Consider the following 72089-nt stretch of genomic DNA (forward strand, 5'->3'; position numbering starts at 1 on the left):
CCCTCAGCTTGGGACGACTCCTGGTGGCCTTCCGCTTTGGGATCAGCGCCCACACCCACAGACCATGCACGTAACCTTGGCTTCATTCTAGACTCCTCTCTCTCAATGTCCAGACAAGTCAACGCTGTATCGTTCTCCTGCTTCAACGTCCTTCGCATTCTCAAAAAGATCTTCCGCTGGATCCCCCTCGAAACAAGAAAGACTGTCACCCATGCACTGGTCACAAGTCGACTGGACTATGGCAACACACTCTATGCCGGAATTACAACAAAATTGCAGAAAAAGCTCCAGCGCATCCAAAACGCATCAGCGAGACTCATATTAGACATCCCGCGCCAAGAGCACATCACCGGTCACTTAAAAAACCTCCACTGGCTTCCCGTCAACAAAAGAATCACTTTCCGCCTTCTTACCCACGCACACAAGGCCCTTTATAATCTAGGACCCGAATGCCTCAACACCCGACTGTCCTTCTACTATCCCACCCGCCAACTAAGATCATCCAATCAAGCCCTCGCCACAGTCCCGCGCATCCGAAAAACCACCATGGGTGGCAGATCCTTCTCCTTCCTGGCTGCCAAGACCTGGAACTCACTCCCCACCCACCTCCGCCTTACTCAGAATCACATCTCCTTCAGAAAAGAACTGAAAACTTGGCTATTCGATAAACAGTGAACCCCTCCCCCTAGCGCCTTGAGACCCTCTGGGTGAGTAGTGCGCTTTATAAATGCCTGAACTTGAACTTGAACTTGATTACCTTTATGTACGGCCTGATGAACAGGCTATCGGCCATCACCTTGTAGATTCTTCGCAACACTTACATTGTCTTCACTTGCTTTACAGCAGCTGGAGTTGCACATTGACTACACATGCATGAAGCATTGATTCTGTTCTTTAACAGCGACACACATGGCATGCGCGATCAGTTTGCTTGGACCCCAGCAAACTCTCTGGGTTGACTACAACACACACAGAGCTTAGTATTACATGTCTTTATTCTGTTGCATGTAGCTGTGAACCCAACGTTCTAAAAACAATCTTTCATGACATTGCACTCTGACACCTAGGTCACAGCTCTATGGAGTCCATTAGGAACCAAAAGGGGTTTGGGTCACTAAACATCACAAGACACTATAGCCAGGACATTTGAAAAGGGAACTGCCCAAAACTGGTTTCAAGGTAACAGACCTAGAATACACATTCTCTGTTTTTTTAGATCGATATCAAGATTGGAGCCCAAGACCCATCTGTGTTAGTTGATATGGTCTATTCTACTGATTGAAGGGTACTCTGCAAAGTTCCCAGAGATTTGTAAGCATCCAAGGGTTGGTGTCGCACTGACAGCCAATTCCATAGAGGAGAGAGAACATCTCCTAGAGTATGAATTTGAAGAAAGAATTACTGGAATGTCCTTGATAACACAACATCCTGTCTGTGAGTGAGGAAAAGAAGTGCTAACCAAGCAGTAGCAGATCACGGAGAGCCAGTCGTAAATGACCGAGGTGTATGGTCTGCCCGACCAAAATTTGCTAAGCAGCTGTGCTGAAGGTAGTAATTTATAACGGTGATAGCTACAGCAGCTCCTGGAGCTGTGTGCCTGAGTGGTAGGCCTAAAGATAAAACAATATCCCAAAAGGTAAAAATGTAAGGACAATTTATATTGTATGCACCAGGCATTACATGGATCAGAAAAAGGAGACACTTAAAATGATTTTGAAAAAATAAATTTTTGGGGAGTTTTGATATTCAAGCGAAGAAGGCAAATTTCAAGTAGACATAGTTATGTACAGCACACAATCAGATAATTGACAACCGGAAAAAACTTGGTGCACAATATGTACAGGTGAAGTGTGGCAACTCAAGTGAAAGAGTGAACAGCGACAAACGGCGCAAGGTGAGCGAAGTGAAATATTTACAGTGAGTAGCTCAAAACGTGACATAAAATTAGTGACTTTTTATAATACAATTCGTAATCTCAATTGGAGTCACACCAGAGTGCGCCTAGAATTTGCGCTGTGGGGTCGACGACATTTCGGTCCTTAACCAATGCGGACCATCTTCAGGACGGGGTTGTCTCGTTACAGGTGCTGTGGGGTAAGAAGGGAAGAATGTAAGCACCCGGGTGATAAATGGCACACAGGTCAAGGGGTGGTAATGGAAATGGAAGGGGAGGTGAAGGGAAGAAACGGGCAGGGAGGGTAAGGTGAGTTGATCTAATGGACTATAGGAATGGGGGGGAGGCAGGGGAGGAGGGGGTAGGGCGGGAGGGGCCGGGGGGGGGTTTGTGGGAGACAGGCATTGGAGTGAGCCAATAACTAAGTTCGTCCGACTGGTCTGGGTGATCCTAAGTAAATGAAACAGGTAACTCTTGACTACCGGACTGTACCACAATAAATTGTCGCAAAGCCCAAGTGAAATGTATAATTCATTTAATGGGCTGTCATCAGAAATGAACAAGGGATAAAGGAACTCGTCTGTGGGTGGAAAGCGGTGATATGGCAAAAGGGACCCTGGATGGTATTACCTGAAAGCGGGAGGGTCTCGGCCAGGATCGGAGTGATCCAGCGAAGTTTGTGTAACTTCCCAGGGACTGTGAACAAAGGGAAAGGGGAATGAGTCAACCGAGCCATAATGCGGTCGGGCTGAACAAAAACCTGCATTTTAAATTTTCACCTGAATCATATGTCAGTTAGAAATGGGCGTCACAGAGCCATCAGGGTGTATTTTAAATTTCGGCAGCCAGGGACCTGCAAAAAGAACGGCTCCATAAGGACCGGTCTTGTATAATCTAAACAAGGAGGGAGAGGGGGTGGGGCTGCGTATAAACAATACCTGAATGGTATGTGGAATCAAAATCAGCGTCTCAAAGGGATCGCGGCAATTGAAGGATCGGCGACCGGGGACCTGTAATTAAAACGATCCGTGAGACCCAATCTATTGTATTTTCGGGGAAAGAGGTAACAGGACAGCTCCAGGGGTTACCTGAATTTTATGCAGAGTCACGAAAGGTGTCGCAGGGCGATCGCGTGGGTTGAGTCTATCGGCAGCCAGGGACCTGAAATTAGGGAAGTCTGTGTGAGCCAATCTACAATATTAGTTGGCGAAATGAGAACGAAGAGAGCGCGCCTCAGTTACCTGAATTGTTAAAAGGTTGAAGGGCGCAGTAAATGCAGTCAGGCGTACCAGCCAAGGGTCAGGGAGCCATCTGTTAGCGCATGATTCGCTTCCAGAGTAAAACGCCGACTGAAGGAGGAAGTAGATTGAAAGGCGTGGCATGATTTCAGAGGGGGGCGGGGTCGGGACCAGTGGGTGTGTTCAAGCAGTTAACCATGAATTAGCAAGGGTAGTGTCAGGGCAATCTTCCAGCTAATATTGATATCGGCTAAACAATTCTTTCGGGAAACGAGTAAAACAACGTAACAGAGATGTATTTCTCGCACTTGTACAGACTAGATATTTTCAACCAAAATACTATTTACCAAAAGTGAAACAGTTTAAACATATCATACAATAGTGTGTACCAAATTCACAATTATAATTAATACAGAGCTGGGTCGATCTATATTGGAATTTTAAATGGAGACAAAGGGGACCCATCGATTATGTTGGGAATAAGGCTCTTAGAGGGCTCTTTGTAAAGACAGTGGCGGGTTGTTATCAGTACCTAACCAGAGGGTCTGGAAGGAGGGAACAACTAAAGGATGATGGTACTGTTCCATTCGTCAAGGGTGTTCAAACCGGAGTTAATGGAATTACATAGGGTCATCCACTTGCATTTTGCTTTATTTAGTAGGATCTTAATATCTCCTCCACGGGCAGGGAGAGAAGGTTTGTCGATCACTTGCCACCTTATATCTGTATCTTGGTGATCCAGATCCAAGAAATGGGAAACCAAAGGGGCAGCGAGTACTTTACAATTAATCCTGCTTTTATGCTGGATAATCCTTTGTTTTATCATTTGGGTTGTTTTCCCTATATAAATGAGGTTACAGGGACAGGTAATGGCGTAAATTACGTTCTGCGTTCTGCAGCTAGTGTGACTTTTTATTTTGTAGGTATGTTCTTTATAAATGAACACCTTAGTGTTTTGTGTCAGTTCACAAACGCTACAGTTTTGACATTTATAGTGTCCAATCACTGGATCTAGTCCCCATGCAGCTGTGATAGTGTGTCTTTCGTTGGTTTGTTGTGGCCATGTAATGGCATGTACTAGGTGGCTGGTGATGTTCCGGCCACGTTGATAAGAGAAAAGAGGTAGCTCAATGAAAAGTTCATGTGCTCGAAGTATTGGCCAGTTTTTTCTAATGATTTTGCTGACTTCATTGCTGTGCGGGCTAAACTTCGACACAAAGGGGATCCTATTCATAGTCTTTTTGGGCTGCGGTGAAAGGAGCGTATCTCTATGGCAATACCAGGCTCTTTTCCTGGCTTGGGAAACCAAGCGTCGTGGAGAGCCTCTGTGGATAAGTTTTTTTTTGAGGACCTCTGCTTCCTTGAAATAGTCCTTACGCCATTTGCAGTTACGCCGAATGCGTAAAAATTGTCCATAAGGTAATCCATCGTGTAAACCTCAGGGGTGGTAGCTCGAGTATGCCAAAAGAGTGTTTTTCTCCGTCGGTTTCTGAAACAGGGTAGTGCCCAGTTTCCCATCTTCCGCAAGGATAGTTACATCCAAAAATGGGAGGTCGTTGGTTTTGTTCTCACTGGTAAATTTTAGATGTTCCTGGGCTTGATTGAGCCATGTAGTAAAATCGTTTAAAGCAAGGTTATCTCCATTCCAGATCAATAAAACATCGTCTATGTAACGACGCCATAAAAGTATGTTGGAAAAATGTGGGTTGGCAGGAGTTAGGATCACAGATTTCTCCAGGTCGTGTACAAATAGAATCGTGAAATTTAGGGCAAAGCAAGCGCCCATGGCGACACCTTTAACTTGTAGGTAAAAGGTGTCATTGTATAAAAAAATAAATGTTTTGTAACGGCATTGGAGTGAGCCAATAACTAAGTTCGTCCGACTGGTCTGGGTGATCTTAAGTAAATGAAACAGGTAACTCTTGACTACCGGACTGTACCACAATAAATTGTCGCAAAGCCCAAGTAAAATGTATAATTCATTTAATGGGCTGTCGTCAGAAATGAACGAGGGATAAAGGAACTCGTCTGTGGGTGGAAAGCGGTGATATGGCAAAAGAGACCCTGGATGGTATTGCCTGAAAGTGGGAGGGTCTCGGCCTGGATCGGAGGGATCCGGCGAAGTTCATGTAACTGCCCAGGGACTGTGAACAAAGGGAAAGGGGAATGAGTCCACCGAGCCATAATGCGGTCGGGCTGAACAAAAACCTGCGTTTAAAATTTTTACCTGAATCATATGTCTGTTAGAAATGGGCGTCACAGAGCCATCAGGGTGTATTTCACATTTCGGCAGCCAGGGACCTGCAAAAAGAACGGCTCCGTAAGGACCGGACCGTATGAACAATACCTGTATACAAACGGGTTGGTAGTGGTGTTCCAAAGGATTGGAATAAACCGCACATACACTACTTAAAATATATGAAAAAACAATACTGGATTAAATAGTCAAAAAGAATCTCTCCAAGTATTTAGAGACGGAGTGCTGCAAGGACCTGTATCCCCCACTACCAGGAAGGATCAAAAACTCGTAATCCAAGAGAATTAACGAGTATCTACAGAAGCAAACAAATAGGTCAGGAGAGCACAATCCTATAAAGTAGCTGCGTATAAACTGATATAATATACAGTCAAAGTCACATGTAGTTGTGAATGAGGTCAGAAACTTCTCAGGCGTAATGACACGAAAGGAAGAATAAAGTCCAGATTTTTTGGATCTTCTTATTCTTTATTAATTATCAACGTGACTCTCAAGTTCATAAAACAACAGCCGACACGTGTTTCGTCTGTACTCAGAGTAAGTACAAAGACTTTTTCAAGGCTGTAAAGACATGATAAAAAATATATACATTAAAAAGAGTACTTGATTAAACATAAGTCAAAGTACAACAATCGAAAGGGCCTAAACCAACATAAATGTGAATACTAATAAGGAAAGAAGTGTGTAGTAGTGCAACCAGAGAGGTGAAAAGAGAACCAATAAGAAGTCAAGTGGATTAATGCTTAGAATTGTAGAGGCAGCCTAAAAAACTAATAAAGTAAGAAGTGACAATAGAAATTAAAATAATGAAAGAAAACCACAAATGAACGGTGACTCAAGAATGAGCCCCCAGTATAGACGACGAGGAATGTGAAAGAAGTCAACACCCCAGAAGTGAACTAAAGTATTCGTGCATATAGTAACCATTATCCACCAGGTATGAGAAACCACATATGTCTAAAGGTAAACTGACCAATATAAGGTAGCGTAGTTCGACACAAATAGTGTCAGTCAGTCTGAAGGGAACAATAAATTACGTGATCCTGGAGAAAAAGGAGAAATGGTATATGCATAGAGGTTATTACAGAGTCAAACGACATAAAAAAGGATAGAAATATGCAGAACTAATGATTGAAACATTTCCAGCGCATTAATGATACTGATCATAGACCGGTAAGAGAGACATAATTGTCTAATTCCAAATCTCACCAGCAAAAAAACCCGAAAAGAACCCCAATCCGCAGTGTCCGTCTATGTGGACCGAATAGTTGGGCAGCAAGGTAGGTACCGGTATGAGGTTAATCTCCCAAGGTTTCTGTGACACAAAAGAAATAACACATAAAAGGAATCCAAAATCATAGAGAAAATAGGGTTCCTAAACCCAGCTGGCATTTTTAAAACTCACTATTTGACATAATAGGAACCTGGTTACAATTAACGAGTCTCACCTAGTGCGGAGAAACGTGGAAATGTCCATGCAGTCCAGCTATACACAATAATTCAGTGAAAAGCGAAGGGAGCAAATAAAGTATTTCTGAAACACAATATAAAACATAACTATGTAAGACAGTGATATGAATACAAAGCTAATGGTTGATGTGACATATGGTCAGCCTAAAAGAACCAGACACTCACCCCTGACCAGACCAATGAAATCACACCTGGTCAAAAGAATTGTCAATAGTAGAAACTGTGCTGCCTGTATAGAATGAAAATGGATAAAATGAGGAGACAGAACGAAAATCCAAGGGGAATCATACACATGCCTATAACAAGCTATGGAAGACGGTGTCCACAAAATACTATGAGCTTCTAGATAAGCATGCTACATACGTAGAACCTGCCCTGTTACTGAAAGTGGGAGCAACATTCACATCATGTAGAAAACCTCATGTTGTCACAAATGCGAGAATAAAAAGAGGGAGCCTAATTTGAAAAGGTTTAAAATATGCATACCCCACACGTCCTAGGTTAAGTCATTATGAGAAACCACATCTGTTAATGGTTTTTCAGGATCGGATTAAACGTGTCTCTCAAACTTAGATAGGTATCACCGGCGTGCTAAAACAAATGGGAGATAATAGCAGGTCAGAAAATAAGAATACATTAATTAAACCATACGTGAAACTGAAAGCCTCATTGAAGGCAACTCTATCTTACCTAAACAATAACTCGTGAGCTGGATCAGACTATACAAAGTGAAGAAAGGGTAAAGTATCACTAAAAATTGTAGATAGTCACTCTCACTAAGATACATTCATGCATATGAACACATATTCCAACTACATTTGTAGCGATATGTGTGTGACACTGTCATGTAAACACTTATTCCGCGCTTACCGTAATGAAGAAGCAGGCACCACATGATAATGGCACTTCCATAAGTGGCAGAGTCCCGTAAAGCACCCGAATATATACTGGGTTGTAGTGGGACGCCATTCGGAAAGCCGGTGTTTCCCCGTTGCGTGATAGAAATAACAATAGAAAAGGGACTGTAGGCTCCTACTAGTAACGAACCATGCACTGTTATGACAGATGTATCTGCCATCTTGGAGTGTCCAAATCAATATATTAACGCTGGCGTCTAAGTAAGTAAAGTGTGGTAATCCAAATAGGTGGAGTAAAAGATTGTAAACTTTCTCCAAGCCAGTATGCTTCCCCTACCGGGTAGGGTGTGTATACTAGTACTGCCACTGATCAAAGAACGAATATATCATCGATCGATAATAAGAAACGGTATCTTGAAAACACTGACTACAATGCAGCAAGAAATCAAACATAAGAAAAACAACATGTCGAATAAAGAGAGAAAAATTTAAAAGATGAAATGGGTTAGAAAAATGAAAAACACAAGTAGTATAGCCCAACAACCAAAACAATCAGCGACTCAGATGCATCCAGTGTTACCAGTGAAGCTAGTGATGCCAGCAGTATCACCCCTTCTACTTCTATCCAAGAAAATTCCAATCCTAATAATAACGCTTTTTTATCAGAACTGGAAAGGTTCAGGAAGGGCACGAGATTAGGATTCAATCAGAGAACCCTTCCAAGAAGAGAACCAGGAGGGGGGGATCAAACACAGGGCAGGAGGACGACAAAAGAGTAACTCGATCAGTATCCAAGAACCAGAAAAAGTGAGTGAGGGTATTTCATCTTCCAATGTCACTAATGATATCAGCAATGTTAATGACAATGTTTCAATCATTAATCTATCTGGACAAATACTTGATGATAATGAGATAAGTGTTCTAAAAAAGGCTTGAGTTTTTGTCCTCTCTCAAATCCTGACTATGTACAAATCCATGCAGATCTCTTTAGGTTTGTTCGTGGTTTAAAATTAAAGAAATTTTTCGCAAATAGATCCAGTGTGTGTCAGATACCTGTTTACAATGCTGCCAGATGTGGTCACACCATTCAAGATATCGAAGTGACTAGATTATTAATGTCATTAGACGACTGTGTTGATGAGACACCAAGCATGGAAGATGTTTTGAGTGATCTCAACATTGCCACTGATTCTTTAGCTAATAGTGAATTGAAAAACAAATCTACTTTTACCCCTATTCTTACTCCGGGTAATATGATTGATTGCTTTTATAAAACAGTAACAGCTGATTTGTACAAATTGGAGGACCGATTCCAGAGAAAGCCGTGGAAATACAAAGACAATCTTTCCACTAAAGAAAGAGATGCTCTAAAAAAGTTGAGAGGGTACACACATTTGACAATTCGAGAGGCAGACAAGGGAGGCAACATTGTCCTTATGGACAATGACCTCTACTTTGATGAAATCGAAAGACAACTATCTGATCCTAAGTCTTACACACTGATACCTAACAATCCTATGATTGCCACCATCCCAGTGATCGAAAGAACTCTCCGTTACTGGCTTAGTAATGGATTACTGACTGACACAGAATTCAAGTATCTTTTCAATCCCCACGCTTATATTTATGCGTTACCTAAAGTCCATAAAAACTTGACCCGGCCTCCTGGAAGACCGATCATTTCGGGCATAGGAGGTTTAACAGAACACATTTCCGAATATATAGACATATTTTTAAAACCCCTTGTGTTCCAACTTCCTGCATACATCCAGGATACGAAAGATCTGCTCAATAAATTGGAACAATTTCCCTGGTCTGATGAATATACACTTGTTACACTAGATGTTAACGCATTATATACGAGTATACCACTAGATAAGGGCATGGAGGCACTCAGATTCTTTCTATCAAAAAGAGATGCCACTTTGTATGACCACACCAGAATGCTCCTTGAACTCACTGAATTCACATTAAATAACAACTATTTCCAACATAGATCTGTCTGGTATAAACAACATTCAGGGGTGGCAATGGGGGCTAAATTTTCACCTTCATTTGCCAACCTGTATATGGGATTCTTTGAACAACAGCATATCTGGAAAGATTGTCCCCCTCATTTAATAAACAACATCATTTATTGGGGACGTTTTATCGATGACGTTCTATTAATCTGGAACGGAGAAACAGATTCTCTCATCCAATTTGTAGAACATCTCACCAATAACAACTATAACTTAACATTTACTTTTTGCTATGACAAGAAAAGTATAGATTTTATATGTCAAAGATGATGTTCTACAGACGAAATTATTTCGTAAAACAAAGGCATGCAACTCTGTCCTGCACGCTGGTAGTGCCCACCCTTCCAGTCAGATCAATGCTATCCCCTTTGGCGAGATGACACGTATAAAAAGAAATTGCAGTGTTGAGAATGACTTTAACATTGAGTTGAACAATCTGACCAGACGGTTTATCCAAAGGGGATATGGTCCTGCTGTTCTAACCAAAGCTACCAATAGGATCAAACGATGCAAACGAGGTGATTTACTAAAAAACAAGAGGGGAAAAAATAGCATCAAAACTGAAGGAAGACTAGCTTTTATCACTCAATACCATTGCCACAGCAATGAGGTTTACAATATATTGCGGAAACATTGGCATCTACTTAAACTTGACCGTGATATTGATCCGTTTATCAAGAACAAGCCGATCATGACTTACAGAAGGGGAAAAACTATACGCAATCTGTTGGGACCAACAGGCTGCAGTACTAAGACCTTGACCTCAAAAAATTGGCTTCCGTCAAAACCAAGGGGTTTTTACAGCTGCACTATGTGCAACGTTTGTCAATTTGCGTGCAACAAAACAATGTCTTTCCGGTACAATACCAACAAATCTTATCAAATTAATGAATTTATCAACTGTAATTCTAAATTTGTTGTATACTGTATTATATGCCAGTGTAATCAGATCTATGTAGGGAGTACCATCCGTCCACTCAAGGAACGAATACAGGAACACATTCGGGCTATTCGTAATAACACCTCCAATTACCCGCTGGCAATACACTATAATTCTGAACATAGAGCATCAGAACTTATTAACATCAAATTCCATGGGATTGCTAGTCTGAAACACGATCCCCGTGGAGGTGACAGGGTAGCTGCCCTCAGGAAACTTGAAACGCAATGGCTTATCAGATTGAGAGCAGTAGACCAGGGGTTAAATGTTGATAGAGAGATGCATGTCTTTGTATAGACACCCAAGTGTGCATATCTCTACATGCTGTTTTATTACAAAATCAGTTTTTTCCCTCGTGATATCCACTATCTATCCAGTAATGTCCTGCATCCATGTAACAAGTTCATTCTAAAAAAATGATGATTTCTAATTTCTCATTGGGTTAACTGATGGGGCACGATAATCCATTAAGAATCATATTGTTTGTATCAATACCTTTATAATGACTCTACATATTTTGCTTAAATTCTTGGCGTCACAGATATAAGTGTATATATACACCTTCGAAAATTGTGTCAAATATCTTGCAATTATTGTTTCAAAGGTCGTGTACAATTTATAGCACACCCTCTGACCTTTATTGCAAAAGATGTAAATTATGAACAAAATGCATTACCATGTGATTTATACTGTATCCTTCGAACTTTAATTATTGTGTTAACAATATTATTTTTGCAACACAGGCTTTAGGATGGGTAAATCACTGCATCACTTACTTGGCTTTGTTCTACTTGGGCTATACTACTTGTGTTTTTCATTTTTCTAACCCATTTCATCTTTTAAATTTTTCTCTCTTTATTCGACATGTTGTTTTTCTTATGTTTGATTTCTTGCTGCATTGTAGTCAGTGTTTTCAAGATACCGTTTCTTATTATCGATCGATGATATATTCGTTCTTTGATCAGTGGCAGTACTAGTATACACACCCTACCCGGTAGGGGAAGCATACTGGCTTGGAGAAAGTTTACAATCTTTTACTCCACCTATTTGGATTACCACACTTTACTTACTTAGACGCCAGCGTTAATATATTGATTTGGACACTCCAAGATGGCAGATACATCTGTCATAACAGTGCATGGTTCGTTACTAGTAGGAGCCTACAGTCCCTTTTCTATTGTTATTTCTATCACGCGACGGGGAAACGCCCGCTTTCCGAATGGCGTCCCACTAGAACCCAGTATATATTCGGGTGCTTTACGGGACTCTGCAGCTTATGGAAGTGCCATTATCATGTGGTGCCTGCTTCTTCATTACGGTAAGCGCGGAATAAGTGTTTACATGACAGTGTCACACACATATTGCTACAAATGTAGTTGGTATATGTGTTCATATGCATGAATGTATCTTAGTGAGAGTGACTATCTACAATTTTTATTGATACTTTACCCTTTCTTCACTTTGTATAGTCTGATCCAGCTCACGAGTTATTGTTTAGGTAAGATAGAGTTGCCTTCTATGAGGCTTTCAGTTTCACGTATGGTTTAAATAATTTATTCTTATTTTCTGACCTGCTATTATCTCCCATTTGTTTTAGCACGCCGGTGATACCTATCTAAGTTTGAGAGACACGTTTAATCCGATCCTGAAAAACCATTAACAGATGTGGTTTCTCATAATGACTTAACCTAGGACGTGTGGGGTATGCATATTTTAAACCTTTTCAAATTAGGCTCCCTCTTTTTATTCTCGCATTTGTGACAACATGAGGTTTTCTACATGATGTGAATGTTGCTCCCACTTTCAGTAACAGGGCAGGTTCTACGTATGTAGCATGCTTATCTAGAAGCTCATAGTATTTTGTGGACACCGTCTTCCATAGCTTGTTATAGGCATGTGTATGATTCCCCTTGGATTTTCGTTCTATCTCCTCATTTTATCCATTTTCATTCTATACAGGCAGCACAGTTTCTACTATTGACAATTCTTTTGACCAGGTGTGATTTCATTGGTCTGGTCAGGGGTGAGTGTCTGGTTCTTTTAGGCTGACCATATGTCACATCAACCATTAGCTTTGTATTCATATCACTGTCTTACATAGTTATGTTTTATATTGTGTTTCAGAAATACTTAATTTGCTCCCTTCGCTTTTCACTGAATTATTGTGTATAGCTGGACTGCATGGACATTTCCACGTTTCTCCGCACTAGGTGAGACTCGTTAATTGTAACCAGGTTCCTATTATGTCAAATAGTGAGTTTTAAAAATGCCAGCTGGGTTTAGGAACCCTATTTTCTCTATGATTTTGGATTCCTTTTATGTGTTATTTCTTTTGAGTCACAGAAACCTTGGGAGATTAACCTCATACCGGTACCTACCTTGCTGCCCAACTATTCGGTCCACATAGACGGACACTGCGGATTGGGGTTCTTTTCGGGGTTTTTTGCTGGTGAGATTTGGAATTAGACAATTATGTCTCTCTTACCGGTCTATGATCAGTATAGTTAATGCGCTGGAAATGTTTCAATCATTGGTTCTGCATATTTCTATCCTTTTTTATGTCGTTTGACTCTGTAATAACCTCTATGCATATACCATTTCTCCTTTTTCTCCAGGATCACGTAATTTATTGTTCCCTTCAGACTGACTGACACTATTTGTGTCGAACTACGCTACCTTATATTGGTCAGTCTACCTTTAGACATATGTGGTTTCTCATACCTGGTGGATAATGGTTACTATATGCACGAATACTTTAGTTCACTTCTGGGGTGTTGACTTCTTTCACATTCCTCGTTGTCTATACTGGGGGCTCATTCTTGAGTCACCGTTCATTTGTGGTTTTCTTTCATTATTTTAATTTCTATTGTCACTTCTTACTTTATTAGTTTTTTAGGCTGCCTCTACAATTCTAAGCATTAATCCACTTGACTTCTTATTGGTTCTCTTTTCACCTCTCTGGTTGCACTACTACACACTTCTTTCCTCATTAGTATTCACATTTATGTTGGTTTAGGCCCTTTCGATTGTTGTACTTTGACTTATGTTTAATCAAGTACTCTTTTTAATGTATATATTTTTTATCATGTCTTTACAGCCTTGAAAAAGTCTTTGTACTTACTCTGAGTACAGACGAAACACGTGTCGGCTGTTGTTTTATGAACTTGAGAGTCACGTTGATAATTAATAAAGAATAAGAAGATCCAAAAAATCTGGACTTTATTCTTCCTTTCGTGTCATTACGCCTGAGAAGTTTCTGACCTCATTCACAACTACATGTGACTTTGACTGTATATTATATCAGTTTATACGCAGCTACTTTATAGGATTGTGCTCTCCTGACCTATTTGTTTGCTTCTGTAGATACTTGTTAATTCTCTTGGATTACGAGTTTTTGATCCTTCCTGGTAGTGGGGGATACAGGTCCTTGCAGCACTCCGTCTCTAAATACTTGGAGAGATTCTTTTTGACTATTTAATCCAGTATTGTTTTTTCATATATTTTAAGTAGTGTATGTGCGGTTTATTCCAATCCTTTGGAACACCACTACCAACCCGTTTGTATACAATTTTGCTAGGTGTGTACCTGCACTCACTTTTTTCTGGATTCTGGGCCAACTACTAATATAGTTTGACCTTCTTACTCAAGGGAACCTCGTTTTAATCATGGCGGGTTTTGATGACAACCGTGACAAATTATTCAATGATATCTTCTCAGGGCAGGAGAAACAGTCACCTAGGGCTACAGTAGCCGCAACTACACCACAGGGCCTGAAACAATTATTTACAAAACTTGAAAGACTGCGTAAAGCGGAACTCCCACGATGGTGGGACCTTACAACATTGAAAAAGTATATCGAACTCAAGCAGGTACCTAGAGGTCTTAGAGTCATCATATTTCCCACCTTCGAAGATTTGGACCCTGACCTTCTTCGTGAATGGGAATGTCTTATCTCCTCATCCTCTTATGGGATGATGGATTTATTAATAAGACACGCAGAGAGAAAAAGAGTAAAACTACTAGAGGAAATAGAACTGATTGAGATTGACATCAAAAATTTGAATCTCCCTGAGAACACAGAGAAGAACTACAAAATCCTAAAAGAAGTTCTTAATGCTCACCAAACTCATTTGAAAGAGAAAAAAATCCGAAAGCTTAAGAGAGATGATAACGACTATAAAAATGGTCGCATCTTTCCTTCTGCTAAAAAATATGATGATGTCAAGCCTAGAGCAGGAGTCAAAAGTTTACACAGTAAGGAAACAACAGTACAGAAAACAATCAGCGACTCAGATGCATCCAGTGTTACCAGTGAAGCTAGTGATGCCAGCAGTATCACCCCTTCTACTTCTATCCAAGAAAATTCCAATCCTAATAATAACTCGGCTTTTTTATCAGAACTGGAAAGGTTCAGGAAGGGCACGAGATTAGGATTCAATCAGAGAACCCTTCCAAGAAGAGAACCAGGAGGGGGGGGATCAAACACAGGGCAGGAGGACGACAAAAGAGTAACTCGATCAGTATCCAAGAACCAGAAAAAGTGAGTGAGGGTATTTCATCTTCCAATGTCACTAATGATATCAGCAATGTTAATGACAATGTTTCAATCATTAATCTATCTGGACAAATACTTGATGATAATGAGATAAGTGTTCTAAAAAAAGGCTTGAGTTTTTGTCCTCTCTCAAATCCTGACTATGTACAAATCCATGCAGATCTCTTTAGGTTTGTTCGTGGTTTAAAATTAAAGAAATGTTTCGCAAATAGATCCAGTGTGTGTCAGATACCTGTTTACAATGCTGCCAGATGTGGTCACACCATTCAAGATATCGAAGTGACTAGATTATTAATGTCATTAGACGACTGTGTTGATGAGACACCAAGCATGGAAGATGTTTTGAGTGATCTCAACATTGCCACTGATTCTTTAGCTAATAGTGGATTGAAAAACAAATCTACTTTTACCCCTATTCTTACTCCGGGTAATATGATTGATTGCTTTTATAAAACAGTAACAGCTGATTTGTACAAATTGGAGGACCGATTCCAGAGAAAGCCGTGGAAATACAAAGACAATCTTTCCACTAAAGAAAGAGATGCTCTAAAAAAGTTGAGAGGGTACACACATTTGACAATTCGAGAGGCAGACAAGGGAGGCAACATTGTCCTTATGGACAATGACCTCTACTTTGATGAAATCGAAAGACAACTATCTGATCCTAAGTCTTACACACTGATACCTAACAATCCTATGATTGCCACCATCCCAGTGATCGAAAGAACTCTCCGTTACTGTCTTAGTAATGGATTACTGACTGACACAGAATTCAAGTATCTTTTCAATCCCACACCTAGGGCGGCTTATATTTATGCGTTACCTAAAGTCCATAAGAACTTGACCCGGCCTCCTGGAAGACCGATCATTTCGGGCATAGGAGGTTTAACAGAACACATTTCCGAATATATAGACATATTTTTAAAACCCCTTGTGTTCCAACTTCCTGCATACATCCAGGATACGAAAGATCTGCTCAATAAATTGGAACAATTTCCCTGGTCTGATGAATATACACTTGTTACACTAGATGTTAACGCATTATATACGAGTATACCACTAGATAAGGGCATGGAGGCACTCAGATTCTTTCTATCAAAAAGAGATGCCACTTTGTATGACCACACCAGAATGCTCCTTGAACTCACTGAATTCACATTAAATAACAACTATTTCCAACATAGATCTGTCTGGTATAAACAACATTCAGGGGTGGCAATGGGGGCTAAATTTTCACCTTCATTTGCCAACCTGTATATGGGATTCTTTGAACAACAGCATATCTGGAAAGATTGTCCCCCTCATTTAATAAACAACATCATTTATTGGGGCCGTTTTATCGATGACGTTCTATTAATCTGGAACGCAGAAACAGATTCTCTCATCCAATTTGTAGAACATCTCACCAATAACAACTATAACTTAACATTTACTTTTTGCTATGACAAGAAAAGTATAGATTTTCTTGACGTAACATTATATGTCAAAGATGATGTTCTACAGACGAAATTATTTCGTAAAACAACGGCATGCAACTCTGTCCTGCACGCTGTTAGTGCCCACCCTTCCAGTCAGACCAATGCTATCCCCTTTGGCAAAATGACACGTATAAAACGAAATTGCAGTGTTGAGAATGACTTTAACATTGAGTTGAACAATCTGACCAGACGGTTTATCCAAAGGGGATATGGTCCTGCTGTTCTAACCAAAGCTACCAATAGGATCAAACGATGCAAACGAGGTGATTTACTAAAAAACAAGAGGGGAAAAAATAGCATCAAAACTGAAGGAAGACTAGCTTTTATCACTCAATACGATTGCCACAGCAATGAGGTTTACAATATATTGCGGAAACATTGGCATCTACTTAAACTTGACCGTGATATTGATCCGTTTATCAAGAACAAGCCGATCATGACTTACAGAAGGGGAAAAACTATACGCAATCTGTTGGGACCAACAGGCTGCAATACTAAGACCTTGACCTCAAAAAATTGGCTTCCGTCAAAACCAAGGGGTTTTTAAAGCTGCACTATGTGCAACGTTTGTCAATTTGCGTGCAACAAAACAATGTCTTTCCGGTACAATACCAACAAATCTTATCAAATTAATGAATTTATCAACTGTAATTCTAAATTTGTTGTATACTGTATTATATGCCAGTGTAATCAGATCTATGTAGGGAGTATCATCCGTCCACTCATGGAACGAATACAGGAACACATTCGGGCTATTCGTAATAACACCTCCAATTACCCGCTGGCAATACACTATAATTCTGAACATAGAGCATCAGAATTTATTAACATCAAATTCCATGGGATTGCTAGTCTGAAACACGATCCCCGTGGAGGTGACAGGGTAGCTGCCCTCAGGAAACTTGAAACGCAATGGCTTATCAGATTGAGAGCAGTAGACCAGGGGTTAAATGTTGATAGAGAGATGCATGTCTTTGTATAGACACCCGAGTGTGCATATCTCTACATGCTGTTTTATTACAAAATCTGTTTTTTCCCTCGTGTTATCCACTATCTATCCAGTAATGTCCTGCATCCATGTAACAAGTTCATTCTAAAAAAATGATGATTTCTAATTTCTCATTGGGTTAACTGATGGGGCACGATAATCCATTAAGAATCATATTGTTTGTATCAATACCTTTATAATGACTCTACATATTTTGCTTAAATTCTTGGCATCACAGATATAAGTGTATATATACACCTTCGAAAATTGTGTCAAATATCTTGCAATTACTGTTTCAAGGGTCGTGTACAATTTATAGCACACCCTCTGACCTTTATTGCAAAAGATGTAAATTATGAACAAAATGCATTACCATGTGATTTATACTGTATCCTTCGAACTTTAATTATTGTGTTAACAATATTATTTTTGCAACACAGGCTTTAGGGTGGGTAAATCACTGCATCACTTACTTGGCTTTGTTCTACTTGGGCTATACTACTTGTGTTTTTCATTTTTCTAACCCATTTCATCTTTTAAATTTTTCTCTCTTTATGCGACATGTTGTTTTTCTTATGTTTGATTTCTTGCTGCATTGTAGTCAGTGTTTTCAAGATACCGTTTCTTATTATCGATCGATGATATATTCGTTCTTTGATCAGTGGCAGTACTAGTATACACACCCTACCCGGTAGGGGAAGCATACTGGCTTGGAGAAAGTTTACAATCTTTTACTCCACCTATTTGGATTGCCACACTTTACTTACTTAGACGCCAGCGTTAATATATCGATTTGGACACTCCAAGATGGCAGATACATCTGTCATAACAGTGCATGGTTCGTTATAAGTAGGAGCCTACAGTCCCTTTTCTATTGTTATTTCTATCACGCGACGGGGAAACGCCGGCTTTCCGAATGGCGTCCCACTACAACCCAGTATATATTCGGGTGCTTTACGGGACTCTGCCGCTTATGGAAGTGCCATTATCATGTGGTGCCTGCTTCTTCATTACGGTAAGCGCAGAATAAGTGTTTACATGACAGTGTCACACACATATCGCTACAAATGTAGTTGGTATATGTGTTCATATGCATGAATGTATCTTAGTGAGAGTGACTATCTACAATTTTTATTGATACTTTACCCTTTCTTCACTTTGTATAGTCTGATCCAGCTCACGAGTTATTGTTTAGGTAAGATAGAGTTGCCTTCAATGAGGCTTTCAGTTTCACGTATGGTTTAATTAATTTATTCTTATTTTGTGACCTGCTATTATCTCCCATTTGTTTTAGCACGCCGGTGATACCTATCTAAGTTTGAGAGACACGTTTAATCCGATCCTGAAAAACCATTAACAGATGTGGTTTCTCATAATGACTTAACCTAGGACGTGTGGGGTATGCATATTTTAAACCATTTCAAATTAGGCTCCCTCTTTTTATTCTCGCATTTGTGACAACATGAGGTTTTCTACATGATGTGAATGTTGCTCCCACTTTCAGTAACAGGGCAGGTTCTACGTATGTAGCATGCTTATCTAGAAGCTCATAGTATTTTGTGGACACCGTCTTCCATAGCTTGTTATAGGCATGTGTATGATTCCCCTTGGATTTTCGTTCTGTCTCCTCATTTTATCCATTTTCATTCTATACAGGCAGCACAGTTTCTACTACTGACAATTCTTTTGACCAGGTGTGATTTCCTTGGTCTGGTCAGGGGTGAGTGTCTGGTTCTTTTAGGCTGACCATATGTCACATCAACCATTAGCTTTGTATTCATATCACTGTCTTACATAGTTATGTTTTATATTGTGTTTCAGAAATACTTTATTTGCTCCCTTCGCTTTTCACTGAATTATTGTGTATAGCTGGACTGCATGGACATTTCCACGTTTCTCCGCACTAGGTGAGACTCGTTAATTGTAACCAGGTTCCTATTATGTCAAATAGTGAGTTTTAAAAATGCCAGCTGGGTTTAGGAACCCTATTTTCTCTATGATTTTGGATTCCTTTTATGTGTTATTTCTTTTGTGTCACAGAAACCTTGGGAGATTAACCTCATACCGGTACCTACCTTGCTGCCCAACTATTCGGTCCACATAGACGGACACTGCGGATTGGGGTTCTTTTCGGGTTTTTTTGCTGGTGAGATTTGGAATTAGACAATTATGTCTCTCTTACCGGTCTATGATCAGTATCATTAATGCGCTGGAAATGTTTCAATCATTGTTTCTGCATATTTCTATCCTTTTTTATGTCGTTTGACTCTGTAATAACCTCTATGCATATACCATTTCTCCTTTTTCTCCAGGATCACGTAATTTATTGTTCCCTTCAGACTGACTGACACTATTTGTGTCGAACTACGCTACCTTATATTGGTCAGTCTACCTTTAGACATATGTGGTTTCTCATACCTGGTGGATAATGGTTACTATATGCACGAATACTTTAGTTCACTTCTGGGGTGTTGACTTCTTTCACATTCCTCGTCGTCTATACTGGGGGCTCATTCTTGAGTCACCGTTCATTTGTGGTTTTCTTTCATTATTTTAATTTCTATTGTCACTTCTTACTTTATTAGTTTTTTAGGCTGCCTCTACAATTCTAAGCATTAATCCACTTGACTTCTTATTGGTTCTCTTTTCACCTCTCTGGTTGCACTACTACACACTTCTTTCCTCATTAGTATTCTCTTTATGTTGGTTTAGGCCCTTCCGATTGTTGTACTTTGACTTATGTTCAATCAAGTACTCTTTTTAATGTATATATTTTTTATCATGTCTTTACAGCCTTGAAAAAGTCTTTGTACTTACTCTGAGTACAGACGAAACACGTGTCGGCTGTTGTTTGATGAACTTGAGAGTCACGTTGATAATTAATAAAGAATAAGAAGATCCCAAAAATCTGGACTTTATTCTTCCTTTCGTGTCATTACGCCTGAGAAGTTTCTGACCTCATTCACAACTACATGTGACTTTGACTGTATATTATATCAGTTTATACGCAGCTACTTTATAGGATTGTGCTCTCCTGACCTATTTGTTTGCTTGTATAAACAATACCTGAATGGTATGTGGAATCAAAATCAGCGTCTCAAAGGGATCGCGGCAATTGAAGGATCGGCAACCGGGGACCTGTAATTAAAACGATCCGTGAGACCCAATCTATTGTATTTTCGGTGAAAGAGGTAACAGGACAGCTCCAGGGGTTACCTGAATTTTATGCAGAGTCACGAAAGGCGTCGCAGGGCGATCGCGTGGGTTGAGTCTATCGGCAGCCAGGGACCTGAAATTAGGGAAGTCTGTGTGAGCCAATCTACAATATTAGTTGGCGAAATGAGAAAGAAGAGAGCGCACCTCAGTTACCTGAATTGTTAAAAGGTTCAAGGGCGCAGTAAATGCAGTCAGGCGTACCAGCCAAGGGTCAGGGAGCCATCTGTTAGCGCATGATTCGCTTCCAGAGTGAAACGCCGACTGAAGGAGGAAGTATATTGAAAGGCGTGGCATGATGTCAGAGGGGGGCGGGGTCGGGGACCAGTGGGTGTGTTCAAGCAGTTAACCATGAATTAGCAAGGGTAATCTCCACCACTCCCCCCGACCCCCCCGCCCTACCCCCTCCTCCCCTGCCTCCCCCCCATTCCTATCGTCCATTAGATCAACTCACCTTACCCTCCCTGCCCGTTTCTTCCCTTCACCTCCCCTTCCATTCCCATTACCACCCCTTGACCTGTGTGCCATTTATCACCCGGGTGCTTACATTCTTCCCTTCTTACCCCACAACACCTGTAACGAGACAACCCCGTCCTGAAGATGGTCCGCATTGGTTAAGGACCGAAACGTCGTCGACCTCACAGCGCAAATTCTAGGCGCACTCTGTTGTGACTCTAATTGAGATTACGAATTGTATTATAAAAAGTCAATAATTTTATGTCACGTTTTGAGCTACTCACTGTAAATATTTCACTTTGCTCACCTTGCGCCGTTCGTCGCTGTTCACTCTTTCACTTGAGTTGCCACACTTCACCTGTACAAATTGTGCACCAAGTTTTTTACGGTTGTCAATTATCTGATTGTGTGCTGTACATAACTATGTCTACTTGAAATTTGCCTTCTTCGCTTGAATATCAAAACTCCCCAAAAATGTATTTTTTCAAAATCATTTTAAGTGTCTCCTTTTTCTGATCCATGTAATGCCTGGTGCATACAATATAAATTGTCCTTACATTTATACCTTTTGGGATATTGTTTTATCTTTATACCTAGTACCCTAATCCCGATTGGTTTATGGGTCACACTCCTGTTTTCCTTACAACAAAAAAAATGAGTGGTAGGACTGGCATACATCAGGATAAGCATCTGCTGGTGGCCCATGTGATGCACAAGTGGACTGCCAAAATGTATCATTGATCCGGACCTATCCTGAAGATCAAGTGATCTGAGTGGACCTCTGGTCTGCCTTGCTCATGCCGCCACCCTACTAGCAATGGGTTGTACAGCTCTCTGCCACAAAGCTTCCTTGAAGGTTCCTGTACCAACTGGAAGCTCCTTGTTACTGGTAGTGTTCTGCTGCTGCATGAAAACAAAAGCTGCCTAGCACTGCTCCCAAGTGAGAGTCTAATAGAGCCTCGGCCTGAGAGACTGAGTGTTAAGACCAAACAGAGGGGGAATACAAGCTGTGCCTGTGCACAGTGTCTCTAAATTGGCCATGGAATGGAGGGGAACCTACAAAAAGGGGGAACCCTAAAGTGACAGGTGGAGGAGTGGCTGAGATAGCCAGAAAACAACGCTAGACGCATAAACACTCACACCTGTATATCAAATGTTGCATTATTATATGTGAATTAAAAGTCTAAGATTTCCGTGTAATAAAGAACTTTTTCCATACACAAAAGAAGCACTGGGCTGGACATTGATCACATTGTGCTTCTGGGAGGTGTTAGTTAATGAGACTGATTACCCCTTCTCTAACATCACTGAGAGGCTGTAACTGCTCACTGTTGTTTCCACTGAGAGTCAAGCGCACAAAGGCCTATACGAATAAATGATTTTATTGTATATGACAAATTAGAACATTGGAATGTTCGGAGCTCTATTGAAGACAAATGACTGCTCTGGTCTTCTAATGTCTGGTAGAAGCCCAAAGCATCAACATTCCAAAGTTTGCCTTTGTTCTGTGAGACCTTTGGTCTACTATGTAGAACACTTGGACCTGTAGGGGTGGAATGTTCTAATAGCCTTATAACTGTCTGTAGCAGGCTTTACCAGCCATGAATGGCCAGTTCCCTTGATAAAGGGCCTTGCCTTCGGATTGCGCCTTTAGCGGTGGTGTAGTCCTTTAATGGCTAGTTTAAACACCCAGGTTCTGAGGGGCACAAGGTTACCCCATCACAATTTATTTTTAATGGCCGGTATAGCACATTACAAAGAAAAAAACTTTTGGAATAAATCAAAGCAACATATGATTAATTCAAGGTTTACAATACCAGTTCTGTAGTTCATCTTTTATTAATCTTCAAATCAAGACTTAAAAAATATTTACATGTTAAATCCAGAGACTTTCTATTGACTTTTGGCTGTCTATTTAAAGGTCTTTAAAATGATAAAAAAAGATCACGTCTGCTTTCATTGGTTCTAAGCTTAATAGGTTTTCAGCATTATAACAAAAAAATTCCCCATTTCAATCCAGAGCCATTATATCGGTTGAGTTAAAACACAATGATAGCGCCTCCTTCAAGGTATGTGTTCCACGTGTTAAAAAGATTGGTCTTTAATAGGGTGCTGCTGATAGTCTCGAATTCCTCGCAGCATAACAGTGGATGTGTAAACAATACTTTATGTGCAAAATCTGCAATTTGCAATGATACTGAGTCTGTTATTCCAGTTTGGTCATAGTTCATCGATTAGTAATGTTATAAGCCTGGCAAGCATTATGGGGCATATTATCAAGGGGGGGCGATAGGCAATTTTCACTGCTTTAGCGGCCGTATTCGGCCGCTAAGCGGTGATAATACTACCGCCCTATTAGCAAGCTGTCGCTAACAGCAGTTAGCGACAGCTTGTAAGCGATAGCGAGCGGTTTGGGGCCCGCTTTGCATGTGAGCAATATTTATCGCTAATGACATGCACAGTGGGCGTACCCAAGCAGTCGCTAACATCGCTATCGCCTATTACCAACACAGGCATAGCGATGGAAATATTTGCGCTAAGCGCGAATATCTCTAAAAACGAACACCTGCTCAGACCAGTTCTTAGCCAATATATCCAATGTGAGGTGGATATAATGGTTAAGACCCTGTTAGCGATAATGCGTGAATATCGCTGTATTCTCAGCGATATTCATGGATTTTGCCGCTATTGTCGGGAATTTTATCGCTTTTGAGATAAACTGTGCTAATAGCACTTTATCCCAGCGATAAAATCCCGTGATGCGCGGCAATAAAAATATTGCTGCTAACCCTACTTAGCGATAAATATCGCTATTTGTTAATAATATGATAATATGCCCCTATGTTTTTCCTGCAAGCCTGACATGTTGCTTCTTACAGAGAAAACTATGAACGTGAAGCTTCAAAAAGATGGTAAGGAAGCTCTGTAAAATTCATGTGTGCAGTGACCTGTTTTTTCATTATTTCTTTCAGAGCTCTGTAAAAAAGGCTACTTGTTCTGGGACAATCATAAACTCAGCCGTAGTTTGGCACTAGCTTTGTTCAAATAACTTGTCTCATTGTTGTCTGAGTCTTTAAAGATCTCTTGCAAAACCAACTTTAATGGCCCCTTTTTAGTATGTATTATCTGATAGTAATGTTTTTGAAACTGGGACTTGCAAGGTAGATCTTGTTTTTGTAAACCACATTCCAGTCGTATCTGTACTTGCTGGATAAACTGTGGTAACTGAAGTACTTGTCTACAGGTAATACATTGGATCGTATTAATTCTGCTGCCATTTCCGATGGTACAGCTTGTTGACCGTAAGAGATTGTTGGCACCTATTTGGCCTCTATTATCCTTATGACAGCTTCAGCGGTTGGGCTGTGTGGCTTTGTATTAAGCTGGTGTAGTGCAAATATTAGATTACGGGGTTTTTTCTCCAATGTTTCCAAATTGATTTTCTGTTTAGTCGTGTCCGATAACCAGATCACCAGGTAATTATAACTCGTAGTGCAATCGATCTTCGCAGGCCGAGTTTCCACACTTTCGTAGAGTTCCCCTTTAGTTCCCGACTGTCATTACTTTTGTTTTGCTAGCATTTGCCCCCACTTTATTGCCCGTGTTGTATTTATACCGCTTGTTGAGAGACTTCTGTAGTCCTATTTTTGTATGACCTAATATTGCTAGATCATCTGCATAGTGTAGAATCGGGAACTTCTATCGCCCTATTCTTGGGGGAAATACATTGGCCTTCTTAACTGTGATCCCTAGATCGGCAGTGTATAAATTAAACAGCAGCAGGGCCGGCACACAACCCTGTACTTGGTTCAGTTTCCAGAGGCCTAGTGGGGCAGGCTGAAGGACAGCAGTGGTAAAAGGCCTCAACCTCCACAGTTGAACCGCACCCAGTGGTCTTCGGAACGGGGCATATTTACAGCTTTTTCAAATCTTCTGAACATTCCAGGTCCGAATAGAAACCTCTGCCAGGACTAGGTGCCCTGGTGTAATCCTGGAAAGGCATGAAGTGCTGCTGTTCATCTGTGCATTTACAGCCTGTTCAATTGATTTGTAGACTAAATCCTGCCTCATTAATATCAACTGGCCAGGATTCCTTGTGCCAAACAACTGGTAATTTACGGCTGGGATAGATTTGAATATCCATGGTAGTGCAAAAGTAAGGTCGAGTCCCAATGCAGTCACTATACATATTTGAACAACTGCTTTTCTTCAGCACCTTTAAATATCGGTCCAATATTCCTTAGCCTGATCCATCAACTAAGGGTCAGCAGTCTATTAGGAGTCTTCTTTAAAAGGAAAACAGCCAGCGTAAGGATAGATCATGTGAGGCTGATGTGCTGGATAACACCAGTTACATTGATTTAATAAACACTTCTACTCTGATGGGGAATATATATGAACGTTGAAAGGAGTTTTCAAGTCATGCAACACAATACAAAGCATGTGTTAGCTCCACTCCACGTATCCCTCTGGGCAAGATGATTTGGAAGCTCCCCACTATTATCCATACTCCAACTGCATTTTCTAGATTGTCACAGCTCATCAGGAATTGCTTGTAGGACAACACGCCTTCTCCGACATCACTTTCTAGGGACATTCGGGCAAGTATATTTTTAAAGGTGCAACCATAATATTTTGAATGGTAGCTGATTTATTTGTAACCTTGCTCCCTTTTGCAAAAATATCTCTCGTCTCCCACTTCCACCTTTGAACCAAAGTAATAAATTTACTCTGTTCATCCTTACCAGAATTCTCTGATAGTTGTTAGTGATCTCAAATACAAGATGACAGCGGGCTATGTTAGCCCTATTGAGCACTAGCTCACTGTCTGACCCCAACCACTAATAACAAGTTCAGCCCAATGTTCCATAGAGTGACTCCAGTACCATCTACCAACAGTATCCCTGTCACCAACCTTGACTAGAGGATAATCTGTATCTGCCACAGACCTCTCTGTGAAAATATGCAAATGTTATCGCCGCTTTTGACTAACAAGCAGGTGTACTCAAGCACAGATATACTTCAAGAGGAATAACAATAGGTTGAAGATAAAAGTGGGCTATCAATGCAAAGGTGTGAAAAAAGCACTTAAAAGGACTATATTAAAGAACACATCTAATTAGACTTCAGTAGTTACATTAGGCGTGCAAAGCTCCATTTCCCAAAGAATATAAAGCTAAAAAGGTTGTTTACATCTAATTAAATGTGTTAGTGTTTCTGTGCAAATTACATTTAGGAAATAATGTGCGACTTGATTGCATTTACCCAAACAGAGATACACATTGTTAGTGAAGTAACATGGAGGTATGTAGCAAAAGCTGCCATCAGTGGCGCCTATTAGATGGCTAAAGGGGAAACTGTGAGGTCCAGTTATTCTGCACCACAATTTTCTAATCTGACTACTCAAAATCCAGGCAGACTGTCACCACTTGCTTAATGAAAAGTGTATGGCTTGGTTCACAAAGGTATTGCGTGTATATGATTCACTCAGCTGCTTATTTATGAGAAGTTTGCGCCGCCGGAGCATCACGATTTTTGACGCTCCAGCTGCGCAGGCCTCTTAATCATATCCAGGAGGCCATGCCAATTAAAGAATGTGCAGCTTTGCATGGCCTCATAGACACCCATGGATGTTGACACTACTTCAGATTTACTTGAATCACATAACCCTGTGGAAGTACAAACCTTACACCTCACCAGAGCAGGCGTAACGAGGAAAACACATTTGAATTTCTCCTTGTTTTTTCCTCACTTTATGTATGCTGCATATGCAGCACGCATAGAAAGAGGAAAACGCCTCTCGGGATTGTTTGTGTGCACAAGGCAGAAAAATTGTGCACCAGCGCAGAGGGAAACCACAGGACTGCACCGTGTTTCATAAATGTGGTGCATTTTTGCCCTTTCGAATTGGTATAGGGCAGCGTCACAAGAAGACTTGCGGTGCTGCCCTGTGCCAATTCCCAGTAAATGAGAACCTTACTTTGCACCCAAAAAAATAAACACACAAAAGCTTGCACAACCTCCCTCCATCATACTGCTACTACATTTACACACTTTCTATTTCCTTGAAAAGATCATTGAAGTTTTCATGCGTCGTCGTTATGGTGTTGCATTACATTGTCTTCCTAATGGTCATTACTTTTCTGCTCAATGTATTACTTAATTTGTGCGTTTTTCGTGGCAAATATCGGTAAAATATGTTGAACGTTAATTTTAATGTGAGCTTTGTGTTAAAACAGATTTTTGAGGGCTACAATGAAAGGAAAGCGACGCCTGATATATGGAGTGTACTACAATGCTCCCACTTTAAAGGTAGTTGAAGTGGCCCACAGGGATCTGAAGATGCTTCATAAACAAATCAGATAAATCAACTGTAACACAGAGTTCAGCATGCTTAAGGACAGAAGCAATTATGTACTAAACAACAGTGAGCCAGATGTACTGTGGCTTTTTGCGGTCATAACTCCTGCAATTCACAAAATCACTGAGTTTGTAACTGCAAACTCCCTTATTCTAATGTACTGATTCCACTTAGTGAATCAGAAAAGTGATTCTGGATCGCACCATGAGGTTACCAACTGATGCTGAATTGAAATTTGGCTGGGTGGTTCCTTCTAAATTACAAGTATGTATGGTGTGTATCAACGATTTGTATCTGTAACTCCAGTCGTAAAATATAGTGATAGTTATTGATTTCCAAGATGGGACAGTAATTGATTGACAAAGCGGAAGGTGTACCTTAGGGTTCGTTTAAAGAAGACGGACTGCATTAATAAAAATAAAAAATCTGCCTTGGAATCCTGTGGCATGGATGGTGTACCGCCCTCCCTTGTTTCTAGAGGTGTAAGGGTAGCACGAGCTCATTTCATGATGTTTCTGCTTGGTAATCAAGTGCAATAAACCTCCAGAGCCTATGTGTAGTGACTTACCCTGGATAGATCACAACAGGATTTCAAACAGTCCTTTGGTGTCGATGAGCAAAGTGCTCAGAGGCTGTGGGGACTGCAACACTAAGTGCTCAAGTGGAAGTGGAGGGTTGTCACAATGGATGTCAAAGGAAGAGCTTCCTAAATCTGCAAGAGAGCTCTCAGTCAGAAGGTCAGTTGTTTCATTATTGTTTTAAAAATAGGCTCGCTGTTATCTGTCCCTTCGGACCACTGCCAACAAATGCAATATCTTCCGAGTCTGTCAGGGTTCAGTGAGAACTCAAACAGCAGCATTTGGCTGAAAGGAAATTATCCCAGGGGATTCTGGGTAAACAAACACTGAGAAATGTGCGAATATGTGTGCGATTTCAGAAAGAAACTGTTCTCCCTACAGGGCAACACCGGGTTCCTTCCTGCTATACTGTCGACTGCTTTACTGGGTGTGTGATCTTGCTGGCACAGCCTATCACACGTAGTGTGGATTTTGCAAAGCGTGTACACGCTGTGTGCAAGGCAACACTGCTTCCTCTGAGATGTTCAGCGAGTAATATGTACGCAAATGTCACTGTCCTGTGTTCTGGTTTGCAGCACATTGATACCGATTTCGCAATTGCTGTGTTATTTCAACTGTAAAAATGCATATCTGCATGTATCTCTTTGTTTTTCTGTAAAAGAAAAGTTGATCTTGGTGTAGGACTTACTCATTGGATCATTGAAACCCATCAAAGGACGGAAGAACAACACTAACATAGAAAGACAGCTCTCTCCCTCGCCCCCCCATGACAAGACTCACAAGGAGAGAGACAACTTATAATGGTTTAGCAAAGACATAGCCCCTTATATTTATTCACTCAGCATCAGTTCAGCGAGAAATGAGAACTAGAGTTGACTGACCTATAGTTATGTGAATGCAGAGCATAAGATCAGAAGAACAGCTCATAGATTTTACAGGCAATCTGTTATACCTGGCCCTTTTGACAAGTTTATCTCAAGACATTTTGCCTTTTGCCTCCTATTTTTCTGACCAGGTTTTTGTTGGGTATAGGATTCTGGGCACATTAACACTGTTGATCAATGCTAAAGTGCATATGCTCTGTATAATTTGTGATATGGTTGGTTATCCATGATTGGCATATTTGGTTTACTAGTAAGTCCCTAGTAAATTGCACTGTGTGCCAGGACCTGTAAATCAAATGCCACTAGTGGGCTTGCCGGACTAGTTGTGCCACCCACGTGGGTAGCCCTGTAAACTTGGCTCAGACCTACTGCAGTAGTGTCTGTGCATGCAGTTGTAAACTGCCATGTTGACCTGGCAAGTGCACTCACTTTTCAGGTCCAAACCTTCCCTTTCCTTACATGTAAGGCACCCCTTAGGATGGCACAATGTACCCTTATGGGCAGAGTGCAGTGTATGTGAAAGGTAGGGCATGTACTAGTGTGTATGGCATTTCCTGATAGTGAAACCAACAAAAACAGGGTCAGAGAAATAGGAGGCAAAAAGTTAGGGGCTAAACCTGTCAAAGGGGCCAGGTCTAACACAATCAAACAGGCAATACAATACTTGTCTCCAGTTTCCATTACAGCACAACACTCCAGAATGCATAGTGCTAGGAGGCCCCTGTTCCTGAAACATCTCCATGGCCCTCAGCCAAGAGCCTTTCGGGGACTATTGTCAAGCATACCTGAGTAGCAACTTCCCTTTCATCTCACAGAGGGATGGGCACTTCCATACCACCACTTACACCAGGGCACTGCATAGTGCACCATCCCTGCCGGGCTACCTGTGACTAGGTATATCCCCCAAAATGTTCAACTCCAGGCATCCCAGGTTAGGGCAGAAAGATCCAGGACTACCAGCAGGTTAGTGCCCCCTTCTGCCTTCCCAGTGCCCACACAAATCACCATACCTCCACGGAGTCCGATCAGTAAATCAGTCCAAATTTTTGGGTATCCCCCTTTTCTTTCTGATAGCAATTCCACCTTCCAGTATGTGGATGGGGATTCCTGGTACATTATGCTGCATGCTGGTGGGCAGCGGGGAGAAAATCAGGCCGAACCCCCGCCTCCTCACACTTTAAAGCTCCTGTCCCATGCGCCTATCAATGACATCACGAAACACAGAGAAAGGACTCACCCGCCTTAGCTCCTGCCCCTGGAGTGACTAATGGCACCCCACCACTATTTCCAGGGGGTTCCTGGCTAATTTGGATACATGCAAACAGAAGGATATGATGGACGGAGCACTGAAACTTTTTAGACACTCACCCCAGTCACAGATATGGGTTGAACCCATCATCGTTCTTTAGCTCACTTCGCCACCTCAGTTCAGACACAGCTATTTGCAAATCAGTATCCGGGCTTAATGCACAAAAAACACAGAAATTCACAAATGCTCTTTGCACGCATTTGATGCACAAATGTTATCACATCAAAACCTGTCTTAATGGCGCAGCAAACGTAGGGAAAAGGTAACAAAAATTAAATCTTGCTTTCTATGTACAATAAATGAAGAAGAAAAGGAACTGAATGTAACAAACAGCAAAGTTGGGCTTATTTTTTAAATTAGAATAGTAACCCAAGCATTCAAATTGAAGCCCGTCGGAAAGGTTAATGATATATCACCAGCTGATAGGATGAGGAGAGATAGTAATACTCCTTTGGGTGGGAGCAAGCTAAAGCCCGCTCAATGCGTATGTTAAATAATTGGCAAAAATATGTCATCTAGACAACTGTGCTTTCAAGCCTTACCTAAGAGGATACAGGTAAGCCATTATTATAAAAAATATTGACTAGTGACGCACTAATATTTGGTGTGTTTTGTCATTCATGGACATACTACTTTGGGAATCATTCAGAGTATGTGGGAAGCTTTAAAAATCCAAAGAAAGGTGTAGTAGTTTTCAGTGTATCTGATACATCTTTAAAATTCTAGAAGAGTACTGCATTTTGTGGAGATGCAAGAAAATAAAGCTAACAGTCCACCAATAGTTGTGGAGAAACACCAAAAAATAAAGCTAATATTACACCAATAGTTGTGGAAAAACAAAAAAAACAATGCTTACACTTTTATTTCTAAATATATGGAAATGTCATGATTACTTCTTGTGGCACCGCTATTACCAAATCATGGTATAACTGCAAAACATCTGACACTCTGCAAATGACTGTATTGATAGTGCTGGACTCATTTCACCCCAATAGCAATGCATCCAAGCACCACTGTCCATAAACAGCAGAAAATAGTCCATTAGAGTCCTGGAAGTGTTCTCACTGATTCCCTAAAAAAAAGTTGTAATTGCATTTATATAGTTCTCACTTCCTTTGATAAGTTGTTGAACTACTTTACGCCAGGCAGCATGCTGCTCAGGAATCCAGTGTTTGTGATAATTCGGTGGTAATTGGGATTAGTTAGGTGTGATCATTGGAGGGTGGTATATGACTTCATACGGAAGGATGTTGGAAATAGTAGATGAGCTAGAGAAGATTACATATTGCTAGGATGTAGTTTGTGATTTTCAAAGAAGGACAGGTTGCTATCTTTGAGATGAGGTGCTGGCAATTTCCTGAATAAGGCAACAATACACATGACTTAGAATAGTCTATATTCAAATAGAGGAGGTGTGCAGAGAATGGCAGATGAGGAGAGGGTGGTTCAAGGAAAAACAATCAGAAGTTGTTAGACCAGTAAGTCTTTCTCCCAATATTTTCCCTTCCTCCTCCCATTTTTCTGATCTCATTTTCCTGGTATTAGGACTCTGAGCACTTTACCACTGCCAACCCTCCTCTAAACATGCTAGTATTGGCTAATCCACAATTTATATATTTAATTAACTTATAAGTCCCCTGTAAAGTGGTACCACATGCACCTAGGGCCTGTAAATTATATGCTACTAGACGTCTGCAGCAGTTTTAAACTGCCATTTTGATCCAGCAAAATAAACCTTTTGCAGGCCCAAACCATCTTTTTTAATACATTTAAGTCACCCCTAGGGTAAGCCCTGGCAGCCCAGAGGGCAGGGTGCAATGTGTTTAAAAAGTAGAACATATATTATAAGTCTTACATGTCCTGGTCGTGAAAAGCTCCTAAATTAGTTTTCCACTACTGCAAGGCCTATCTGTCCCACAGGATAGCATTGAAGTTGCCTGTTTACATTTTATTAGTGTAATTTCCAAATGGAACGATGTAGGAAAGTACACTTTTTGCATTGTTGCCCCCACCCCCACTTTTTGCCTGATTTTGATGCTCTTTGACTGAGTGTGCCCTGGGTTCCTGCCAACCAGGTACCCAGGGCCTATGTTCTTTCCCTAAAACTGTACTGTGTACCCCCAAATTGGCACCTCTCTGGCCACCTGTAATTCCCGTGTAAAAGGTACCATAGTTACCAAGGGCCTTGTGACCACAGATGGTCACTAAGGGCTGCATCACTTATTGTGCCACCCTTAGAGGTCCTGTACCTTAACACACTCCCACTGCCATTGCAGGCTGTGTGTTTTGGTGCAGAGAAAAGTGAAGAGTCAACATGGCACACATCCCTGTGTGCCATGCCTACAACATACTGCCTATGGCATAGTTCAGTCACCCCTCTACTGGGTGCACTATGCCACTGATGAGGGTACAGGTTCATGAGCCCTGTACCCCTGCAGTGTCTTAGTCTATTTTTAGACATTGTAAGTGCAGTAAAGCCATAAAGAGTATATGATCAGGGAGTTTTCATTACAAACTCCACAGCACCATAAAGGCTTTACTGAAATCTGGGAAGCTTGGTATCAAACTCCTCAGCACATTAAACCTACACTGATGCCAATGCGGGATTTAATGAAAAAGGAACTCAGAGGGCATCTTAGAGAAGGCCCATGAAAAACGACCTAACTCTTGTGCCTGAATGACTGCCTGATTGCCAGCTGCCATTCCTAGGCATGTTTCTGGACCCTGGTTCGAGAGCCTCCCGCTATCGGGGTCTGGAAACAAAGCACATCTTGGGCAGAGGTGCCTAGCTTCTCCATCCAGGAAGGGCAGGGTCCACAAAGGGGAAGCTTCAGAGGCTTGCCACCTTTGTGAGCTGACCCAGCCATTTTCTGATCCCAGCAACTAGCCACCACTGGTTCTGACCCCCACTTTGGATGGGAGAAACCAAGATAGGGGGAGAGGTGTGACCACCTTTGCCATCCTCATCCCTCAGGTGGGGTAGGTGAAGTGAAGCACAACTCTGAGTCCTCACCACGTTGAAAAAGGGGGGATACAGACAACCAGAGCGAGGCCTATGCCCCCTCCCACTGGAGGGTGGCATAATAGAGACGGTGCCCACCTCAAGGAAGGGACCCATTGTTCCCACCCTGTACCTACCTGAAACACCTCTAAATCTAGTATTTAGGTGCCCCTGCAGCCCCTTTCTGGAGGATCCCCACTACTGCGACCTGAGCCAGAAAGAAAATCCTGATGCCAAAAGACACCCCTGCACTCGACGCCCCGCGGCCTTGGGTGGCCCAACCAACGGTTTCCCGGTATCTCACAACATCTCAACTTACCTCTCCAACCGGTGGTCACCTCCAGAAGATCTTTGTCCTTGAGCCTGCAGTGTTTGTTGAAACCAGAGATTCCCACTTGAAAACAACAGGGCACCTGATGCCAAAACAGCACCCTGCACCCGGCCACCCCTGTGCCGCTGTGGGTGCACTTGGTGCGCTAATCTGAACCTCTTGTTGCCCTAAGCTTAACTCTAGGAGCTTGGCTCTCTCAACCTTGTGGCCTGCTCATGAGCAGCTACCAACCTGAGGTCCCCTATATCCCACTGGATAACATTGGGCCTCAGCACTCTGCACCCGGCCACCCTTGTCCCGCTGAGGGGGCTTTTTGAGTGCATCCTTGACCCTGGGGAACCCTTGTCCTAACCCAAGAAACTCAGCCCTTAAGACCATCTACTTACATGCAAGATAATAACCATATTTTCTCAATATGATTGAATTGACTGTTTTCCTCTGAAAAACTTGAGGATGTTTTGTATGGAAACGTAAGAAGCTGTTTTACTCACTTTTCATCCAGGAAATGTCCTAGTGTGATATCTAGTTTGAAGAAAAAAGCGTAACCCTGTGTCCCTCAGAACCTGGGTAAGTAATGGTTTAGAAAAAGAGTGGTTCTGTTGGGGAAGACAAAAGTGATTTAACGATGCTATTAATGCAATCTAAGACTAACGCTCTCCAATAATCACAGCTGTAGAAAAAGATACTTAACAAATAAGTCATGTAGGCTTCACGGAACATGGAGAGGACTTCTGGGTCAAAATGGAAAATATCTTTATAAAGTCCTGTCTTCCCCTCCATGATAGACTCAATGCTATTGAAAGCAGACTTTTACACCTAGAACAACTGCATGTAGCTGCTCTGGGGGAGGGGGTTGGTTCTGGAGTAACTGACGTCAACGCTACCATAGAAAGGCCACCAGGGCATGTTAATGTAGCCAGCCATTCTACTGTGCTCCCTGAAACAAATAATCTAGCCAGCACGACTCCCCAAAGTGCGCCGGGAGGGGACCACATAGTTCAATCGAGCAAGGGTACTACAACTAATAACTCAGAAAGAGACAGAGCAAACGAAAATGAGGGGGACAGAGGGGCATCAAATTCGCAAGTTCTAACCACTAAGAGTATCACTCGCGATGTTCGAGTAATTGAACAAAAAGGCTTAGATCACCCCCCTGAGTCCATCCCGTATGTAATGATCCTTGTTGGGGTTCCAGCCCTGGAGCAGGGGAAAAGAGAGGACTATGGGGACCTGAAGCATAAATGCATCCACTGGCTGAACTCCAATAGGCCACTTCCCTTGCACGCATCTAGTGAAATTCTTTTCGCTCGACATGTGGACTGGGTGGGGCCACGGGCCAAAAGTACAAGGGGAGACTGCGTAGTAATCAATTTCAGGAACAGCTGGGTGGTGGACTATATTTGTAACTATGTCCCGGACTGCTCTGGAACACAAATCCAATCTCTCCCCCTAACTTATTTCTATCCGACCACCATTGGTCCTAGAGGGGGACACCATTGGGGAGGTAGTGATACTTTGGGCCCCAGGGTCCGGGTTGCACAAGTCGTCTGGATGGGAGGCAACATCTATTACTTCAGTAGTGACTTGCTTCCCTTGAGCAATAGATTCAGTGTTCTAGACCAAATAGATTGACGTCCAACCAGTTGCCTATTCCAACCCTCCCTTGATGCTGCGCAGGACAGACCCGTAGCCTGAATTGGCCCTAAGACTTATGTGTGCTCTACCAATGTACCCAGGCCCCAGGGCCAGTTAGCTAGTGATGATTTGAGGTGCGTGAGCAGAGGGGGCAGTGGGAATAACACGCTGGATGTTGTACCTAGAACTCCTCATTTAACTACCCTTGAGGATGTCAGTTGTGTTGTTTCTCTGTTTCTCTGGTGGAGGAAGGGAGGATTTACGAGGGGGAGACACAGGAGACGGGACCAAACCCCAGTGGGAATATTATTGAGAACCCGCCTACCCGGGATGAATGTCCCAATTTAGTTCAATCTGTAATTGAGGTACGGGAGCCAAATGAATCTATTAAAATTCTCTCCTGGAATGTTGCCGGGATTAAAAATAAACTGTCCTGCCCAGACTGGGGAGTGTTTGTGGAGAAAAGTGACGGTTGTCTATTCCAGGAGACTTGGTCGTTGGGAGATATTCAGAGGAGAGAGTACTCCACCTTCAATACATTGGCAACTACAAAGGGGAGGGGCAGACCCTCGGGGGGACTTAGCATCTGGGTGGGTACTCACCTGGGTGCCAAGGCAGTACAGATCCCTACTGGCTCTCTTGATGTGCAGTGTGTCCTCCTAACACTCCCAGAAAATAGACAAACTGCCCTAATAAACATCTACTCACAACCAACTCCGAGTGGGAAGGAGTCTGGAGCTATTGACCAACTTAAGGTCAGATTCCGGTACTGTGGAAAAGTGAATTTTGCCTTGCCATGTGTGCCTACGTGTTCCTCATCTTATGTTATATGTGCATGACCGATATGCATGTATTCCCCTATGATCGATTAAAGACGCAATTATGGTTGTGTCCAACTCTAGTATGCCAGTATCCAGTTCTCGTGAAAGCAACGAGTATTAGGCCTATGTTGCCACGTTTTACAGTGTGCACGTTATTTCAATGAATTGTCCCCGTTCCTAGGCCTCAAAGGGCCCGGACACCAGATTCAAGCTCCAGTCTCCTGAACCCACTCCGAGGAGCGATGCAGCCCCCACCTGCATCCCTGACCCCTCACTTACTTCCTGCCGCGCAGCGCAGTGCCCGGCCTGGCTCTGCCTGCCTGTCTGCCAAGAATATGTTATGCTTCTAGTTATCAGTCCAGCTTTCCTTCTTCGCATTCCTAAGCTACTGAACCGCATCAACAGTTTCAGCTATAGTCTAGTCTTTCTGTCTCCATGTAAGAGAAATACTGTATTAATATTCATAGAAGCTTCATAGCACACGCAATACATGTAAGATATATGCATGCACCAGCCTTAGTGTCAAGTAGCCTTTGCTCTGATAACTTTTCGATTCTATCAACATGTACTCTAAACACCAGATACCAGATATGCTATAGGTACATGTCGTCCTGACACCGCAGACTTTAGTCTCCTCTTCTAGTGTAGAAGTCATAGCCCCCAGTTCTCCCTGGTAACACGTCATTGCCCGTTTGCGTGCACCACTAGGTTAAAGGTCCCAGCTGCTCAGGTAGCCCCCTCCATGTTTCCGCCCATTCATGACACTTCTGTGACGTTTCTCATCACATGTCTATGTGCACGCCCTGTGCACGCCTTCTTTTCACGCCCATGTCTTCTTATCTTACGCTTGTCACTAGTTACGCCTACTGTATGCATTGTAATTGAAATGTCTTACTATATATATGTTGAATTGTCGATGAAATGGTGCAGCTGCCTTTCTATTTTATTTCAGGCTGTCCCGATCCAGTCCCTTCCCCTTTGCCTGAATAAATCCTTCTGACTCGGACACATCGGATCCTGCCTCTTATTTATTGAGCTATCTGTTATTGTTAATGTAATTCAAAAATAGTCCCGGTATTATTTATTTATATACCACATAATGGCGCCCGAACAGGGACGAGCCCCTTCCTCACGCGCTGGCGATGTTACGCAGGTCCCCTGACCCTCTGCAGCCGTGACGGAACTCTACTGCGCACCGGCAGATATTTCTGCTTCAAGTCTCCCTCAGGCCCACGGAGGAGACGGAGACTGCGGTCCGGCATCCAGACGAAGCGGTGTGGAATGCGGTTCGTCCCGACCAGAGCCCAAGCCGAGAGAGCAAGGTCCGAAGTATCCGGAGGCCCACCTGTTTCTGAAGTCCGAAGTTCGTAGTCCGACGTCGTAGCAGTCCAGTCCAGTCCGAGGCCTTCCAGTTTCTGCTTCCCGGTGAGTACCGTCGCGGGGGAAGTATCTAGACAGGATCATTAGTTTGTTCCTGGTCCGTTGGGTTTGGGTACACAGATCCAGTCCGAAGTATTCACCTAAGTGGGTACGGTAAGACGTGTCTCTTTATGGGACCGGTATGTTCTGTACTGTTTTAGCAGTGCATCCAGTAATTCTAGTAAGTTTCGTTCTCGAGAAATTCATGAGTTCTGTTTTCAGTGTATCAGGTAGTATTCTGTTCGAACTGTTATCAATGTATTTTTTATGTCGTGGTATGAGTGTTTTGTTTGCCATTTAATTACTGTGATTATTGTGTATTGTGTTCCAAGTGTATTACCGAAATGCCTCTGTTCTCGAAATTACGTCAGTTAAAGACCAGAAAAGGGTTACTCGAAGAAGCAGTTCCTGTCCCCCCTAGGGACAGTCCTGGACATTTTATGTATCACAAGCATGGCTTAGATGCCATATTGTATCTAGACTTATGGGCGGACTATACCAAAGATCTTGAAGAGAAATATAGATGGCCTGTATCAGGTACATGGGATGCCGAGTGCATCATGCGAGTAGAAGAAGCATTATGGAAAAAGAAAGCCAGACAGTCCCAGAAAGATGCCATTGAGTTATGGCGCAAAGAATCTCATAAAAGAACCGAAAAAGAATTCAGAAGAACAGAATTAAGTAGGGAATCCTCAGAGAAAGCCCAAGAAAGGGAATTAATCGAAGAAGGTGAACGAGTTAGAGCAGAACAGTCAGACAGACAGAGAAATGCCCTTATTAAAGGTATGTATCCTCTTCTTGCCGAGGGCTTGCCGAAGGCAACCCCGGAAGCACCCTGTAATCTACCGCCGCCATTGGTCCCGACTAAGCTACGTCATAAACAGACCGCAGCTGATATTTTTCTTTCGTCCTACTTGGACGACACAGTCCCAGCCTATGCAAATCCTATTCCGCCTGCTCCCGTTAATAATGTAATTCCTGTTCCTCCAACCACTGGTCCCGTGGGTCCAGTTAATGTTACGGCACCCCCGGCCCAGCCCACAGTACATGTACCCGTTTTGCCAGTCACTCTACCAGCCCGTACAGTATTCACCGACGATTCTAGTTTAGGAGCCGTGGGGGGAGGTTCTCCTCGTACCCCGCCTCAACCAAGACGTCTGACGCTACATGACCTAGCGTTACAGCGTACGCCAAAAGTGTCTACATATGTAGATATCACGCGAGCTCTTACTGACTGTCGTTATGATCCAGTTCCAGGCGAGGATCACATGGTCATATATTCATTACGTTTAAGACGGGTTGCCAGCTATCTGGTCACCCTGCCCGATATGGGAGAACATCTAGACAGAATATATTGTTTTATCCGTACAGGAGAGAATCCAGGAAGTATTCACGAAGCCATGGTTCAAAGAAAAGTCGAGACTCAGCTCATGATTTTAAAGTTCCTGATTAATTGTTTAATAAGAGAGCAAGATTGTCCAGATAAAGATCAGGAAGAAATGAAAGTCCTGACTAGGTGGAGTGACAATATAGCCGATGGAAAGCACAAGACACAAGGTTGTATAGAGAGTATGTACAAGAAAATTCGTAGGGAAATCATAAGTATACACGAGAAACGAGAAGCAAAAAGAGCAACCGAGAAAGAATATGACTCTTCTACTGAAGAGGTAGACACCGAGAATCCTGACAGAATAGCGTATGTAGGTAGAACTAGACTTTCCGACCGACATTCACGCCTAGATTACAAGAAAACTTGTCCTCCTCCAGTACCAGAACAGTGTTCACTTGAGCAAGTATTCCAAGCTACCGATCACATTCTGAAATCACGAATAGGTTATAGCGAGCTCAGTACCATGCATGAACAAGAACTAGCCCGATCAGCAGTCCGATGGACTAGTGATTCTACCACGTTTCCAGATGAAATAGTGGCTCAAACGTTTCTGAAACTGCCCCCAGCCGAGCAACGTCTGGTAGGTATGTATATGATTCAGCACCTCATTACACTGTATGAGGAACAGCATTCTGATCCAGGTCCTCTGCATGATGTATTAAACGAGTTACTCCAATACAGATGGAAAGGTCTAGGTACCGATTTAATTAGCGTCATATTAGAACAGCGCCACAAATACCGAACGTTTCTGAATCCACATTTTGTTCACGTCTCACCCCCAGAAGGAAAATCATTCTACATAGACAGACAGAATCCGTTACGAGAAGTGCATCCAGTCAAGAAAGAGGGGGGTGGTCTAGAACGAGTATTTGTTTACACCCCTATCACGAAAATAGAACTCTTGGAAATGAAAAAGTTAATTCCCTGTCATGATAAAGATCCAGCAGGGTTCCACCGTGAATTAAAGGACATGCTCCGTATGGGAGAATATACGTATCCTGATATCATTAAAATGTTAAAAGTCCTGTTGCCTGCGGGCATATATGAAAAACTCAAAGAAAAAGAATGGGAGGTGGGAGAGAAAAAGATAGATTGGACAGCATTAGAAACTGAAGATAATACACGAGTACCAGGTACCGGTCTTGGGGATAAAGCTAAAGCTTTGCCCGAATTGTTAATACAAGTTTTGCCAAGATTACTAGCCACGAAAAAGGAAGATTGGGATGCCATCTCAGCCTGTAAACAGAAACAAGACGAAGATACTAGTGATTTTTATTCTAGATTTGAGAAATGTTTCATTATTAATAGTGGTCCGAAAACAAGTAGTGAGTCGTATCCTCATCTTTTTGTTACCAAATTAGTCGAGAATTCAAGTCCACAAGTTAAAAATCGAGTACTGAAAGTCGAAAGTACCTGGCAAGCTAATACTCCGTCACAGATGCTCCAGATGCTCCAGTATCACCAGAACAGAATCAGGGAAGAGCAGGAACACGAAAGGAGACGTATGAAAGACACGAAAATGAAAGTATTAGTTGCACAATCTGTTCCACAAGATAGTCAGAAGAGGGGTCCGAATCAAGCCAGCCATCCTGCAGCTCCCGTTAAAGGGACATGCAATTACTGTAAACAGCCAGGTCATTATATAAATGAATGTGCAGTTCTGAAACACAACATAGCTACTGGTAAGACTAAAGAAAGACCACGTCCGCCGAGACAAGAACAAGTTTCACAGAATTCCCAGCCACCACAGAATGCACAACAGACAGTTACAGTACCGCAGCCTATAGCTGCAACACAGCACGTTACACAGCAGATGTACCAGTATGCACAGTCAGAGTATCCAGATTATCAGCCATATTCATGAAACAGCCTAGAGAGGGAGGTAGGCTTGCCTCTCATCGAGATTCCTGTAGATCAAGAGGGTCCCTATGTACACAGTCAAGTATTGGGGAAAGACAGAAAGTTTCTGATTGATACAGGGGCAAGTAGGACTACCATCAGTCATGACGAGGTTCCAGGGGCTCCGCTCTCAGGCTCTAGAAATGTTTCCCTTGGATTTTCAGGAAAGCCTATTGTTATTGAAATATCGAAACCAGTTACTCTAGAAGTTGGTCCATTGTCCCGAACTACAGACTTGTTACTCACGAAATCTTGCCCAGAGAATCTGTTAGGCATTAAAACTTTGAAAGAATTAGGACCAGTAATATGCTGCTCCCCAGAAGGGGTACGTTTGTTTCTGCGTGATTTTAAAGGTCATTATGTATTACGTGATTTTGATCCAAGATTATTGAATGTACCACAGCATTTATGGGCGCAAGGTCCAACTGATGTAGGTTGTATGCATATCACACCCCATCGTGTGACTCTGAAGCAAGGTGTTGTATTACCACGAATCCAACAGTACAAATTGCCACCTGAGGCTGTAGCAGCCCTATCCAAAATTATTGACGAGCTTATTGTTCAAGGAGTGGTTGTAGAAACTGACTCCAATGTATGTAATTCTCCTATCATTCCGATCCTGAAACGTACTGATCCCAATGCACCTCCAGTTTATCGATTAGTGATTGACCTTCGAGAACTTAATAAATGTATCATACCCCAGTACCCAGTAGTCCCTGATATTTCCTCACTCTTGACAGCAATTGATTCTGAAGCCACTTTCTTTACAGTTATCGATCTCAAGAACGCATTCTTTAGTGTCCCCATTCATCCAGACAGCCAGTTCCTTTTCGGATTCTTTTTAAATGGAAGAAGCTATAAATTCACACGAGCACCTCAAGGTTTCACAGAAAGTCCTAGCATTTACAGTCAAGCACTTAAGAGACAACTAGACGATATTCACATGCCAACTGGCACTGCCCTGCTCCAGTATGTCGATGATCTACTGATCACAGCCCGTTCTGAACGTGACTGCGAACGTGCGTCACTTACAGTCCTGTATTTTCTGGCCGAGATGGGGCACAAGGTGTCCCCTTCCAAATTGCAATTCTGTGTCCAGCAAGTGGTCTACTTAGGACACTTACTGTCCAAGAGGGGTAGGCAGTTGACACCAGACCGTATCCAGTTAATAGCACGTCTTCCACAGCCCAAGACACAGAAGGAGGTATGAGCTTTTATCGGCCTCACTTCTTACTGCAGACAATGGATCCCCCAGTACGCATTTCTAGCCAAGCCACTGATACAGTTAACGACACAGGAGGCAGCCGTATCGACTGTCCTCCCTTGGACCCAGGAACATACACTTGTTTTCAATGAGTTAAAGAAAGCTTTATGCCAAGCACCTGTTCTAGCAACACCGAACTACAGTAAGCCTTTTACACTTTTTGTCACTGAACGTGATGGTACTGCATTATCTGTTCTCACACAAGATCAAGCAGGACAATACAAGCCCTGTGCTTATTTTTCTAGCACATTAGATCCAGTGGCCCAGGCTCTGCCTGCGTGCCTCAAGTCAGTTGCAGCCACAGCTCTAGCTATCAGACAAAGTGATTCCATAGTGTTAGGACACTCCCTGACAGTACAAGTTCCACATTCCGTGGAAGTTCTTTTAAACCGAACACAGACTCAGCACTTGACAATTGCACGTTTAACAGGTTATGAACTGACATTGTTTCAGCCACACATAGAAATCAGACGCTGCAACATTTTAATTGAAACAAGTATCCCTTCTGTTAGGGTACCAGTGGAAGTTCCATTGTGTACGCCATCCTGAAGCAGCCGGTCTCGTAGAGAGACATAACCAGACCCTGGAAATCCGCATTGCTAAAGTGTGTGCAGAGAAAGGTGTAGATTGGATAGTAGCACTGCCAGTTGCCCTTTTCTATATGAGAATGGTCGCTCACTCCCGTTCAGGTCTATCCCCGTATGAGATAGTGTTTGGTCGCCCCCCAAACATGTGGGGTACACCTAGACCCCGTACCATTACCGATGTTGACAGTAATATGCTGACAGATTACCTTGCCTCCTTGATGTCTGCACTACAATCTTGTCGTTCACAGGTTGCCGCTGCATTTCCAGACAACACCGAAGTGAAACCGCATGAGGTCGTTCCAGGTGACCTGGTACTTATAAGGAACTTTGATCGTTCAAGTCCGTTGGAGCCCCGCTGGAAGGAGCCCCGCCTTGTTCTTCTCACCACCCGGACAGCAGTGAAAATTGAAAACCGAAAAGGGTGGCTACACGCCAGCCATGTGGAAAAGTTTCATGGACTCAAAGCAAAGACTTTTCTCAAGGACTGCCCCGTTCTCAAGGACTGCCCAGACTCTGAATCTAAACTTCCCCTGTTAGAGAAAACTCCGCAGCAGGAGTATAAACAGAAATTACGGTCTAGTAAGTCAGCCAGTTTAATTGTCTAAGTCCCTCTCGGGTGAAACGGTTAGACAGGTTCCTGACATGTATAAGACAGACCCACACAGTGAGAGAGTTAGTCAAAGCTCTAAGAGATGTATAGTTACTCTGTTCTTTTTATTGTTCCTGAGTCTTATGGTTACATGCATAAGTTATGCTTTACATTTATGTTTTCCTATTTCACATGTACATATGTTTTCTAATGTTACAGAAGAGCACACATTTAGTGACCTGCCTCCTCACGAGTTATTCTATCGTCTTGCTATGCGTAATAATACTTTTATCCGAATGTTGCACTATTCACACCAGACCAGCAATGCCACTAATTGTTGGGTGTGTGGTCGACTCCCCCCTTTCCAGACACCGAAGGGAGTTCTGCCACTCTTTCCTTATCCGTTTTCACATAATGGTTCGTGTGGAGCATGGTCCACGTTAACGTCTTCCTCAACTGATATGTCCCTTCTGAATCGAACATGTTTCCCAGACAAGCAAGGTCTTTCCCATAGAACAGGATTAGATCTAGAAAATGAAGTATATGATTTAGGTAATTATTCCTCGACTTTCATGGTTCTGAATGTTCAGTCCGAGACTACTCCAGATTTACCTGCTATTTCAGTACTACCAGTCAAAGGCGAATTATGTGTCAGAAAGAATGGTTCCGCACATGTAGGACATAGTGATTGTACTACTGTGGTTGAGTATAGTGACAGTGGGAAATCTATTTTCAAAGCCTCACGTCATTCTTATTTTGTTTGTGGTCAGACCGCATATGTTCGTCTGCCCCTCGATTGGGATGGAACATGTTACATTGCCTTCCTACTGCCACCAGTTTTCCTAGCCCCATCTGATTATCACAGAAACACACATCTAGTACACGTTAGGCATAGAAGGGAGACCGAGTCCCCAATTGTCGATCAAACTGAAACTGCTCTAGAACAGTATCAAGACTTCAATAAAGGTTTCTTTTTCTTTATAGGTCCTGTCCAGAATAGTAAGTTAATACGTAGGTTAACCAGAACCCTTGAAGCAGTAGTGAATGATCCTACTTCCGCTCTAGGTAACTTAACTGAAGAGCAATCTGCTATTAGATTTGTCGTGCTCCAAAATCGTCTCGTTCTTGACGTCATACTGGCCGATAGAGGAGGAGCATGTAGAGTCATCGGATCTAGTTGCTGCATTTTCATTCCTAATAACGCGCCGTCTGTTTATTCAGCTATAACCAGACTTCATAAAATTGCCCATCAGTTACACCAGAATCCAGGCACCTGGACATGGTCCGGTTGGCTCTGGAGTATAATATCTGCCTGGGGATGGAAGGTATTGTCATTCCTAGGTATAGCAGTAATGATCATATTCAGTTGCTGCCTCTGTTTACAATGTGGCCCTGCGATTTGCGGCATGTGTGCTACCTCTTGTATTCCTAGTCCTAAGTCCCGTTCCAAGACAATTCGAGACGAGCAAATGATGCTATATGAACAGATAGATGGTATCATGAATATTGATGTTTCCTGATGGAAACGTAGGGCACAAGGAGGGAATGTGGAAAAGTGAATTTTGCCTTGCCATGTGTGCCTACGTGTTCCTCATCTTATGTTATATGTGCATGACCGATATGCATGTATTCCCCTATGATCGATTAAAGACGCAATTATGGTTGTGTCCAACTCTAGTATGCCAGTATCCAGTTCTCGTGAAAGCAACGAGTATTAGGCCTATGTTGACTCGTTTTACAGTGTGCACGTTATTTCATTGAATTGTCCCCGTTCCTAGGCCTCAAAGGGCCCGGACACCAGATTCAAGCTCCAGTCTCCTGAACCCACTCCGAGGAGCGATGCAGCCCCCACCTGCATCCCTGACCCTTCACTTACTTCCTGCCGCGCAGCGCGGTGCCCGGCCTGGCTCTGCCTGCCTGTCTGCCAAGAATATGTTATGCTTCTAGTTATCAGTCCAGCTTTCCTTCTTCGCATTCCTAAGCTACTGAACCGCATCAACAGTTTCAGCTATAGTCTAGTCTTTCTGTCTCCATGTAAGAGAAATACTGTATTAATATTCATAGAAGCTTCATAGCACACGCAATACATGTAAGATATATGCATGCACCAGCCTTAGTGTCAAGTAGCCTTTGCTCTGATAACTTTTCGATTCTATCAACATGTACTCTAAACACCAGATACCAGATATGCTATAGGTACATGTTGTCCTGACACCGCAGACTTTAGTCTCCTCTTCTAGTGTAGAAGTCATAGCCCCCAGTTCTCCCTGGTAACACGTCATTGCCCGTTTGCGCGCACCACTAGGTTAAAGGTCCCAGCTGCTCAGGTAGCCCCCTCCATGTTTCCGCCCATTCATGACACTTCTGTGACGTTTCTCATCACATGTCTACGTGCACGCCCTGTGCACGCCTTCTTTTCACGCCCATGTCTTCTTATCTTACGCTTGTCACTAGTTACGCCTACTGTATGCATTGTAATTGAAATGTCTTACTATATATATGTTGAATTGTCGATGAAATGGTGCAGCTGCCTTTCTATTTTATTTCAGGCTGTCCCGATCCAGTCCCTTCCCCTTTGCCTGAATAAATCCTTCTGACTCGGACACATCGGATCCTGCCTCTTATTTATTGAGCTATCTGTTATTGTTAATGTATTTCAAAAATAGTCCCGGTATTATTTATTTATATACCACAGTACTGAGAGCTGGCTCTCTGCTGGTCCTCCAAATCAACTCACTTACTCTCTCATCCTCTCTCAGAGCTTGCAATGGGAGTACAAATTCAGACAGACCTGGTCGAATGACCTTCAATAGAGAAAGTCAAAATTCCATTCTCAACTACATCCTGGTGGAACCGAGAACCTGGGGCCTGGTCCTGGACTTCCAGATTTACTCTAGGAAAGATAGTGACCACAACCCCCTGGTCATGACTCTGAAACCAGGGAGTCTGGGTTTGTCCAACCCAGATTTCGACCCTAACTCTTTAGATCCTCCGCTTTTCATAACTAATAACAGGCGAGAGTTAAATGGCCATACATATTAGGATCCCCCAATAAACTTGCTGATCTATATGAAAGTGCCTTGCCACATTTAAGCAATATGGGCGAGGCTGAGGCTGATGCCCCGCATCAAGGGCAAGGGGACAAGCCTTTAAACATACATAAAAAGCTTATCCTGGAACTATCCGATGTGTTCTACCCTGAAGGAAGATCTAAGGTAAAACCTGTTGTGGCCCACCCTTGGTATAATGCCAACTGTAGGAAAGCCAAAAAGAATTTGATACAGGCGGTTAAAGCACAGGATAAGGCCGGGGTAAAGCAATATCGGCACTTGTATAAGTGGGTCATTCAGAAGGAAAAGAGAGAGTGGGAGATAGATAATTGGGAAGACCTTAGAATTGCATTGAAGTCCAAAGATTCAAAGTCTTTTTGGACAATTGTTAGCTGCGGGAGTAGGGCGGGCAATTTGGCAACTGAACCCAACATAGCCGCGTCTGCTTGGGAAGCGCACTTTGAGGCCTTGTATGCCTCTTCGAGTGATGGTGGCCCCGCAACCTTACTCCCATACCTCCCCCACGAGCATCGACTGGAGGGGGCCAAGGAGATTTCCTTTTTGAAGGTGGAGGCTGCAATTTCAAAACTGGTCCCTAACTAGGCGCCCGGTTTAGATAAACGGGGGACCTATTTCGATCTGAATCAAAAATGCGGGCTCCTTACCTGTGTGTCCTCTATAATGCTATATTAAAAGGTATGGATTCTCCGGAGACGTGGCGTGGCACTGAAATAGTTCCCATTTATAAAAAAAAGGTGCCCCCTCAAACCGTCTAATTACAGGACCATCAGTCTGATAGATGTCACCCAAAAACTGATTCTGAAGGATCATCCTAGACAGAATACAGAGCTGGATGGAAGAGAATGAGATTTTATCTCCTTATCAGGCTGGTTTCAGGTCAGGTACATCCACTTTGGACCAGCTATTTAGACTCCAGGTTTTATACTGGAAAACGGTGAGTGTAGAGGGTGGCAGCCTCTACATGATCTTCGTTGACTTGCGGTCAGCGTTTGACCTGGTCCCCAGGGATAAACTGTGGAGTGTACTAAATGAACTTGGTCTACCTTGCTACCTCTTGAACGTCCTAAAGAGGCTCCATACTGGTACCTACGCGCAAGTCAGGTGTTGGAAGTACGGCGAACTGTCAGCTCGATTCCCGGTAAACCAAGGGATGCGCCAGTGATGTGTCTTGGCGCCCACCTTGTTCTGCCTCTATATTAATGGACTGGTTAACCACCTCCTTGGAGTCAAGGATATAGACGCCTCGGGGTTAGTTACAGGCCGGGAGCCCGCATTGATGTTTGCGGAAGACACTTTGTTGTTGTCCAGGACATCAACGGGCATCCAACAAACCTTGGATTGTTGTGAATCTATCTAGGATCATAATCAAGATATCCCCGATTCATGCCCTTATATGGTTATAACAAAACATATCCTTATAAAGGCATAGGAATCATGTCCATATCTAGCCATAGCCCATGCAGTCCAAATACGGCACGGCTACTCCCATAGACTCCTAGAAAGTACAACGCGTTCTTTAAACAAACCACGCCTCCAGCAGCCCGGGAATTCCCCCTGCTTTTGTTTTGATTTGCACAAGAACTCCTGGAGTCCAGAAAGAACTGTTAGTTCTTAGTGACGTCTTATGTCCAACCTTACGTCAAATCCGGCACCTTCCAGGTATAAATATACCAACGTTGCCTTAAGCAAACACACGGTGGTTTGGAGCAGAGCAGCTATCTACTTGCCCGACGCCCAGCTGATGCGAGTGCCGAAGGAAGCCGACCCTCCCACGTGACGCACTGAGAAAGACGTTGTCTTTTTCCTGCCGAGAAATTCCAGCTCCGGTGTTTCCAGTCACCCTTGCGGGTTGCTGGGAGATCGAGTCCTGAGAGAGAGATACAAGACCTCCTACATTCTATTACCAAGGTACGGAGCTGACTAAATCCTTAGGAGAATTCTTGATTCAGATTCTTGGCAAAAACCTAACTTAACTTAAACTGCAACTTACTTACTCCTTCCCACGTATTAGGCTTAGGTCAGGTACACCTGGGTAGGCGTATCTTAGAAGCACCAGTTGAGTACGTTTAGTCAATGATTTTATGTATGTGTATATTTTATCCGTTTTAAAGTATCATATGGCTCAGAAACCATATCAATGCTTTTAAAGTATTATTTCATAATACTACTTTTACTGTACGCACTTTTCTTCATGATAAGTATTGCAATTGTGGCAACTCACTTCTCTTGCATGAGAAAGAAGACTGATCAATAAATAACAACTTTTATTGAAAACGCCCGTCTCCCTATTTCTCTGCACTCTGGTGAAATTAAGCATGCACGATTGACTGAGTGAAATAGCTGCCTATTGTTTTCACACGACTCTAGAGATATACTCTTTATTCTGAGGGAGCAAAGTTGTCATGTTTATGCGGTTGTCAGAAGCTAATCCCTTCTTGTCTATTCGGGGAAATTAACACCTCCTTGTTTACTCGAGAAAGTTTCTAGTGACCTCTGAGCTAGCTGGCAAAACTAATTAAGTCTAATATAGTCAGTAGAGACCTAGATGACTTCAGTCCTACGTAAGCATGGGCGTAAAATCCGCTCCGATCGCGGATTTTTCGGATTTTCGGCAAATTCGCAATCCGCGAACTCTCGCGAATTTGTCGAAAATCCGTGAATCCGCTCGCGGCGGATTTTTTGCTTGGTTGCGGCGTGCGGCGTGGTGCACGGCGTTCACTTTCCGTCATTTAGCGTTTGCCGAGTTGTTTTTCTTTGCGAGTGCCGCGCCATTTTGGATCTTGCTGCGTGATCCCGCGGGAGTTTGGCGCCCGTGAATACGTAATCGCGGCTTGCCACCTTGCACAGCACACCTCGCGAGAGTTCGCAATTGCGAACACGTAGTTGCGGCGGAAAGGAACAATCTCGCACTCGCGAAATAGAGATTTTGCAATTCTGCACAAGAAAATCACCAGCAAACAGGATAAACCTTCAGAAAATTATGATTTTTATCAGAATCACTGCTCAGGTTGACATTTGCATGGCCTTTTTTTTGCAAGGAGTCCATTTTTTTGGGGGGGGAGGAAGGAAGTGCCCCACAGTCTCCAACTTCCTGTTCCTGTCCAGCAGGCTCCTCCCAGTGCTTTGTCCATCTCCTGGTCACTTTCATTTGGATCTGGAGCTGGAAGGATTACTTTTTGTGGGTGCTGCTGGATATTTGGATTTGAGGCCTTTTTGACTGTCTTTGGATCACTTTTGGATTCGAAATCAACTTTCACAAGTAAGTTTGTTTGGGGCATTACAGTACAATTTTGGAACTTTTTCAGAACATTAAATAAATTATATTGTGGGTAGCCACAGTATCCAGTAGGACCAGGGTTGGTTAGGGGTGCATGATACAACTGTTTTGTTGAATTTAAACACCATTGAGGCCATGGATGGGCTGGGATTGTGCTGATTTTATTGTTTTTTGTCGTTTTTGGGGGCTGCTGGTGTGGCCTTTTGCCCAGGGGTGGTGGTGCATGGACTGAGTGTGCCTGTGGTGTGGTCTCACTCTCTTTAATGTAAACATCATGGATGGCATTGGATTGTGGTGATTTCTGGCTGTTTTTCTGTTTTTTGGGGGTGTACTGTTGATGTGGACTGGCCATGTGGGTGGTGGTGGTGGCCATCTTGAGTGCTGCTGGCTGGTACAGGCAACATGTGCTTGGGGTGTAAGGGGCCATTTTGAGGAGAGGCAGTGTCTGAGGCCTGCACTTATTTTGCCTACTTTTCATCCATTATGCCCAGGGGTAGTGAGTGTTGCATGGGCCTAGTGTTTCTGAGGGGTGTCTTCTTGAATTTAAACACCATTGAGTGCTGCTGGCTGGTACAGGCAACATGTGCTTGGGGTGTAAGGGGCCATTTTGAGGAGAGGCAGTGTCTGAGGCCTGCACTTATTTTGCCTACTTTTCATCCATTATGCCCAGGGGTAGTGAGTGTTGCATGGGCCTAGTGTTTCTGAGGGGTGTCTTCTTGAATTTAAACACCATTGAGGCCATGGATGGGCTGGGATTGTGCTGATTTTATTGTTTTTTGTCGTTTTTTTGGGGCTGCTGGTGGGTCCCTTTGCCCAGGGGTAGTGGTGCATGGACTGAGTGTGCCTGTAGTGTGGTCTCACTCTCTTTAATGTAAACATCATGGATGGCATTGGATTGTGGTGATTTCTGGCTGTTTTTCTGAGTTTTATGGGGTGTACTGTTGATGTGGACTGGCCATGTGGGTGGTGGTGGTGGCCATCTTGAGTGCTGCTGGCTGGTACAGGCAACATGTGCTTGGGGTGTAAGGGGCCATTTTGAGGAGAGGCAGTGTCTGAGGCCTGCACTTATTTTGCCTACTTTTCATCCATTATGCCCAGGGGTAGTGAGTGTTGCATGGGCCTAGTGTTTCTGAGGGGTGTCTTCTTGAATTTAAACACCATTGAGGCCATGGATGGGCTGGGATTGTGCTGATTTTATTGTTTTTTTGTCGTTTGTTTGGGGCTGCTGGTGGGGCCTTTTGCCAAGGGGTAGTAGTGGTGCATGGACTGAGTGTGCCTGTAGTGTGGTCTCACTCTCTTTAATGTAAACCTCATGGATGGCATTGGATTGTGGTGATTTCTGGCTGTTTTTCTGTGTTTTTTGGGGTGTACTGTTGATGTGGACTGGCCATGTGGGTGGTGGTGGTGGCCATCTTGAGTGCTGCTGGCTGGTACAGGCAACATGTGCTTGGGGTGTAAGGGGCCATTTTGAGGAGAGGCAGTGTCTGAGGCCTGCACTTATTTTGCCTACTTTTCATCCATTATGCCCAGGGGTAGTGAGTGTTGCATGGGCCTAGTGTTTCTGAGGGGTGTCTTCTTGAATTTAAACACCATTGAGGCCATGGATGGGCTGGGATTGTGCTGATTTTATTGTTTTTTGTCGTTTTTTGGGGGCTGCTGGTGGGGCCCTTTGCCCAGGGGTAGTGGTGCATGGACTGAGTGTGCCTGTAGTGTGGTCTCACTCTCTTTAATGTAAACATCATGGATGGCATTGGATTGTGGTGATTTCTGGCTGTTTTTCTGTGTTTTTTGGGGTGTACTGTTGATGTGGACTGGCCATGTGGGTGGTGGTGGTGGCCATCTTGAGTGCTGCTGGCTGGTACAGGCAACATGTGCTTGGGGTGTAAGGGGCCATTTTGAGGAGAGGCAGTGTCTGAGGCCTGCACTTATTTTGCCTACTTTTCATCCATTATGCCCAGGGGTAGTGAGTGTTGCATGGGCCTAGTGTTTCTGAGGGGTGTCTTCTTGAATTTAAACACCATTGAGGCCATGGATGGGCTGGGCTTGTGCTGATTTTATTGTTTTTTGTCGTTTTTTTGGGGCTGCTGGTGGGGCCCTTTGCCCAGGGGTAGTGGTGCATGGACTGAGTGTGCCTGTAGTGTGGTCTCACTCTCTTTAATGTAAACATCATGGATGGCATAGGATTGTGGTGATTTCTGGCTGTTTTTCTGTGTTTTTTGGGGTGTACTGTTGATGTGGACTGGCCATGTGGGTGGTGGTGGTGGCCATCTTGAGTGCTGCTGGCTGGTACAGGCTACATGTGCTTGGGGTGTAAGGGGCCATTTTGAGGAGAGGCAGTGTCTGAGGCCTGCACTCATTTTGCCTACTTTTCATCCATTATGCCCAGGGGTAGTGAGTGTTGCATGGGCCTAGTGTTTCTGAGGGGTGTCTTCTTGAATTTAAACACCATTGAGGCCATGGATGGGATGGGATTGTGCTGATTTTTTTTTTGTCGTTTTTTTGGGGCTGCTGGTGGGGCCTTTTGCCAAGGGGTAGTAGTGGTGCATGGACTGAGTGTGCCTGTAGTGTGGTCTCACTCTCTTTAATGTAAACATCATGGATGGCATTGGATTGTGGTGATTTCTGGCTGTTTTTCTGTGTTTTTTGGGGTGTACTGTTGATGTGGACTGGCCATGTGGGTGGTGGTGGTGGCCATCTTGAGTGCTGCTGGCTGGTACAGGCAACATGTGCTTGGGGTGTAAGGGGCCATTTTGAGGAGAGGCAGTGTCTGAGGCCTGCACTTATTTTGCCTACTTTTCATCCATTATGCCCAGGGGTAGTGAGTGTTGCATGGGCCTAGTGTTTCTGAGGGGTGTCTTCTTGAATTTAAACACCATTGAGGCCATGGATGGGCTGGGATTGTGCTGATTTTATTGTTTTTTGTCGTTTTTTGGGGGCTGCTGGTGGGGCCCTTTGCCCAGGGGTAGTGGTGCATGGACTGAGTGTGCCTGTAGTGTGGTCTCACTCTCTTTAATGTAAACATCATGGATGGCATTGGATTGTGGTGATTTCTGGCTGTTTTTCTGTGTTTTTTGGGGTGTACTGTTGATGTGGACTGGCCATGTGGGTGGTGGTGGTGGCCATCTTGAGTGCTGCTGGCTGGTACAGGCAACATGTGCTTGGGGTGTAAGGGGCCATTTTGAGGAGAGGCAGTGTCTGAGGCCTGCACTTATTTTGCCTACTTTTCATCCATTATGCCCAGGGGTAGTGAGTGTTGCATGGGCCTAGTGTTTCTGAGGGGTGTCTTCTTGAATTTAAACACCATTGAGGCCATGGATGGGCTGGGATTGTGCTGATTTTATTGTTTTTTGTCGTTTTTTTGGGGCTGCTGGTGGGGCCCTTTGCCCAGGGGTAGTGGTGCATGGACTGAGTGTGCCTGTAGTGTGGTCTCACTCTCTTTAATGTAAACATCATGGATGGCATTGGATTGTGGTGATTTCTGGCTGTTTTTCTGTGTTTTTTGGGGTGTACTGTTGATGTGGACTGGCCATGTGGGTGGTGGTGGTGGTGGTCATCTTGAGTGCTGCTGGCTGGTACAGGCAACATGTGCTTGGGGTGTAAGGGGCCATTTTGAGGAGAGGCAGTGTCTGAGGCCTGCACTTATTTTGCCTACTTTTCATCCATTATGCCCAGGGGTAGTGAGTGTTGCATACTTGCATGTCCCTAGTCTTTCTGTGGGGTGTCTTCAATGTAAACATCATGGATGGCATGGGATTGTGCTCATTTTTCTGTGTTTTGTCGATTTTTTGGGGTGTATAACTGAACTGATGTTCCTCTGTCTTTCATTGCTTTTAGGTGCACAAGACTCAAGAGAACCACCAGTGCCAGGAAGAAGTCCTGCAGCGGTGTGTGTGTGCAGCATAACGTCACGCGATGTCATGTCTGGACACAGACAACTCTGCAACTCGTGCAACTGCTGCCTGCTGTTCTGACCTGCTCTGAAGAAGATGGCCCCAAAAAAAGTAACCCGTAGCTCCTCTAGCAAGAAAGGTGCCAGTAAGGAGCAGAAGAAGCAAGTTACCAAGGAGACTGGTGTGCCGCCCGCCCCTTTTTTTGGTGGTAAAAAAAAAAGTATGCCTGCAGCAGCAGCGGGATCTGCTGGGGACCAAGCTGGCAGCAGCACCCCCGCTCCATTGGGCTCAGTGCCACCACCACCACCACGCCAACTTAAGTCCAAGCCCTTGAGTGCTGCAGAGGCAGCCAGTATAGTTCTTCAATCACCATCGACCAGTGATGTTGGCTCATCGCAAGAAAGCAGCAGCAATGTCCCTCAATCAACACAGGTTGTTGTAGCTCATCTGACGAGTGTTGAACAACCACAGCCGCAACAACAATCACATGTGCAAGTACAAGCCCAAGTACATGTGGAAGGAGAGGCAGCGCAAGGAGATGCGCAAGCAGAGGTGCATGGAGGGTCACAAGTGCCCACAATAGTTGTCCCTCCCGAAGTAGGGGCACATCAGGAAATCGACAATCAAGGCGAGGTATCATTTGAGGAAGCCACTCCTCCTGATGATCCTTCATTGTCTTCCACACCCCTAGCAAGGAAGAGATCAAGGGTGGTGTCTACATCTTCTTCAAGCACACCTCCTTCTGATGATACGGATCAAACTTGGGAACCAGCACCACTGCCATCTGAGAGTGAGGCACACCATGATCCGACAAAGGTAGTTAAGCGTAAAAGGAAGCTCGTCCAAAGTCTCAGAGTTATGGAGTGTGATGAGGCTCAACAAGAAGTGGCGGATACTGCTGCTGATGAAGACTCTGCCAACGACGACCCAGTCATCATAAAGGTCACTGCAGCCCCAGCGGGCATGCAGCAAACAGACATTTTGACCCTAGCCCGAAGAGCTGCTGAGCGTGATGATGATGATGTTGTCGATGAGGAGGCAGTGGAAACACCACAATCATTGGAGTTAAGTAGTACACCAACTCGTCCCGCTTCCATATTTCTTTCTGGCAAGAAGAGACCTCCATCCACCTCAACCTTAATTAGTGGCGGTGAAAGTACACAACGTACAAAAGTTGGGCAATCCAGATCCTCCACTTCATCTGGCATTAGCTTCATGACCACCACCACCAGTATCGCCGCCTCCTCCAGGTCCCACAGACACTTCAAGTCCAGAGTTTGGGACTTCTTTACTGTTTGTCAAAAAAATCCAAAGTTTGCCATTTGTACCCTTTGTAAGCTTGCAGTTAGTCGTGGTAAGCCAGGTACCAACTATGGTACCGGAGGCCAGAGAGGTCATCTTAGGAGACAGCACACTGTCCGATGCGATCAAGAAAGGCCGAATTCAAGGAAACGTTGATGTTGCATCTGATGATGACGAGGAGGAATAAGACGTGTCAAACACTTCCCTTACACCCAGTACCCCTGTCAGCAGCACACCCAATGTGAGGCACACTAAGAGTGTTGGAGCGAGTGAGACACCAACGCACAAAAGTTCACCAGCGAGCAAAATTGGGTCAACGAAGTCATTATCAGCCCGTAAATGCTTGGTCCAGGGCAACATTAGAACAATGCTTACTTCAGACGTGCCATATGAACGCAACCACCCACTGACGCGTCTGTATAACACTAAGCTGGCTAAAATGCTAGCTGTGGACCTTCTCCCTTTTTCTTTTGTAGAAGCGGTAGGTTTTCTAGAATTAGTGGCAACGCTCTGCCCTAAATGGAAGGTTCCTAGCCGGTTCTATTTTGCCAGAGTTGCGGGTCCAGCACTACATGAAGATGTGCTGGAGGCGATTGGGGCAGCTTTGCAGAAGAGTGCTGTTCACACAATACATCTGACAACAGACATGTGGACCAGTGGCGCAGGCGCTGATTACATGTGCATCACTGCACACTGGGTCTCTTTTTCAGGTGTTAAAGCAAAGCTAAACGCAGGTGTTGACCCAGACAAAGTTTTCAAAGCTGCTCGGAAACATGCAACACTAGCCATGTTTGGCTTGGAGAAAAGTCACACATCCCAAAACATTTTGGACGAGTTTGGCAAAAGGTCTTGAAAATGCTATCTCAAATAAAACGCAAGATTGGTTATGTTTCCACGGATAATGGCGCCAATATAGTTAAGGCCATGTCGCTGGGTGACTATGTTAGAGTGCCGTGTTTGGCGCACTGTATCAACCTGGTAGTTCAAAAATTCTTGAGTGATAGAGACAGTGCAGCGTTCGCGGTAATGGCCACCTGCCGCAAAATGTGCAACCATTTCAGCCATTCTTTTAAGGCCCGGAAGCATCTGAGGAGGCTGCTACTTCAAAGTCGAATACCAGTGAAAGCACTCATCCAGGAGGTGGCAACACGTTGGAACTCAACCTTCTACATGCTTGAGCGTCTGTATGAGCAGTATACGGTACTCGATCACTATTTCTTAACAGAGGGTACAACTCAGAAGGAGGACCTGCGGATGGCTGCGGCGCAATGGGACATAGTTAAAAGCCTGACAGACATGCTTCGTCCTTTTGAGTTCTTCACGCGTGCAGTCAGCCAGGAGGACTGTAATTTGGGAAAAGCTATCCCATTGTTGTGCATGCTGGAGCACCAACTGATGGCGGTGTCTTCTGAGTTTCAAAAAGATGTACAAAAAAAGACCATTTTATTTTGTCTGAGAAATTATTAGAGCGCCTACGTGGTGATGAACGTCTTCAAAAGATCAAGTCAGATCAGCATTACATTTGTGCTACTATTCTGGATCCACGCTACAAAAAGGCGCTGGCAGGCGAAGCATTCTTTCCTTTTGCTGATGCAGATGTTCAAAAGTACAAACATTGGTTAGCCTGGTCAGCCAAGAGGTTTGAAAAAGAACGGCAGGTTATTGAAGGAGAAGACAGTACATCAGCATCAGCAGGCCATCCCCAGTCACAAGAATCCACTTCTGCACCTGTGGCTGGGGCACAAGTGACCTCTCAGCCGTTAAAGACACCGGCAACTGGATCATCTGCACCACACACAACACTAACAGTGGCTGCTGAGGAGGATTGGCTAAGTTTGCTTGGGTATGGTTCTCGAAAAAATGTCAAAGGCACAGCAAAAAGTAAGCAAAGTGGAGGAACCGTTGATGACCTTGAGTTGATGGTGCAGGACTATATGAATGACTCAACAGAGGTCTTTCTTAATGATGAGCCATTGCAGTATTGGCATGGCAAAAAACAATTGTGGCCACAGCTCTCCAACCTGGCTATAAACTATTTGTCTTGCCCACTCGCAAGTGTGTCTTCTGAACGTGTTTTCAGTGCTGCTGGTGGCATTGTAACTCCCAAACGGAGCCGCCTCTCGCCCAAAAATGTGGAGCGGCTGACAATGATCAAGATGAATCAGCACCTCATACCACCAGATTACAAAGTACGAGAAAGCACGCCGCATGAAGACGAGGAGGACGGCAACGTAGATGAGGGTATTTGTTCTCTGTTCGGTGGCACTGACCTCATCCTGCCTGAATTCGCAGAGTATGATGACGAAATCTTCTTCTTGTTCCCTGACACCGAGCCCTGAAAATGAGACAATGAATCAAGAACTTTCTTTTTCGTCCTTATTCACTTTTATTCCTGTGTGTCTCTCTTTCTTTGTTTTGCACAGTTAATTTAATTCAAACTTTAATCACCTAATCCCAAAAACAAGACCATCAGCAGAACTGTCTTCACTTGTTTGCTTATTGATTTGAAGGTGCCGCAGTCTACATTCCTCAGGTTCACAAGTTCTGAAGAACATGCTCCTCTATCCTCCTCCTCCAGACTGCGATTTCCCTCAAAGCAGAGTGCTGGATTACGCCCAGTGAAGAAAGACTCAGCACTTGTGGGGGTGTTGTACTTCTTTGCGGGTGAGTTGACGGATTTGGGCCCATTGCTGTGAAGCTCTAATAATGGACAAAAGTGTTTTGGACCAAATATGAGGTGGAAATTTCTTGCAGTTTTTGCTGACTTGCTTGCCTTTGAGGTGCTCTTTGGCGGGGTTCCGGGTTTTGTGGGTGATTTTTGGTGTCTGGGAGCACTGCTGCGACAGTCTAATCTTGATTGCATTTGATTTTCAGGAAATCCGTGGTGGAAAACAGGAGTTATGATGATTGATGATGACCTAGCTGGACAGCGCCGCGTTTGGACCGAAGGCCGAGAGATATTATAAGTATGAGATTTAGCTTTTTCGCTGTTTGGGGGTGTTGTCGGGTGTTTTTTTGCAGGTGGGTTGGCGGGTCTTGCCTGGGGCATTCCTGGGAAGGCCTAATACCGGATAGAAGTGTTTTGGACAAAATCCATAAGGAAACACCAGTTTTGGCACTTTTTGTAAGTTAGGGTTCGTTAGGGTTCGCCCTAGCAGCAGGATTGCATGTGTTTCGGGGGGTTCTATTGCAACGCAGTTCTGGGGTTTTAGAGCACTGTTGGAGCGATGCTGGCTATGGATACTTTTGCTTGCTTGCAAGTGGTTTGAATACAATCCACGGTCTGTATTTGGGCCTACTGTTACTTTCAAAGTACGTTTTTCTGCTAGGCATCGTTTTTGGAGATCAGATTGGGGGTCTTCTACATTTTTGCGACTGGCTTTAGTAAGGGTCTTGGTGGGAGCATTGCTGGGAAGGTCAAATTTTGTTCTAAAACACAGTTTACAGTACACCTACCTTGAGGGGAAAGATCCGCTATAATATTTTGGCCATACTTATTTATCCTTAAAAAGGTGACTCAGACAGAGCACGCAATTTCAAAAATATTGTACTGTCTATTAGGGAAATCAAAGTGTCACTTTTTGCACCACACAGCGTACATACCTTTCATTTATTTATCAGTGGTATTGTAATAGCACTTCCTGTTTTCCGTTCAATAATTACAGGCCGGGTTTCAGTCAACATCCGCCAGGCAGGCAGTGGACAGGGTGTCTTCTGTCAGTGGTCACCAACATTGATGGACGAAGCGTCAGCTGGAATGGAGGAGTGCCGCCAATAAGAGGAATTGTTTGCTGCATGCAACTTACTTACCAAATTCAACAGGACAACTCCAACAACATACGCAATACAGATACAGTATCCATTGTTTTATTCTATGAGTGTGACTGCATGTGCTTAGCTTTAGTTTGTACCCAAAGATTCTCTTTATCTTCAATTATTGTTTGTCCATGCTGTGCTTTTTTTTTCTTCTCTCAACAAAACCTACCCAAAAAGAAACCCCCATTCCCATCCATTTTCCAAACCCTAACCCTCTTCCCCCGGGCTGTGTTGTTTTGCTTGATGTCTGACTAAAATGACATCAATAATTCCACACACTTGCTGGGGAGGATAAGGTCATAGCAACAGGCTGGTGAAGGAATACGAGGATATCTTCTAGACTTACTCAGCTTCAGTACTATATCTTCTAGTAGTAGGAGCCAATGTCAAATAAATTCAACGCAAGTACTAGTTATACTTGCAAGCAAATACTTTACCATTTGTTAGGCTACATTATGGCACTGTTCTAGTGTACTGTCACCTGCTATATTCTCGATGGTACCGTAACCGTTGTAATGCTACAGTAAGGACAAACCAGGTTTCGTTTTCTTTTTTTCCATAGGCATGCAACTGCCACTGTGTCACACCACTAGTACCACCGCAATGAGGAAATTTCACCCGCCCAGGATTGCCAACGTTAATCCCCATTTCACGTGGAGCCAGCCCTGGGCCTAGCCCTAATTTCTAACACAAATTACAGGTAAGATAAGCGTTTGGTGGGAGGTAGTATAATGGAGTATTATTTAGGACTAGACGAGAGATTGACGGTAGTACTACTAAAGTCCTACGACTGTTCAGGAAAACAAACTTACTGTTACACCCCCGTCCCCCACCCACCAGACTGAAAAGCAGTAAAAAACAGGTATGGTCATATAAAGTTTAAAAATGTATATTTATGTAGCCCTAACAAAATAATCTCCCTCAAGACCCACCCTAACCCCAACGATTGTCTTTGAAAAGTCCCAAAACGATCCCAACTCCCAAATCCCACCCCCCAAAAGTCTATAAAAAAAGGGCAATGGACACTCCACTACTGGAGGGTGCTGGACCTGGTGCATTTTGCGGCATGGGCATCATACTCCTTGCTGAGGGTGGCAAGCTCGAAGCGGAGGCCCTCTACCAAGTTCTTATAGTTCTGGACCTCCTGCTCCAGGTAGGACATTCGGACTCCTAGGCGGCGTTGGCGTGCCTTGCAGCTCCTGTGGGGGGCAGCTGGTCTTTCTTTTGCTTGGCGGTGGCGGTTGGCTTTGTTAGCCCGGCTCGGTCCCGCTGGAGCACTGCGCATGCTGGCGTCCCGTGGGGTCACGGAGGAGCATGCAGCGGTCCCAGTCGAGGATGTTGTTGTTGCACCGGTCGACTGCGTGTCCTCCTCCTCCTCCAGGGCCACCAGCCGCCGATATTCGGCGACAGTGGCATCCAGCCTCCGTTGCCGGGCCATTCTTGCCTGCTCCCTCCGTGATGTTGATTTGGAAGGAGCAACTATATGAAGAAAGAAAGACATAGTCTGTAACCAATGCTCCTTAGCATTAATAACACAAAGTGATTGAGCCGAAAGTTGGGTCACAGTACAAGTAGCAAATTGAAAGCACAGTACATAACTATTGAGGACAGTATCTATGTAACCTCCCACTTCTGCATCCTTGCTCTAACATTAGTGGTAGTTTAATGAACAAATTCTACAACCACTATGGACTTCCATTACAGTCGACTATGACAGTACACCAGTCTTATTCTTCTTCTTCTCTCTTGTTTAGGAAAATTGGTACGTTATCTTATGCAAGCCGGCAGAATGGCAGCACAGTGAACTTGCACCCGAGAAAAACAGTTGCACACCATGATGAGTGAGACAGACTTGCGTTACTGTACCCGTCCAGTACATGCGGGTGGTGAAGCTATTACTTTTCTATTACGGGTGGCACTGAGAATACTCTGTTACAAGGGCTACTGCTTAATTAATTTACCTTTCACCCTACAGTGCAAATGAGTACTAGAAAAGGAAAATGAAGAAGCTAAATAATTTGATTATCTATCACTTCACATGGGACGTATTTGATGACATATGGGATGACTTTAGGTGCTTTGCTTAATATTGAGTGAACAATGATACACCCACACATGAATGACGCACTACAACTAAACTAAAGTTATTTAGAGAGGTACGGAGTGTCCACCGTAATAACCAGATATATGCTGTGCTTGCAGTTGCAATACAAAGTACTGCTACTATTCATGGTAGTATGGGACACATTTACAATTTCTTTTCCTTGCCTTCCCTACACTGGAACGGACGTGCGGGTGCGGTGGTACATGCTCTTCAAGGTAACACTTAGTTCATCCAGCGACCATCTACTCTCTATAGATACACATGTGCTATCTAAGAGTCAGAGAATACCATGCTCCAGGCATCCATTCATTCAAAGTATACGCACACATACAGTTTCTGTTTCACCCACCCAGGCTGATGTCCTTCCACCCATCCTTGCTTCATCATTGACCCAGCCATGCACCATACCATATTCTTTCCTTCCCAGCCACCTCGGGGGCCAAGCAAACACATATCGTTCTTCTTTGCCAGCCATCATACAATTTCGCGTCCCACTTACTTACACCCTTCTTTCGCTTTTCGTTCATCCCATCCATCACGTTCGTCTAAGAACTTATTGGGATTCTTCTCACCAAAAACTTCACAGCTAAGTCGAAGTGCAGAGGAGGCTACTACCTGGTTGATTTGTAATACACCGTGCAGAAAGCACACTATGCAGTCTTCAATCTCAATAAGTAAGGAATATATAGCTTACCTGTTCCCGCCACCACCGTGCGAACCCCCACAGGACCGTCCGCCGGCTCTTGCACCGCCTCCTCCCCAGAGTCCTCCGAGTCCTCGCCCAACACCGCCACCTCCGCGCTGGCCCCGTCACCAGATGTTACACCTACAAAGTACATTTAAGAATGTTAGAATACACCACTCACTACTATATAATATTTGGTCTAGGAGAAATGTTAAAAAAACAGAATACAATGTAATAATTTGTGACTGTCTACTCTAAAGTAAAAATGTCCCTTTTTCCAGGGAAGGCTGTTGTCTTGCTGCACTTTTATGCACAACTGATGAATGCTTGCTTTTTATTTTTAACACGCACCACTTTTTCTCCTAACAGACAGAAGCTTGACTCCTAAGAACACGACCAGGATCAAGTTCAAACCAGGTGAGAGCTCGGCTCGACCACAAGAAATGTGTCCAATTAATCGTCAGCACTAAGCACTTTTCCGTTTTCAGTTAAATAGTTTTATGACAAAGTAGATTTTAATAAATGTGTTTACTTTTAATAAAGCTTTTAAACTTAAATAGACTCTGTGGTTTTTGGTCCTCCAGACTAGAGTGGATGAGCTAAAGGTTTTGGAATTTTTGCAAGCATGAGTGCCTCTGACACTTCTTGACTGTGCTGTGACTCCGTACTCTCTTGTCCTGCGTACGATAATCTAGAGATCATTGGGGATCAATCATCGGTGACTTCGGGAGCTGAATGACTCTGCCACACTATCTAGTCAGTAAGGAGACAGTGCATAGAGCTATTGCTGAATAGAATGGGAGTCCAATGGAATTGCCAAATGTCCAATCTTAGTTAGCTACACAGACAGACTAATAAGAATAATCTAGTAATACCACAGGGAGTCATATTCGAGCCAGGATAAGAATTTATATCCAGTCTACAAGAAGATCAAAGACGATTTAGAAAAAATCGAATGAGGAACGCTAGGAAAAAATAGGTACTCTTTATTACAATTAAAACTTACTGGGGCCAGCAAAGGAGCCCTCGCCTGCCCGATCCTGGCCTGCATCCTGAACAGCACCCTCCTCCTCCTGTGTCCTCTTGCCCTTGGGGGGAGCTGATGTACAACATGAAAGAAAGAAAGACCAGAAAACATGGATGAGATTTGTCAACCAAATCAACCATTTCAAAAGAACAATAACAACATTTTTTGGAGAAATAGCAAATAGATAGACAACTATTCCACGGGATCTATCTCATGTGGTATACTACGTTATTCGTATTGCCTGATTTGCGGACCGTTGACTTAGAAAGTTCCTATGTAACACAATAAACAGACTACTAAAGAGGTTTGCCTAGGCCTGGCACTGCAGGCAGCAGTCCGCAGCACGCGAAGTGACAGACAAAGTCCATCCTGCTTGCAGATCAGTGAATACTCAAACTATCAATCCACCCACCACCACTACTATTTCTTCTTATAGCCATGTGTCTAAAGGAAGGACTGGACTTCAGTCTGTTGGGGCTGATTTAGAAGTCCCTTGCGGCTCATTTTCCTCCATTGTTGCGTGACTTTTGTGACGCAGCGGCAGAACAAAAGACTCGCCATGGTGTTGGTGCGGCGTATATATTAAAAAAAAAGAATTATGGGCGATGCATCACGTTGTAAAGCCCTGCGCCATCAGGGGGCGTTCAGGGGGCGTTCCGGCGCAAGGGAGGGCGTACCTGCGTAGGGACGAATCCTAAAAGTGGCTGAGGGAAATCTACAAGATGTCAATCAGTCACTTTTAAGACAATGATGCATGAGTCAAACCCTGCGCGCTTGAAGCCGACGAACGGCTTGATGCAGCATTGGGGAGATAGGGTACCCCAGAGCATTGCTGGAGCTGCGCCATCGTTGGCACGCAACTCCAGCAATGCGCCGCCTTTACGGCACAGATGCGTAAGGCTTCTGTGACGTTTTGGGCCAATGGGTGGTGGTGGCATGGCACACAATTACTGCCGCATCCCTGCTACTTTGCAGGGATGCGGCGGTAATTGAAAATATGACCCTTAGTGTCTAGCATTACGCAGTTCTTATCTTTACACTACACTCATACATAATTTCTCAGGCCAATGAAATGAACACAATTTACAAAACAAATAAGCATAGTAGCAAGCAAGGCTACTGAGAAGGAGAGCAGTGCACCTGAAATGCATAGAAGATTTTGAAATATAATTTACCTACAATGTAATCGGCAGCATTATTGCTCTTGGTAAAGAACAAAGATTTGCAAATAACAGAGCTGGATAAAACAGAGTAGTGATGAATAGCTACTACTACTCACCAAGCCCGGGGACCTCTACGCCGAGCGCGTCCAGCAAGTCCCGTTCCCGGTCCATGACATCGGTCCAGCGGTGGGTGGCCTGGTTATATGTGCGCCGGACCCCAGAGAGCTTATACATGGCCCGGCACACCTTCTCCCACCGCTTCCGGCGCTCGCGGATGCCATAGCCAGTTGCGATCTTGTCGCCTCCCAGGATCGTCTTGGGGAGGCGGCGCTGGACGTGGAAGATGAGCGCGGCCACCTCCTCCGCGCTGAAGATCTCCCGTGGCACCACTTGCTCCCCCCTCAAACGCCCGCACGGGAGCCGGGCACGGGGTGCGGGACCCTTCCCCTTCTCAGGGTGCTTCCCGGCTCCCTTTACCATGGTCTGGGCAGAAATAAACTTAAATGATAAAGAAGAAATAGAATAGAGAAGAAGAAAAGAAAAGAGTTTAAAAAAGTAGTTTAAAAGTAACTAAAAGTAGCAGAAAACACAAAAATATACAGCTAGAAAAATAGAGGGATAGATAATAAGTAAAATAGATTAAATAAACTTCAAACAAGCAAAGGATGGCAGAGATTCAGAGAGGATACAGAAAGCATGCCCAGAACCATAGCAATGAATGAGAAACAAGATGGCCGCGCCCGTTCACGACCGCGTGGGTAAGTTCGCGCGAGATTTTCCTCGCGAGCACGCGCGAAATTGTACTAGCGAGCAGCACAGTTTGCGAGATTACACATAGCGGCCGGAAACGGAATTACGTCACGCAAACATGATGGCCGCGCCCGTGTACGACCGCTAGGGTAACTTGGCAAACGTATAGCTACAAGCGCCTCGCGAACACGCACAAAAGCACGCGAACATACACGTCGCAAAAAAAACAATTGTGTATTCGCAAGCATTCGCGGCTTCCGAAATCGATCTCGCACGGATTCGCGCCCCAAAAAACGCGCGAAATTGCAGAAAAAACGATTTTTGCTAAACTGAAAGCAATGAGCAGGTGCAAAAGATCAAACTTAACATTTGTAACATTCACTGTAGTGCTTCCTGAGGGGCCCCTCCAGAGTTTGCAACTATTCTATGACCCTGCTATGACCCAAACAGCAGGCTCATAGAATAGCTAGAAGTAGACCATAAAGGTCCTGTGAAAAAAAATTTCACTGCAACAGAAAGCAATTTACAGATAAGGAAGGAAGCAGGTGCCAGCCAGACTGGAACTTTCTAAATAACTGACACATTAATCAACCCCAAATTAATTCATGGCAGTTGAAGTAGGGGAGGTGTGCTTGCTTTTTTCACCCCCCATAAACTACAGTGATAAACAAACCTAATGGGTGGCAGTGAGGATGTACCAGAGGGTGGCATGGGTGTCCCAGAGGGTGGCAGTGGTGAAACAGAGGGTGCTGTGAACCTGTGAGATAAACCAGACGTAGAAACAACATAGTCGCGGCCGTTGCGTGCCGAAAAGTACGTTCGCAATTGCGAAATTGTCCCAAAATCGGCTCGAACGCTCGCCAACACAAAAAACGGGAAAATCCGCAAATCCGCGAGAGTTCGCGTATCTTCGCGGATTGCGAATCCGTAAATCCGCAATTTCGCGTACGCGAGATCCGCTAGATCCGCCCATGCTTAGTCCTACGTCTACACTGCTGTTTATATTATTCCAATGCGCAGAGCCTATTGGGAATATAGGAACTACACTACATGGCGCCCACGTGGGGCAAGGCGATAATCTAACGCAAGACATTAGAGTAACTCAGTCGTGCTTTTTCACACAGACCCCTTTTCCCGTAAAAACTCCAAAAGACGTCTTGAGTGGGTAAAAGGTTAATATATGCCGGAACTTAGTAGGAAGAGATTCCTATATATTAGTTTTTGGTTTAGTCAACGTTGAAGGATACAGTGTTCCAAAATATTGTGCACCTAATCTTTGTTTCCTTGAAACTTGATCTGCAACAAAAAACTTTCTGTCAGTAAAATGGCGGAAGGTGATGAAGATTGAGATGCTTTAGCGTCACAACTGTTGTTAGATGACACAACTCTCCGACAGAATGACCCGAATGTTATAATCATTCCGGTCAATGTTAGAAGAACTATAACTCTTAAACGTATAGAAAATGGACTATCACTGAGAGGTGGTACAGTCATATTCGTGGTAGAGGCCCATGAATATGGGCAGACAGAGGTATTCTATTCATGGATACATTTTCCACCAGCAAACGCTGTAACACAAGACTTCCATTATTACAAAATAGAGGAATCTCCAGAGGAATACGCTCCTTTCGAGGACGTTGAAATCCCACTAACCTACCAAGAGCACCTGCTCTGGTTTAATGGCGCCCTAAAACATCAAAATCACATTACCAGGCTCGGTCCACTAGGTAGACCAGGAGCCACATGGCCGGTTCTAGCCAGCTACACACCACATCCCGACATAGAAAAAATGTCAGACCGGGAACTTTTAGCCCAGCTAAAACAACTAATTAAAAAACATAGACAATTGGTCCAATATGTCATGCGGACTTCAACAGTCCAACCAGCAATGAAAATTCCACAGCAGACCCCTCACCAGGGGAACACAAATAAAATCACACCACAGAATATACAATCAGCGATTGACAAAAAACCCGCAAAACGGGAACAAATTCCATTCTGGTTAGCACAAAAAATCACTCAGATAGAGGCAGTATTTCCAGATACTACACCTCATGAGAAACACAGAATTCTGACTATCTGCCTTCCAATGGGGATCGCAACACATGTGGAGGACTGTGACACTTGGGGCACAGTCTTTGCTTCTATTTACACAAAAACACATGGTGTTCCGTCTATGGCGGTTATACCAGATGTACTAAGACAGATTCAAAATGAATACAGTCCAGAACCGATTCAAAATGAATACGGTCCAGAACTTGCTTTAACTCTAGGTATGAAATTACTAAAAGACTTTAAGCATGTCTCGGCTATATTACTAGCCAACATAAAAGGAGAAGCAGCATCTGTGGCGATCCGCCAGAAATTGAAAAAAACAGATATAGCAGAACAACCATTTGAACTTGCCAGAATCATAGAAAAATCCTATGAAGAACTAGGTAGAGATAGTTTGGGTGGGAAACCAGTAAAACCCCAACTAACTGAAAATCCTGAAAAAACTTTTATTAAATATAATCTGAACACTCCAAAAAAGAGTTGGGAGGGTAATAAACAATCCACTCCCAGAGAAAAACGTTTTCAGTCCAGAGGAAGGTCTCCTCAATGGAGAGATAGATCTCCAGAAGGAGGAGGCAAGTCTCCCCAGAGGGAGCCCTCTGAGAAAAGATACAACCTTAGAGATAGGGATGAATTAAGAAAACCTGACAGATATCAAGATATTGATACACGTCCCTCTCGATCTTTTCAGACTTCCTCACAGAAATCGGAAAGAAGAGGACGGTCAGAAAACAAAGAAGAGCACGTCAAGTCCAAAGACAAGGAACCTGCTCATCAAAGTAAAAAATTACAATTTCCAAGAAAGAAGATAGCTAGTATTAAAATAAATCATGCCGAGGATACTGAGGACACAACTGAAAAACGGAGAGTGTGCCCAGACAATGCTAGACAGCGCAGCAGAAGTAACCATAGCTCGCAAGATCCTGATGAATCTTCTGGAGACAGTGGACACGAATGAATACATTCAAGTGGAAACTGCAGACACCAGAGTTAGCAAACCCCATAAATTATATGAAATAACATTGCGTATAGAGGGGGATAAAACTAGGAAAATAAAGAGTCTCTTTTGGGATAACCTTTCGAAAGGCTATGACATCCTGTTAGCTGAGAAAGACTGGCCACCAGAGTTTGTCAGAGAGTGCCCTCATGGCGAAGAAATGATTATGCCTGCCTTCTCAAATCATATTCCAATTCATAGAAAATATACATTTGCAAAATAATGGGCAGTGGCCCAAGCTCCTGCATTATATAAAAATCATGTAGGATGGGATGAGGATTCTCCTCCCCACAAAATCCAGTTAAAAAGTCAACCAACTGCACAAAGGCAGTATCCTGTTAAGCAAGAAGCTAAAAAGCAAGTCAGGGAGATCTTAGATCAACTTGAATATCAGGGGGTGATTGAAACATGCACCTCACAAATGAACAATCCTTTGTTTCCGGTCTCCAAGCCAGACGATTCATATCATCTAGTTTTGGACTACAGACACCTAAACTCTTGCTGCAAAACATTTGCAGTACAAAACTCACACAGTGCAGCACTAATGAATAACATCGTGCGCAAAAAATATAAAACAACATTAGATATCTCAAATGGTTTCTTTTGTCAAAACATTGCACCTGAAAGCAGGTATTTGACCGCTTTCTCAACAATGGGGTCGCAGAAACAATTCTGTCGACTCCCACTGGGATTCAAGAATAGCCCAGGATTATTCTCAGCAAGGGTAACAGAGTTACTACAAATGTATTATGATGAGGCATTATCATATGTCGATGACATCTATCTTACAGACGACGACCTGGAGACACAATTGAAAAGAGTGAACACCATAATACTTGGGTTCGCAGCTGAAAGGTATAAATTCAACTTTAAAAAGTCACGAATTGCCCATCTAACTGTCCTGTTTTTAGGATATGAATTACCAAGTGAAGGCAAAAGCCAAGCAGACAACTTCTTAGAGAAATGTGCTGTACTCCAAGCTCCAAAAACGCTGAAGAACTTACAATCAATACTAGGTTTACCGAATTTCGGAAGAACATACATTCTAAATTATGCAGAGAGGGTTAAACCTCTCTATGAATTAATAAAACCTGATTTCAAACCAATTATTTGGACTCAGAAACACACAGAAATTTTAAGATCATTACAAACAGACATGTTAACTAAAACAAAACTGCAAACACGCGCAAATTAACGCAACCTTGTAATCCGAGTCATCCCAGGAAGATGCGGATTCACATAACTGACCTCTAATGAGGGAGAAACGGTACCAATAGCATACAAATCACACTTGTACACACAAGCTGAAATGAAATTCAGTTCTACTGAAAAAATTCTAACTGCGGTTCAAACTGCTGTAGCAAAAGAAAGAGCCCTAGCCCAAGGCAAGAGCATATCTGTTATAACAGCAGTATCAGCCCTTGAGGCAGTGACAAGACCACGCATTCCAAATGCAGTGGCATTAGATCCAAAATGGATACAATGAGAAAATTCTCTTGCTGCAGAAGACGTGAAACAAGCTTTTGATCCGAAAATGAAAAAACTAGAAGATCTAGAATATGAAGAAGAATATCCTCTGTCAATCGAAATTCTGCCTCTCGAACAATACACCTGTTTATTCTACATGGATAGATTTGCACAACACTACGATGTGGATAAAAAATCCTACAATGCAGCGTGCGCGATTGTTAAAGGTCGCTGGCGCTTTGGTAAATTCAGACCGATAATCACCAAAACTGAATCACTCAGAAACTGTACAGCTCAGCGAGCTTAAATAAGATCTTTAAAGATGGCGCTTGAAAATGCCGATCGCGAATTCCCCACACTAATAGTGTGCGATTCGCATTACTGCGTCAGGTCTTACAATAATGACATGCAGACATGGATCAAAAACGGTACAAATATGAGACTGGTGCCACAATAAAGCATAAAAAGCTTTGGGAACAAGTAGTTCTTTTACAGAAAGAACTACAAAAGACTCACGTGATACATACACTGAGTCATCAACGTGATGGCGTTCACGTTGCAGGGAATTCATTGGCTAACAGAGCCATAGCGGCAGCGGTTCAACCGGCTTCCGTAGCCACAAAAAAGCGTTCTAAAAAACACATAGACGGAGAAACCATGCTGGCGTTAAAAGCCTCATTAAAAGGCGACTATGCAGTATTACCTCTCGACTATCCACTCAATAACACATACATAATTGATGCAAACTCCGTTCCTTTTGCTCAAATCCCTGGAGTGGGGGATAGAGTAATTCCAAACACGAACCGGAGGGCTTACTTGATTCACGAAGCACACATGGGACAGGGTCTAAGGCACCAAGAGATCGTGAAATCTCTAAAAGAATTACAATCAGAATACTGGTGGCCGGGGATGAGCCTGCAAAATTACAAATTTGCAACGGATTGTCCAGACTGCAACAGAGATCGCAGTTGTGAACCGGCACCTGACTACTGCCAGGACTCCTTTATTAGAAAGCATCAGGCTATCTATACGCAGAAATCCAGCCAGAGAAATGCGTTCCCATAAATATTAAGACTAGATTCACTTAAAATGTAGGCCCCAGCGGTCGGCTGATGCCAGAACTGTTTTAAAAGATATGCGAGTCTTTATCGGCACATACGCAATTGGCATGCTACAATCTGACCAGGGTCCTGCGTTTAGCTCTCGAGCTTACAAAGAGGCCATGACCAGCATGGGCATTGCATTGCGGTACTTTTCCCCCTTCCATCCTGAGGGAAATGCGGTAGTGGAAAGAAAAAAACGTGACATAAAGCAATCTATAACGGCGAGGGTATTAGGTTCGGGTGATGGGTGGGTCAAACATTTAACAAGTGTCCAACGTAGTCTTAACAATCTGCCAAGAAATTCTCTAAAAGGTATCACTCCATACGAACTATTGTTCGGTACTAGAATGCACATCCAGGACTTAGATTGTCAGACTTCAGTGGTAAAAGAAAACGCCTTTGATATCAAAGATTGTTTGGCTGTTTTACAGGACTTAAATGAAACAAGAAGAAGTCTGAGTAATATAAAGTTAAAGCCAACAGCCACTGAAGAGAAACCACCTGTCCCAGCAAGACCTGTCTGGATTCCAAAGATTGGGGTTCTAGTCAGAGAAAAGATCGCGGTGAAGAAGGAATTTGGGCCTTCTTACAGAAAAGCAGCACCTGTCTTAGCTGTCAGCGGAACAAGATCAGTAGTACTACCGCCCCTTGCTGATAAAAAGGAGAACAGAGTTGTATCCATCGACCTGGTAAAACCACAATCATGTGGCCAATAATAAGTAGTAGGCCCAGTGGACTCCCAAGAAGTAGCAGAAGACCAAATCTTGCTACAATCCAAGAGGTTCAAACTGAGAGACTAATCACTTTTGATAAACCTGCAGTAAACAAAAAAGGACTATGCAACAAAGCCATGGAACTTGTGCCTCTTGAAACCCAAATTGCAACAGTACGTCAAGAAACACCTGTCTACAACGATGTAGCATCGGACTATACTAATCTACCAAAAAAAGATCCAAAGACTAAAGAAAATCCGGAAGCAAATCCAACAATTGACAGAACTGCATCTGGCTACTTCATCAATTTCGATGACTTTTCTGATGATCCAAGTGAACATGAAGAAACGCCAGCAACAAAAACTTTCAAAGACAAAGTAACTGAACTCTTTCATCAACTCAAAGAAACATATCTGATTTCTCCATGGATTGAATTTTGGATTGTGTTAGGTGTACTTTTCCTCCTGCTTTGGTTCATCATGGTTTTATGTTTGGGTAGATTTATTGATGGAAAATATAGTACAATGGACACAGCAAGTCAGAACATCAACTTGGTCCTAAAACCTCACAAATCATCTCACATTGAGAAAAAAGAACTGTCATCAGTGAACATCACAGCCAATCCAATACCCGGTGGGGTAGCATGGGACAAAACCGATTATGAAATTTATGGCCCGATTGAGCTCTTGAAATATCCACACCAGTTCAAAGTTTCCTTAAGTGACTTTGTAAAACCAAGTACTTTCTCTGATGATTGGGACTTTGAAAATATTAATAATATGATCTCAGATTTAGTAATGTCAGCAAAATTCACAGAACATGATTACTTGCATAAATCTGCTCAACCTAGAAATGTTTTTAATTATAACCAATGGGAACATTGTGCAACACCGCCTAAAGGCAGCACGAAAACATTTTAGGAGAAATTCCCATACTTCTCAGGGTTTAACACAAGTGATCCAGAAACGTTTTATTTTAAAATGTTAAATAAGACAGGAATGAAAACAATGTTGACAAATACTAAATTGATTTATTGAGAAACATTTTATGAAAAAATGTCTACATTTGGTTTAGAATTTTGGAAAAACAACATTAAAACCAAAACCATCTGGGGTACAAAAGACTGGCAGGTACAAAGTCTACAAGCATTATTTAGAGCCTGCATGATCCCAGAACAGATAATATTCCTGAATGACACCATTCAGCAAACATCCTGTCTTGGTTTAGCCAAGAT

This window comes from Lissotriton helveticus, chromosome 1_1 (assembly GCF_964261635.1).
Source record: "Lissotriton helveticus chromosome 1_1, aLisHel1.1, whole genome shotgun sequence".
Taxonomy (NCBI): Eukaryota; Metazoa; Chordata; class Amphibia; order Caudata; family Salamandridae; genus Lissotriton; species Lissotriton helveticus.